Source organism: Amphiura filiformis, chromosome 12 (assembly GCF_039555335.1).
Source record: "Amphiura filiformis chromosome 12, Afil_fr2py, whole genome shotgun sequence".
Taxonomy (NCBI): domain Eukaryota; kingdom Metazoa; phylum Echinodermata; class Ophiuroidea; order Amphilepidida; family Amphiuridae; genus Amphiura; species Amphiura filiformis.
Window position 1 is genome coordinate 45116307 of NC_092639.1, and position 72089 is coordinate 45188395.

The following is a 72089-nucleotide window of genomic DNA, read 5'->3' on the forward strand; positions in this document are numbered from 1 at the left end:
TTTGGAAAGAAAAATAAGGGGGAGGGGGTCATAAATTGATAATGACAAAATGTAGGGAGTCACAAGATGACTACAGATAGTGTGTTTATTGTATTCAAAAAGACTGATTTCAATACAATTTTAGCCTGTCTAGGGGGTAAGGTGTATCGGTGGTGTGAGTCTGGGGTCATAACATTTTTGATGCCGAAATAGTGAGGGCCGCAATTTTATTGACGCCGACTTTTTGTAAATTTAGGACCCCCCGTTCCGAAAAAAAAATGATGACCCATTTTACTCTCTCCATATTTACACAGTGGCATGTGATATCGCTTTCCCAGCAATATCTTTACACAGCGCTTTACATCAGTAGTAGTTGTTGTTTGACCTAGCTCTTGATCAGAGCCCTCGCAGTACCTTAGAAGATCCAGTGATCCCCAAGTAAAATAAACCCAAGCAAGTGACTGGTATTTTTAATGATAAATGTATATAGGCCAATCCCTGCCTGGTTTAGACCATTCTGTAAAAAATTAATACCACTCCCAGCAGTACATGTAGGCCTACATGTACAGAGCTTGCCGAAGGCAAGCTTCACTATAGGCAAGCTACATAAGTCACCAACAAGTAAGTAGGACCACTATGCAGTAGGACCACTATGCAGTAAAGATCACTGTCTGCCTAAGATATTGGTCTACAAAACCCACCAACCGCGAGTGAGAAGGGTGAATACCGATTTGATAAATTGGAGCGAGAGGGGTGAATGGGCAATATCGATACGATTAAGTGGAGCGAGAGGGGTGAATTGGGGATATCGATGCGATAAAGTGGAGCGAGAGGGGTGAAGGGGGGATATTATTGATACGATAACGTGGAGCGGGAGGGGTGAATGGGGGCTATATCGATTCAATAAAGTGGAGCGAGAGGGTGAATGGGCGATATCGATACGATTAAGTGGAGCAAGATATCCCCCATTCACCCCTCTCGTTCCATTTTATCGTATCGATATCCCCCATTCACTGTTATTGTATCGATATCCCCCCATTCATCCCTCTCACTGCACTTTATCGTATTGATATCCCTCGTTATAACCACTCTCGCTTCACTTTATCCTATCGATATCCCCCATTCACCTTTATTATATCGATATACCCATTCATACCTCTCGCTCCACTTTATGGTATCGATATCCCTCATTAACCACTCTCGCTTCACTTTATCCTATCGATATCCCCCATTCACCATTATTGTATCGATATCCCCCATTCATCCCTCTTGCTCCACTTTATGATATCGATATCCCTCATTAACCACTCTCGCTTCACATTATCCTATCGATATCCCCCATTCACCGTTATTGTATCGATATCCCCATTCATCCCTCTCGCTAAACTTTATGGTATCGATATCCCTCATTAACCACTCTCGCTTCACTTTATCCTATCGATATCCCCCATTCACCATTATTGTATCGATATCCCCCATTAATCCCTCTCGCTCCACTTTATGATATCGATATCCCTCATTAACCACTCTCGCTTCACTTTATCCTATCGATATCCCCCATTCACCGTTATTGTATCGATATCCCCCATTCATCCCTCTCGCTAAACTTTATGGCATCGATATCCCTCATTAACCACTCTCGCTTCACTTTATCGCATCAATATCCCCCACTCCACATTATAGTTATTTCCGTCGTTCAGCCCACTCGCTCCTCTTTATCGTAATATCCCCATTCACCTCTCTCGTTCCACTGTGTCCCATCATTGCCCCCTCCCCCATTCACCCCTCTCGCTCCACTTTATTGTATCGATATCCCCCATTCATCCCTCTCGCTCCACTTTATCGTAATATCCCCCCATTCACCTCTCTCGCTCCACTTTATCGCATCGATATCCCCCATTCACTGTTATTGTATCGATATCCCCCATTCACCCCTCTCGCTACACTTTATCATATCGATACCCCCATTCACTGTTATTGTATCGATATCCCCCATTCATCCCTCTCGCTCCACTTTATGATATCGATATCCCTCTTTAACCACTCTCGTTTCACTTTATCGCATCGATATCCCCCATTTACCCCTCTTGCTCCACTTTATTGTATCGATATCCCCAATTCATCCCTCTCGCTCCCCTTTATGGCATCGATATCCCTCATTACCCACATCGCTTCACTTTATCACATCGATATCCCCCATTCACCCATCTCCCTCCACTTTATCGTAATATTCCCCAATCACCCTTCTCACTCCACTTTGTCGTATTAATATCCCCCTTCACTGTTACTGTATCGATATCCCCCATTCATCCATCTCGCTCCACTTTATGGTATCGCTATCCCTCATTAACCACTCTCGCTTCACTTTATCACATCGATATCCCCCATTCACCCATCTCCCTCCACTTTATCGTAATATCCCCCAATCACCCTTCTCGCTCCACTTTATCATATCAATATCCCCATTCACTGTTATTGTATCGATATCCCCATTCACTCATATCCCTCCACTTAATCGTAATATCCCCCATTCACCTCTCTCGCTCCACTTTATCGTATCGATATCCCCCATTCACTGTTATTGTATCGATATCCCCCATTCATCCCTCTCGCTCCACTTTATCGTATCGATATCCCTCATTAACCACTCTCGCTCCACTTTATCATATCAATATCCCCCATTCACCCCTCTCCCTCCACTTTATCGTAATATCCCCCATTCACCTCTCTCGTTCCACTTTATCACATTGATACCCCCATTCACCCCTCTCCCTCCACTTTATCGTAATATCCCCCATTCACCTCTCTCGCTCCATTTTATCACATCATTGCCCCCCTCCCCATTCACCCCACTCCACTTTATTGTATCGATATCCCCATTTATCCCTCTCGCTCCACTTTATGGCATCAATATCCCTCATTTACCACTATCGCTTCACTTTATCGCATCGATATCCCCATTCACCTCTCTCTCTCGCTCCACTTTATCACATCATTGCCCCCTCCCCCATTCACCCCACGCTCCACTTTATCATATCGATATCCCCCATTCACCCCTCACTCCACTTTATCGTAATATCCCCATTCACCTCTCTCGCTCCACTTTATCACATTGATACCCCCCATTCACCCATCTCCCTCCACTTTATCGTAATATCCCCATTCACCTCTCTCGCTCCACTTTATCGCATCATTGCCCCCTCCCCATTCACCTCTCTCGCTCCACTTTATTGTATCGATATCCCCCATTCATCCCTCTCGCTCCACTTTATGGCATCGACATCCCTCATTTCTCGCTCCGCTTTATGGCATCGATATCCGCCATTCACCCCTCTCACTCAACTTTATCTACTTTTTATTCTCTAGGCCTATTGGAAAGATTCCTTGATTAAAGAGTTAATAATAATAATAGATAATGATAATGATAAAAACAAGAACAATATTTTATGTTAACAATATAATTATAAATATTAACAAAATTGGGGATGGATAAATGGCGAGTAAGTTATGGGCGAGTTACTGTTAGACCATTGGGCGAGTTACTGTTAGACCAATGGGCGAGTTACTGTTAGACCAATTGGCGAGTTACTGTTAGACCAATGGGCGAGTTACTGTTAGACCAATGGGCGAGTTACTGTTAGACCAATTGGCGAGTTACGGTTATAGACCTGTTGGGTGGCTATATGTGTGGATTGTCGCAGGTTTATGAAATTTGGTGGGAACGAATACTGAAGCGAGACAAAAAATGTCAAGGTCATTTTGGGACCATCCAAGGTCAAATCGCCATAGATAGTTGTATCATGTTCATCAAATTTGGTGGGAATGATTACAGAACGAAGACAAGAAATGGCAAGGTCATTTTGGGGTCATTCTGACTATAAAGCATCAGAACTCTATCAAAAAAAAAAATCAAAGTGATTTTTGTACATGTATGTGGGTGTTTTCATGGTACAGATCATGCTTTTTAGCTTGCTTTTATTATTGAAGACCAAAAAGAAAAGAAAAAAGACTAGTCTTCATATGACGTCCTGTCAACCAGACCAAAAATGCTGTACTGAGCAGGTCAGCAACCAATCACATTGCACCTTTGCCCTGACATCAGACGCAAACTAGTCTTTTTAAGTTGGTCTTCAATTATATCAACAGTCGCCATAGAGGGCATGATGAGTTGGTTAAAGATGTTGTTGTGTTTGTAAGTGTGGAAAAAAGTAAAGGTTGAAAATTTGGATCTTGGCCTGTCCCTCTAAAGCCATAATGTGTGATTTGCATACAGAATAGATTCTAGTATTTTTAAAATGTAAGTTTTCAATGATCACATTATCCTCTTAATTTCGAGCCAAACAAATGAGGCAAAACAAAGAAAATTGCTATTTCATTCAAGCGCCTACAATGCGTGTGTTAGCTTGCCGATCGTCTTATTATCATGAATATTGGCATAGTTTCACGAACAAACAAGACGTAAGACTAATAGCAATATGTACACAGTTTATACATCACTGATTCAATGATTCATTAAATGCACGCGATGTGTTTAGCCACCACTCAATCAGTGGACTTTGAAGAAACCCGTAAATCTCCGGTTTTATTACAAAAACTTAAATTTTACTGTAATTAAAGCTCTTCCAGCTCCAGGTTAGTCTGAAGTTCACATGCCGTACACCATTGGGTATTACAATCATGCAAAAAGTAGAAATTCAACAAAAATTAAGGTCATCGCTGTGGAGCAAATCACACATTATGGCTTTAAAGTGTGTCACACAATGTTCCCACCCATGTATTACTGTATTGAAGCTACAATTTCAACATGTATTTTTAAATTTGCAAATTTAATTTAATACATGTTATTTTTTAACTCGCCAAATGGTCTAACCGTAACTCGCCAATTGGTCTAACAGTAACTCGCCCAGTGGTCTAACAGTAACTCGCCCAATGGTCTAACAGTAACTCGCCCAATGGTCTAACAGTAACTCGCCCAATGGTCTAACAGTAACTCGCCCATTGGTCTAACAGTACAATAACTCGCCCAATGGTCTAACAGTAACTCGCCCATTGGTCTAACAGTTCAGTAACTCGCCCAATGGTCTAACAGTAACTCGCCCAATGGTCTAACAGTAACTCGCCCAATGGTCTAACAGTAACTCGCCCTTAACTTACCGCCACATAACTCGCCAACTAACCATTCCCAACAAAATTGCAAATGAGAACAAAATGAAAACATTTATACATGCCCTGCAAAGTAATTTTTAGGAGTAAAAATACATAAAACATTTACTTTTCCAAGGTAGGGAGTGAACATGAAATCACAGATGTGTTCCAATATCTGTGATGAAATTTAATAATCACATATGTGACTCCTCGCCACAACTGAGCCCGGATGTCGCCAATCATCATTTTTGAGATATTCAACCAAAATATTCTGCTTGAAATTAGCTTTAAAATTATGTATTATATATATATCATGTCTATAGTACTTGACATTTAAGTAGTGAAAAATCAATAAAACAGTCAATAAATCCTTTCTTTCCTATTGTTTATTGTTAAGTTCGATGGAGCATATCTCAATAGTGGCACTGGCGACATCCGGGCTCAGTTGTGAGGAGTCACATATTTCCCTGCCTGCTTGAAACCAGATCTCAAAATTTTATCCTACCAACTCTAATTAGATATGTCAACACGATCAGTGATAAGACATTTTCAAACATGACCCTGGCAAGGCCGGCTTTTGATTGGCTAAATGGCTCTGAAATGAGTATGTGATTGACAGCAATTTGATAAGAGTAGTTGTGGTAGAATCTGTCATCAACAACAGGTGGCTGAGTGTTGGCTAATTAGACCAGTGATCTTTAATATCCTCATCTCACAGTGCAGATTTCTATTTCCATAGTGGATGCCCCGTTGACCTTCTGTATTTTGGGAGTGAGACTAAAATCTATGCCGTGGATGGGCACGGGGTAAACTTGCAAAATATACAAAGCCGACCTACAGCTGGTCTCTACTATTAGTGTCAGAGGGCATATGGCATGGTTTTTCATTTTTTCTTTTAATTGGATGGAAAATAGGTTGGCTTTGGAGCAAAGCTAGTTTGACCTTCATATCCCCTGCACCGCTAATACAGCCCGAGTATAAAGTTACTTGCTATTAAACAAGGTCAAAATTTAATAATTGTGAAAGAGGATACCTAGCACTATACTACGCGCAGCTAACGACCCAACCACGTGATTAAATTTGACTATTTTGATTGGTCAAACAGCTGCTCGTAACAAGAAAGAAGCTACGCGTAGCAGTTCCACGCTTTTGGACCCCTTGGCTTGCCATACACGCGTATAGCTGAAATCGAGCAAGGTAATTTCATAGTACCGGGTCACATAAGAGTTATTCGAAAAGGCCGTATACCTGCGTATAGTATAGTATAGTGGGAATCGTGCGTGTTCGATTTTTAGTGCAGCGTATACCGTCCTAATTTTAAAAACCTAAACCATATGTGAGCAAATTATTTTTTTTAATACATGCACTATCTAATGCTGCACATTATGACACCTCATTGAATGCAATGTGACCTCAAGAAGTAAAGTTACAAGCATTTGATAAGACGAAGAAAATGGGTAAACTGACATGTACTCGCTATTCGCTATACGAAATACGCTCATTCGATCAGGCTGAGTTCACATAGTATACTCCTATATGAACTCAGCCTGATCGAATGAGCGTATTTCGTATAGCGAATACCGTATACCATATACTTCTATGTGAACTCAGCCTAAATGCATTTGTTCCATAATTCTATCTGTATAGTAACCAACTCAGATTCTACATGTATGTTGTGATCCTTTCCATAGTGTTTCTAGAATGTCCATGGTATTCCTTTTGTTTAGCTCGCTGCCCGAGACCGTTATCTTGAGCTATTGTGTTGATAATGGTCTCTGGGCAGCTACAACCCAGGAAATTAATAGTTGGCACACCTGCACTAAACAATGGAAATGCGTGCCCTATTAAAATTGGGGAGGCGAGGGAAACATGCATGCAATATATGTGAAGTACAGACTCCCCTATATTCACCCTTCCCCCTCCCCATCATTCAATGTTGGAGGGTCTCACGGACCTGTTGGCAACATGGCTTGGTCCAACATTGAATTGGGGAAGCGGGGGCAGAGATATACCAAAAGACAGGCAAACTGTGCCAACCTTTTTTTCCTGGATTGTCCGAGTCAAATCCTAAATATTGCATCTGTTTTCCATTTTTACTCAATAACTTTGCAACGGAATGTTGTATTATCTTCATATTTCACACAAACACATATAAGTGATAGGGCTTTACGATGAATAAAAAAAATAGAAAAATGTATTTGTTTATTTAGGGGGTGGTCATTAAAAACATCGCTAATGCCTGGTTTTGCGTCTTGGCTTGGGTCTGAATTACGCGAAAACTCTTTGACAAAAAAAGAAAGAATGATTTTTAAATGCAGTATTATATCGAATTGCTTCTAATTCAAATGATAAATAAAAAGAACTGAATGAGCAATTTTCAATCAGCTATTATTACATCAAATTAATGTAATTGCACCCGTATCATAGATAGGGCAATTTTACATATGTTTATATAAAAACATCATCAGTGCGGAAATTACGATGATATTTGTACAGTGCCGTAAAATATAGGTAGACTACAGAAAAAGACGGACATTGGCTTATGACAAATATAATATGATGAAGAATATTGTGAAATAAAATGAAAAAGAAATCTAGATACATTCAGGGCTCGAACCCGTGTTCCACTGCACCTGAGGCAGATGCCGTATCAATTGCGCCACAGAGCTGTGTAACTTCAACAGGCTTAAACTATAATATAATGCTATTCAAGATGCATGTATATAAATATACGCTCTACAAACGGTATACAGTCCAAAAATTACTCTCTTACGGCATTTGTTTCATTAACTGAATATTTATCATGTAGCCGGTGTTGGCTGACATTGTGCTTCACATTTAGTTCAGTTTTTGTCCGGGATAAATGACTACGGGACAAAATCGGACGGTATACACGTCTTTAAAGAGTAAAGAATTTTAATATAATATTACTTTCTTTTTTATCTATACAAACGTGTATATCGTTCGTTTTTGTCCCAAAGTCATTTTACCCCGGCCCAAAACTGAAATAAATGTGGAGCACAATGTCAGCCAACACCTGCTATATGATAAATATTCAGTTAATGAAACAAATGCCGTAAAAGTGTGATTTGTTTGACTGTATACCGTTTGTAGAGCGTATATTTATATACATGCATCTTGAATAGCATTATATTATAGTTTAAGCATGTTGAAGTAACACAGCTCTGTGGTTCAATGGATACGGCATCTGCCACAGGTGCATTGGAACACGGGTTCGAGCCCCTGAATATATTTAGATTTCTTTTTCTTTTCTTTTTTGTTATTATTTTACAATATCCTTCATCATATTATATTCATCATTATATTAATTTTTGCCAATGTCCGTCCTTCTTTTTTCTGTATTTCTACCTTTATTTTACGGCACTGTACAAATATCACCATAATTGCCGCACCGAGTTCTTTGTCAAAATGGAAACTCGGATGGCTTTCGAAACAGAGCATCACGTGTCCACGGCCATGATGATTGAACTGAAAAAAGTTTGAAATTGCCAATCACAATGCCTAATATGGCCATTATATACCATGAGAGATTTTTCAATTCAGAAAAAAAATATTTGAACCGTTTTTTACGAAAAATGTGAATTTTAAGGTGTTACAATCCAAACCGGAAACAAGTTTCGTTCATTCAGGTTGCATGAGATATAATGTGCATATAAATGGTAAAAAATGATGCTTTTATAGCACTTAGGAGAAAGTCATATTTTCAAATTACTGCAGATATACAGTTTTGTTGGTTGCGTAGGCCTATACAATTTAAACATTGAATATTGAAAAAGGATTTATTGATTATCGATAATCGATAATAATTGATTATCGATATTATTTTTGATTAATTTTAATTTTTGCATATTGAAACGAATACGGGGATTAATCCATGAAAATTTAGTGGCCATATGCTTAATGCTTTATATTTTATAAGCCAAAATATGAAATTAGATGCATTTTTGGAAGAATTATCATAGCTTTCAACTACGAAAATAATCGGCAATCATATAATATTCTTTTGACTTATCCCTTATTTCACAATATTTTTTATCAATATGAGCTTTACATATTGATATGAATGTGAGGATTACTCCCTGAAAATTTGGTGGTCATACCTTTTATGGTTTGTAGTTTATAAACCAAAATATGAAGTTAGATGCATATTTTGGACGAGTTATCATAGCTTTAAACTTCGAAAATAATCGGCAATTATATAACATTCTTTTGACTTATACCTTATTTCACAATATTTTTTGTTAATATTAATTTCATATATTGATATGCATGTGAGAATTATTTTCTGAAAATTTGGTGGCCATACCTTTAACGGTTTTTATTTTACAAGCCAAAATATGAAATTAGATGCATATTTTTGGAATTGATTCGGACAACCCAGGAAATTAATAGTTGGCACACCTGCACTAAACAATGGAAATGCGTGCCCTATTAAAATTGGGGAGGCGAGGGAAACATGCATGCAATATATGTGAAGTACAGACTCCCCCCTATATCTCACCCTTCCCCACTCCCCATCATTCAATGTTGGAGGGTCTCACGGACCTGTTGGCAACATGGCTTGGTCCAACATTGAATTGGGGGAGCGGGGGCAGAGATATACCAAAAGACAGGCAAACTGTGCCAACCTTTTTTTCCTGGATTGACCCAGGAAATTAATAGTTGGCACACCTGCACTAAACAATGGAAATGCGTGCCCTATTAAAATTGGGGAGGCGAGGGAAACATGCATGCAATATATGTGAAGTACAGACTCCCCCCTATATCTCACCCTTCCCCACTCCCCATCATTCAATGTTGGAGGGTCTCACGGACCTGTTGGCAACATGGCTTGGTCCAACATTGAATTGGGGGAGCGGGGGCAGAGATATACCAAAAGACAGGCAAACTGTGCCAACCTTTTTTTCCTGGATTGTCCGAGTCAAATCCTAAATATTGCATCTGTTTTCCGTTTTACTCAATAACTTTGCAACGGAATGTTGTATTATCTTCATATTTCACACAAACACATATAAGTGATAGGGCTTTACGATGAATAAAAAAAATAGAAAAATGTATTTGTTTATTTAGGGGTGGTCATTAAAAACATCGCTAATGCCTGGTTTTGCGTCTTGGCTTGGGTCTGAATTACGCGAAAACTCTTTGACAAAAAAAGAAAGAATGATTTTTAAATGCAGTATTATATCGAATTGCTTCTAATTCAAATGATAAATAAAAAGAACTGAATGAGCAATTTTCAATCAGCTATTATTACATCAAATTAATGTAATTGCACCCGTATCATAGATAGGGCAATTTTACATATGTTTATATAAAAACATCATCAGTGCGGAAATTACGATGATATTTGTACAGTGCCGTAAAATATAGGTAGACTACAGAAAAAAGACGGACATTGGCTTATGACAAATATAATATGATGAAGAATATTGTGAAATAAAAATGAAAAAGAAATCTAGATACATTCAGGGGCTCGAACCCGTGTTCCACTGCACCTGAGGCAGATGCCGTATCAATTGCGCCACAGAGCTGTGTAACTTCAACAGGCTTAAACTATAATATAATGCTATTCAAGATGCATGTATATAAATATACGCTCTACAAACGGTATACAGTCCAAAAATTACTCTCTTACGGCATTTGTTTCATTAACTGAATATTTATCATGTAGCCGGTGTTGGCTGACATTGTGCTTCACATTTAGTTCAGTTTTTGTCCGGGATAAATGACTACGGGACAAAATCGGACGGTATACACGTCTTTAAAGAGTAAAGAAATTAATATAATATTACTTTCTTTTTTATTTATACAAACGTGTATATCGTTCGTTTTTGTCCCAAAGTCATTTTACCCCGGCCCAAAACTGAAATAAATGTGGAGCACAATGTCAGCCAACACCTGCTATATGATAAATATTCAGTTAATGAAACAAATGCCGTAAAAGTGTGATTTGTTTGACTGTATACCGTTTGTAGAGCGTATATTTATATACATGCATCTTGAATAGCATTATATTATAGTTTAAGCATGTTGAAGTAACACAGCTCTGTGGTTCAATGGATACGGCATCTGCCACAGGTGCATTGGAACACGGGTTCGAGCCCCTGAATATATTTAGATTTCTTTTTCTTTTCTTTTTTGTTATTATTTTACAATATCCTTCATCATATTATATTCATCATTATATTAATTTTTGCTAATGTCCGTCCTTCTTTTTTTCTGTATTTCTACCTTTATTTTACGGCACTGTACAAATATCACCATAATTGCCGCACCGAGTTCTTTGTCAAAATGGAAACTCGGATGGCTTTCGAAACAGAGCATCACGTGTCCACGGCCATGATGATTGAACTGAAAAAAGTTTGAAATTGCCAATCACAATGCCTAATATGGCCATTATATACCATGAGAGATTTTTCAATTCAGAAAAAAATATTTGAACCGTTTTTACGAAAATGTGAATTTTAAGGTGTTACAATCCAAACCGGAAACAAGTTTCGTTCATTCAGGTTGCATGAGATATAATGTGCATATAAATGGTAAAAAATGATGCTTTTATAGCACTTAGGAGAAAGTCATATTTTCAAATTACTGCAGATATACAGTTTTGTTGGTTGCGTAGGCCTATACAATTTAAACATTGAATATTGAAAAAGGATTTATTGATTATCGATAATCGATAATAATTGATTATCGATATTATTTTTGATTAATTTTAATTTTTGTATATTGAAACGAATACGGGGATTAATCCATGAAAATTTAGTGGCCATATGCTTAATGCTTTATATTTTATAAGCCAAAATATGAAATTAGATGCATTTTTGGAAGAATTATCATAGCTTTCAACTACGAAAATAATCGGCAATCATATAATATTCTTTTGACTTATCCCTTATTTCAGAATATTTTTTATCATTATGAACTTTACATATTGATATGTATGTGAGGATTACTCCCTGAAAATTTGGTGGTCATACCTTTTATGGTTTAGTAGTTTATAAACCAAAATATGAAGTTAGATGCATATTTTGGACGAGTTATCATAGCTTTAAACTTCGAAAATAATCGGCAATTATATAACATTCTTTTGACTTATACCTTATTTCACAATATTTTTTTTTTTTTTTAATTTCATATATTGATATGCATGTGAGAATTATTTTCTGAAAATTTGGTGGCCATACCTTTAACGGTTTTTATTTTACAAGCTAAAATATGAAATTAGATGCATATTTTTGGAATTGATTCGACAACCCAGGAAATTAATAGTTGGCACACCTGCACTAAACAATGGAAATGCGTGCCCTATTAAAATTGGGGAGGCGAGGGAAACATGCATGCAATATATGTGAAGTACAGACTCCCCTATATTCACCCTTCCCCACTCCCACCATTCAATGTTGGAGGGTCTCACGGACCTGTTGGCAACATGGCTTGGTCCAACATTGAATTGGGGGGAGCGGGGGCAGAGATATACCAAAAGACAGGCAAACTGTGCCAACCTTTTTTTCCTGGATTGTCCGAGTCAAATCCTAAATATTGCATCTGTTTTCCGTTTTACTCAATAACTTTGCAACGGAATGTTGTATTATCTTCATATTTCACACAAACACATATAAGTGATAGGGCTTTACGATAAATAAAAAAAATAGAAAAAATGTATTTGTTTATTTAGGGGGTGGTCATTAAAAACATCGCTAATGCCTGGTTTTGCGTCTTGGCTTGGGTCTGAATTACGCGAAAACTCTTTGACAAAAAAAGAAAGAATGATTTTTAAATGCAGTATTATATCGAATTGCTTCTAATTCAAATGATAAATAAAAAGAACTGAATGAGCAATTTTCAATCAGCTATTATTACATCAAATTAATGTAATTGCACCCGTATCATAGATAGGGCAATTTTACATATGTTTATATAAAACATCATCAGTGCGGAAATTACGATGATATTTGTACAGTGCCGTAAAATATAGGTAGACTACAGAAAAAAAAGACGGACATTGGCTTATGACAAATATAATATGATGAAGAATATTGTGAAATAAAAATGAAAAAGAAATCTAGATACATTCAGGGGCTCGAACCCGTGTTCCACTGCACCTGAGGCAGATGCCGTATCAATTGCGCCACAGAGCTGTGTAACTTCAACAGGCTTAAACTATAATATAATGCTATTCAAGATGCATGTATATAAATATACGCTCTACAAACGGTATACAGTCCAAAAATTACTCTCTTACGGCATTTGTTTCATTAACTGAATATTTATCATGTAGCCGGTGTTGGCTGACATTGTGCTTCACATTTAGTTCAGTTTTTGTCCGGGATAAATGACTACGGGACAAAATCGGACGGTATACACGTCTTTAAAGAGTAAAGAATTTTAATATAATATTACTTTCTTTTTTATTTATACAAACGTGTATATCGTTCGTTTTTGTCCCAAAGTCATTTTACCCCGGCCCAAAACTGAAATAAATGTGGAGCACAATGTCAGCCAACACCTGCTATATGATAAATATTCAGTTAATGAAACAAATGCCGTAAAAGTGTGATTTGTTTGACTGTATACCGTTTGTAGAGCGTATATTTATATACATGCATCTTGAATAGCATTATATTATAGTTTAAGCATGTTGAAGTAACACAGCTCTGTGGTTCAATGGATACGGCATCTGCCACAGGTGCATTGGAACACGGGTTCGAGCCCCTGAATATATTTAGATTTCTTTTTCTTTTCTTTTTTGTTATTATTTTACAATATCCTTCATCATATTATATTCATCATTATATTAATTTTTGCCAATGTCCGTCCTTCTTTTTTCTGTATTTCTACCTTTATTTTACGGCACTGTACAAATATCACCATAATTGCCGCACCGAGTTCTTTGTCAAAATGGAAACTCGGATGGCTTTCGAAACAGAGCATCACGTGTCCACGGCCATGATGATTGAACTGAAAAAAGTTTGAAATTGCCAATCACAATGCCTAATATGGCCATTATATACCATGAGAGATTTTTCAATTCAGAAAAAAATATTTGAACCGTTTTTACGAAAAATGTGAATTTTAAGGTGTTACAATCCAAACCGGAAACAAGTTTCGTTCATTCAGGTTGCATGAGATATAATGTGCATATAAATGGTAAAAAATGATGCTTTTATAGCACTTAGGAGAAAGTCATATTTTCAAATTACTGCAGATATACAGTTTTGTTGGTTGCGTAGGCCTATACAATTTAAACATTGAATATTGAAAAGGATTTATTGATTATCGATAATCGATAATAATTGATTATCGATATTATTTTTGATTAATTTTAATTTTTGCATATTGAAACGAATACGGGGATTAATCCATGAAAATTTAGTGGCCATATGCTTAATGCTTTATATTTTATAAGCCAAAATATGAAATTAGATGCATTTTTGGAAGAATTATCATAGCTTTCAACTACGAAAATAATCGGCAATCATATAATATTCTTTTGACTTATCCCTTATTTCACAATATTTTTTATCAATATGAGCTTTACATATTGATATGAATGTGAGGATTACTCCCTGAAAATTTGGTGGTCATACCTTTTATGGTTTGTAGTTTATAAACCAAAATATGAAGTTAGATGCATATTTTGGACGAGTTATCATAGCTTTAAACTTCGAAAATAATCGGCAATTATATAACATTCTTTTGACTTATACCTTATTTCACAATATTTATGGTTAATATTAATTTCATATATTGATATGCATGTGAGAATTATTTTCTGAAAATTTGGTGGCCATACCTTTAACGGTTTTTATTTTACAAGCCAAAATATGAAATTAGATGCATATTTTTGGAATTGATTCGGACAACCCAGGAAATTAATAGTTGGCACACCTGCACTAAACAATGGAAATGCGTGCCCTATTAAAATTGGGGAGGCGAGGGAAACATGCATGCAATATATGTGAAGTACAGACTCCCCTATATCGCACCCTACCCCACTCCCCATCATTCAATGTTGGAGGGTCTCACGGACCTGTTGGCAACATGGCTTGGTCCAACATTGAATTGGGGGAGCGGGGCAGAGATATACCAAAAGACAGGCAAACTGTGCCAACCTTTTTTTCCTGGATTGTAGCTATCTCCATTACTCTAGGTAATGGTCGAGGCAAGGAATCTCAAACAAAAGGAATACAATGGATAATCTGTGAATAGAAAAGGGCTAGACGTATATATGGCAACACTGGTTTCCATGTTTACTGTGCCATACTCACGGCGCAATCAATTACAGAGCAGGGTCACGTGACACAAAACTTCGGACGCTCTGAGAGGTTGCATATCAATCTTCTCTCACAGTTCAATAACAGAGATTCAAGAGTGAAACTAAAGCAGCAGGCAGAGTTGGGGGTATGAGGCTATTATTGAGTTAGTTTCCAATATTCTAATAAAGTTTGGTTATTTCTTCATCATGTAGGCCTTAATTTACACGAAATTAGGATTAGGGTTAGGGTTAGGGTTATTAGAAGGATAATGGTTAGGTTTGGGTTCGGATTAGCGTATACGAAATCATTTACGTGGAGTATCAACTTAGATTTTTTTTTCGTTTTTTTTAAGCATATATAAAGATTTTAAAAACGAGTTTGAAGAAAATTTATCTTCGAGTCCCAATTTTTTTCTTGAGAAAAGGCAGTTTTGTGATTTTTCTTCCATAGATGACAATGTTAAAACTATTTTTGTTTTTATCCGTTTGTCAAAATGGAGACTCGGATGGCTTTCAAAATAGAGTACCACGTGCCCACGGATATGATGATTGATATAAAAAGTTTGAAATTGACAACCAAAATCCGAAATATTTTTCATTTTATACCAAGAGAGATTTTCCAATTCAGAACAAAATATTTGATGTGCATTTTACGAAAAATGTCAATTTTAAGCTGTTGAAATCCAAAACGGAAACAAATTTCGTTCCTTCTGGTTGCAAGAGATACGATGTGCATAGAAATGGTCAAAGAGTGTGTTTTTCTAGCACTTTGGAGAAAATCATATTTTCAAATTAATGCAGATATCCCGTTTTGTCGGTTGCGTAGGTCTATACATTTTTAAACATTGGATATTGATAAACTAATGATTGATGATCGATAATTGATTATCGATAATCGATAATTGATTATCGATAATCGATAATTAATTAGCCATAATTAATTCCACGCACAACCCCCCCATACCCAGAAGGAAATCATCCTTAGCGATTCCCAGTTTTGCCGGTTGCGTAGGCCTATAAATTTTGTTAAATGATTGATTATCGATTATTGATTATCTACAATCGATAATTGATTATCGATAATCAATACCCCTCACCCCCCAGTATCCACAAGGATATCATCCTTAGCCATTTGAACATGAGAGTCTGTTTCATCATTTGCGTGTTAGGGTTTAGAATTTAACTGAACGTTGATAACTGATTGATCATTGATTATCGGTTATCGACTATCTATAATTATATCTCCTCCCCCACCCACACCAACTCAAACACTACTTAACTATGGCATCTACTAGCGTGGTCGGAAATGGTTCTGCATTATGAAATTTTTTTGGGGGGGAATAATGGGCTATTCCAGAAATTAACGGCACCTACCCTATAGAAGACATGGGATTCCCAAAATAATTTTTTTTTGATTTACGAGGTCAGATGTGTCAAATTTGTCTTCTATAGGGTATGTACAGGGTGAGTCAAAAAAAGTGCAATAGAGAAAAGAATCCATTTTTATTTAAGAACCGATTTGAAACTTTTAGGTTTTAAAACATTTTATAAATGATAAATCCATTGGTGACTTTGTGTGAAAAAACCAAGGAATTAGCATTCACCGTTTTGTTTTTATGACACATTTTATAGCGATACCAAATTTTAATGTTTGTCCAAGAAACATCTAAAATTTGAATGTCAGCCCACTCTGTGTAAGGTAGATTTGGAACACCTGTTATTTTCTTAACCTCATTGGCATTGAAATAAAATGGAGCACCCAAATTGTTATTGTCGTTGGTCTTGTTTAAGGAAAAGAAACATTATTTGTAGTTATTTTCATTTTACCTTTACTTTAAAGATGTTTATTTTCTATCAAAAATATACACATTTGTAGACGGATTTTTTTCAAATGTCGAAATGAAATGCGCGCAAATTGAAGTGGAGTGAATTATAAAATATCCAGTAAGTTGGACATATTGCGATTAAAAAAAACTGGGGTTGGAGTCGAGTGAGGTATGAAGGACTTATAAGTAATGTTGGAAAGTTTGTTTGAACAGAAAAATGAAATTAAAATAACGCAAAAATCAACCTTTTTAAAGTTAAAGTCAGTTTCAGAGCTGGTGCCTTTATCGTGCATTGTGTGCTCTCATTCAAAATACATGGTACCTCGTGGACAAATAATGAAATTGGGTATCGTAGCAAAAGGACTCATTAAAATTAAACGGTAGATGTGATTGACTTCATTTTTTCACAACAGGTGACTATTGAGTGTGGTATTTATAGAAACTTTCAATAATTGGAAAGTTCAACGTGGTTCTTACATAAATATCGATTCTTTGCTCTATTGCACTTTTTTTGACTCACCCTGTACTTTTATTTCTGTAATAGCCCAATGGATGACCTTGTCAACCAATTCAGTGAGCACACTGAACTACCTAAAAATTTGTTCTATTGTAAATTTACATGTTGATTAACAGCCATTTTGCATGATTTCGCTCAATAAACGGCAAGTTACCGCTTCGGTCTGTTTCTACAGAAAATCTACCCGCTTCGTCAACGGCCAAAACCTACTCCAACGAGGGTTCCGTTGGCGTTGAAAAGCCGTTTTGCAAAAAGGCATTGGAGGCTGTTTCCACAGGAGTGATTAACGGTTCCATACCGTTTCCAAAACGGCATTTGGCTCTGTAGAAACACGCTCTATGACATTGGCAGCCAAACGAGAAAAAGGAACATTAATTTCTACAAGTTTGTATGTGTCGTAAAGCAGGTAAAATTTTCATTATTTTATCTTCGATTTCCAAAATGAGTGATATTTTAGCAATTATAATGAAGCCAATGTGAGGATAAAATTAATACAAAAGGCAAAAATTGTTTAGAAACAGTGACACGATAGTCAAATGTATCGGTATCGATACACCTGCACCTTTGCACAGAAGTTATGCCGAACAGCGCTAGAAAATTTATCATTTTATAATGCTTAAATTTGCTAAAATATGGTTAACGTTAAAAGTGAGCTGTTGTAAACTGCTTATCCACAAAAATAGCCTGTTAAGTAAAATTAACAAATAGACAATATACAAATGTACAATATAGATAAGGAGGATCACCACAAGGGGATACTGCAACAGAGATATATTATAACGTTAAAAGTGAGCTGTTGTAAACTGCTTATCCACAAAAATAGCCTGTTAAGTAAAATTTCAAAGTTTTAGGGGCCTGAGCTTTCGATCTTAGCAGGATCTTTATCAAAGGCAGAGTGACAAGACAACACACAAACATGTATATATATAGGGACATGGAAATAAAGGAAAAGGAAGTTAGCAAGACAATAGAAGACATAAGTGTTTCTTGGGAAATATCAATAGGGGCAGGAAGTGGGATGTCATGAATGGAAGTAAGAGGGATAAGGATATGAATGAAGACAATGGGCTGAATAGAAATATGAAAATGAATGGCAACTACATGAACATATTACAAAATGATAGATGTAAATAGGAAATAAAAACTAAAATAATAAAGTGGAGGAAAAATTTATTTAAAATAATGAAGAAGAAAAAAAAAGGGGGGGGGGGGCAAAATATTATAATGATGAAAACAAGTTAGTTGTTTCCCTCTTGGATGTTGAGACCGTGTGGCTGGATGGATGGTACGAAGGCGCTTCATCCAGAATTTCTCCCTGCTGGCACGGACGGTGTCGGGGCGGTTACCTAAAGACTCAATGCCCTGTAGGATCATGTCCGAGATGGAGTGGTTGGGGAGGTTAAAGTGATTACCAACAGGGGTGTCAAGCTTCTTGGTTTTGACAGTGGACCTGTGTCCATAAAACCGCTTCTTAAGTGCAGTCTTAGTTTCTCCCACATACTGTATACCACAAACTCTGCAAGAAATGAGATATACTACATTAGATGTGGTGCAGGTGATGCTGCCCCTGATCCTGTGGGAGGAATTGTTGGAATTACTGGCGACAGAATCCCTTCTTGGATATGGTCCTTGCAGACAACACACCTGTTGGAATCACATGTGTGAAAGTACCCTGTTGTGTGGAAGGAATAGTATCAGAAAGCGGGGGGACTTCAGCTCTCACAAGAAGATCTCTAAGATTGCGAGGACGTCTGTAGGCCAGGATGGGGCTATCGGGAACTGCTCGTTGTAGCCGATCTCAGGTTTGAAGTATATGGTGATTGTCATTAGTGATGCTGCGGAGAGGAGGGAGGTTAGGATGAAAAGTGACCACAAGAGGGCCTCTGGTATTGGTGTCCTGGCTTCTGGGCTTCTGCTTCAGTACATCTAATCTGGGAAGAGATTTGACCTTGTTGATGGCCTGCTGCACATTGAGTGCGCTGTGTCCCCTAGATGTAAGGTTCTTCTTGAGGTCCCTGGCATGCTGTGAGAAGTCAGAATCATTAGTACAAATGCGGCGGAGGCGGAGAGCTTGACTGTATGCTATACCACTTGTACAATGTTGGGGATGGCAACTGGAAGAGTGTAGATACTGGTGACTGTCTGTGGGCTTAGTGTATAGATCTGTGACAAGGAGTCATTCTCCTTTCTGATGGTGACATCCAAGAAGTTGACCTGGTGGTGAGAAAGTTTAGACGTGAATTTAATTGTTCTGTGGAAAGATTTGACATGGTTAAGGAAGGTGTGAAGGCTGTCTTCTTCTCTGGTCCAGATGAAAACACATCATCAATGTACCTCCACCAAATCCATGGGCGACAAGGGGCAGCATCCAACATCTGCTCTTCAAGCCTAGACATGAAGAGGCAGACGAACGACGGAGCCATGCGGGTCCCCATCGATGTCCCAAATACCTGTAAATAGTGATCTCCCATAAAGGTGAAATTGTTCTTAGTTAGTACATGATTCATGAGAGTCTTCAGATCATCAATGGGGGGACTGGTGTGGCCACTTCTAGACAGCGCTTCACAGGTAGCTGAAATTCCTTCACTGAATGGGATATTGGTATACAAGGATCAGGATGACACATCACAAGTGCCAATGATGGCAGTGCTGGGGATCTGGTCCTTGATAGCTTCAAGCTTCCTGAGAAAGTCCGGGGTGTCGTGCATGTATGACGGAGTCTGATAAACAAGGGGTTTAATGAAGTGATCAACATAGAGGGATATGTTCTCAGTGGGGAACCATTACCGGATACAATGGGTCGACCAGGATTCCCAGGCGTGTGGATCTTGGGGAGGAGATAAAATCGAGCAGCTTTAGAATCTGTAGGAGAAAGAAATGCATGGGCTTTGTCAGTTAATTCATCACGAGCATGCATGTCATCCAGGGTGGTCTTTATCTGAGAAAGAGTCCGTAGGATCAGAATCAACAAGAGCATAGTTAGCATGGTTAGTACGATTGTTGAGGTGCTTCATGGTCTCATCGATATACTTTTGGCGATCCATGACAACCACGGCAGATCCTTTATCAGCAGGCTTGATGATGATGTCAGTCCAGGTTCTAAGAGACTTGAGAGCCTGGCGTTCCTCACGGGGTAAGTTGTCATGTGTCCTATTAGCAGAATTATTAACTTGGGAACTAACAACCTGCACGTATGTCTCCATGGCTGGAACCCTGTTCTTTGAGGGACCCAACTGCTTTTCCTGCGAAAAGGTTCAGGTTCAGATGCTGGCTCATCAAGGAAAAACTCCCGTAGACGTATACGACGATAGTATTGAGTGAGATCCTGACTGAGTTCTACCTGGTTGACCTCTGGAGGGGTGGGACAGAACTTGAGGCCCTTGCAGAGAAGATTCAATTCAGCGGAGGAAAGAGAGGATGATGATAAATTAACGACTGTGGAGGGAAGGTTTTCGTTATCATGGTTAGTAGTTGCAGGACGCCTAAACCGTCTTCTGTTGTGCTGTTGACGTTTCTCCAAGATGCCACGGATCTTCCTGTTTCTGCGATCAAGAAGTTCGGCTTTCTGTGTGGACAAACATGAATTTATCTCATTATTATACTGTTCCCATTGGGCCTCTGTACAACATGATCGCAGGTCATCTTCGAGTTCGGTGATTATAGCAGTTGATTCCACTTCTGCTGTAGAGGACCAGAGAGAGTGCCCAGTGCTGGTGTACATTTTATCTGTAGGCCTGTAGGAATAATGCGAGAGTGGGAATAAAATCTGTAGTTATCTTGATGAAAAGAATAACGCATGGCTTTCTGTTTGGTCTTCCTGAGTTGCTGAAATAAAGATGTTGGGTTAGACATGGTGAATATAGTATACAGTGTAAATAACAATTAATATATGGCAAAAAAGCTGTAAAAATAAAACATGCAAAATGGTTAACACAGATAACATTAACAAATAGACAAGATACAAATGTACAATATGGATAAGGAGGATCACCACAAGGGGATACTGCAACAGAGAAATATTATAACGTTAAAAGTGAGCTGTTGTAAACTGCTTATCCACAAAAATAGCCTGTTAAGTAAAATTTCAAAGTTTTAGGGGCCTGAGGTTTCGATCCTAGCAGGATCTTTATCAAAGGCAGAGTGACAAGACAACACACACACATGCATATATATAGGGACATGGACATAAAGACCATATACTTCAAACCTCAGATCGGCTACAACGAGCAGTTCCCAATAGCCCCATCCTGGCCTGCAGACGTCCTCGCAATCTTAGAGAGCTGAAGTCCCCCCCCCCGCTTTCTGATACTATTCCTTCCACATAACAGGGTACTTTGTATTCTTGTAACAACATCCAAATTTTTTGGAACAACTGTAGTCTTCGGCGCCGTATCAAATCTCATAAAAAGGCACGACTGGCGAGTATGTTTTTATGTTTCCCGCACGAAAGCTTGCGTCTACGTCTCTACTATACTGCTTTGGAAACGTTGACATTTGACCATAATTTTGATTTATACCTGTTATCAAACCTATGTTGTGGTTGGCACCAAAATGAGGTATCTCTTTGTATAATCTGTAAAATGGACAATGACTGATTGATATGTACGCTTGAGTTGTTTAGCACCTGATCAGTAGATAATCCTACAGGGAACACAGTAGTTTGACATGGAGTGAACATGACGAAAGACCCATTATTGATTATGCGCGGATATTATTAAAAGCATAGGTCCTTTGCGTTTATAGCAGACCATTATAATGATAGAATGTTTGGAATCTTGGAACTAAGATACTAATTGCATTCTGCATTATGTATTTATTCATTTTTGCCTATTTATTTGTTTATTTACTGACTTATTTATTTGGTAGATTAGTAAGTTATTAGTAATATTCTATGATTCATCGGTGTATTATTGATTGTTGATAACTTGAAAACTGAAAACAACTTGATTGATTGATCGATTGATTGATAGCCATTTAGGCTAATCAAATTAAAAAAATCACCCACCACTAACTGCAACAGAAACCATTAAATTACCATTCATTTCAGAAAAGTATATTAAGAAGTCCCCAAAAGTCCAAGTAGTGAAACAGTGCCTAATTTGCATAAATCCAAAATGGTCGCTTATGCAGGGTGAAATTTCAAATTTGGTCAATTGTTGTTAAAAACCATATCAATGTATTCCTTTTGTCATAAAGATTCAGAAAAATTATAGTTTGACCTATCTCCGATATACATTTCTTAAGCTAAGGGGGAAAAGATCAAATGTCAAAATTTGGATTCTATAGGGGACAAAAATTGAAAAAATTAATGTTCTGATTTTGATAAAAATGGTTTCATATTGCTCCTCTTGCAGAAACATAAAAAAAGAGAATAGTTTGCCATATATTTCAGGTGGTTAGTTACCTTGGTAACGTGGCAAAGAAGATCGACTTCCACTGAGCCCTGTTGACCTTGACCTATTTTGCGATGTTACCTATGTAACAAAACATTCAAAACAATGCAACTTTTCTCATTTTGATTTATTTTTGCCAAACGAACAATTTGAGACCAGTTGGAACAAAATTGGAGCATATTTCCATTGTAAACGATTGTGAACCCCAAAATTTGACCTTTGACCTTTCTGCCTATAACTCAAGAACAGTATGTTGGAAACTTGTCAAATTATCCTTTTTCTGAATCCTTATGATGAGAGCAATAAACAAGATTAGACCAACATTGAAATTTTACCCCCTGCCAAAGCGGCCATTTTGGATTTATGGAAATTAGCCACTGTTCCACTTCTTGAAATTTTTGGGACTTGATACTTTCTTTAAGGCCGTGTGTCCTGAACTCACCATCCTTAGCGTTACATCACAAATATTACATGTATGAATTTTTATACCAATCGAGTTTCTAATTAGATTATCTCCACAATTATCACCCTAAACTAGAAAAGTATACATTTTTGGAAAGCTGAAGGCATAAGCAAATCACATATATACATTTCAACTCATTATACAGGGTGACCTTCAAGTTATACAGGGTGGAATAAAAAAGATTCGGATAAAAAATGGGTTACTTAAAGCCATATTATCATATTATAACATTTGCTGAGGAGAACGCCCTCAAAAAATGTTAAATTCTGGTTTTTACACGATAGCAATGTACTTTAGTCAATAAAGATACTCTGCAAAAATCAAGACTTTAGATGTTGCAGTTTTGTCAAAATCCGAGATTTTGAATGAAACGATGGAACCGGCGTTTTATTATTACGATGGAAATATTAGTCGAACACGTATGCACAGTACGTACACGGCGTGCGGGATACACATACACACACACCCCTGAGGATCGTACCGTATTACATCCGCGGGAGTAACATGCATGGGCGCTAGTAGTAATTTCCAATTTTCTATGCTTTACCTCACTTGTTCGGCTCAAAATTAAAAGGGACATATCTGTCAGTAAAAGCTAACATTTTATGGGAAAAAAATACTAATCTATTTTTACAGAAATGTTATAATATGGCTTTAATGCATTGCTTATTACCAACTTGCAGTAATAAACTGGAAGTAAACCACATTCATTTGTTTAGAGGATATGGGGAGCCTACTTACTTTGGAAGAAACCAAATTCACAGCTGTTTAGTAATCTCGGAATACAGGGTGTCCCAAAGTATGTTATAATTTTTTTACAATTCAACATATTTTGAACTGAAACATTTTGCCCTTAACCCATACAGAAAAAATATGTACTATGTCCATATTTAGATTTCTCATTAAATTTCCCTTCAGAAAATCTATACTTCGACTATGATAGGATAAGTAATTAAGATTTTACAGTAACTTTTAGATTTTGAAGACATCCGCATTACTTACTACAGTGTTTAATATGAAAACGGGTAGTTTTGTATGGAAAAGTTTGTATTTTCTAGACTAAACCAATCATAAATGATTAAAAACTATTAGTAGAATTGTTTAGCTGTAAGGTCATGAGTCTTTTAGATGCTAAATAGAATCAAAATCAAATTTACAGCCTTTACAGAAGCAGATTATGCACTAAAAATATCAACCCCATAGAGCTTGTGTGTACCACATCCCCACCTCCACAGTGTCAGTATTACAAAGGCTGAAGAATTTCTTTTTGCAGAGTTGAAAGTGCATTTTATTTAGCAATAAAATGAGACCACAAGCATGACATTAACTTCTTGCTTGGCAGAGATATCATCATTTAATTTGAGTCGACTTTGGAAAAACGTAACATCCCCACCTTTTTTGGGTTGCGAATTCAAGACGCACAACCTTAATATACTTTTCTGAAATGAATGGTGATTGAATTGTTTCAATTAGTAGTGGGTTAAGCTTTGATTTTCCTTAATTTGATTGACCTAATTTCACATATTCCTAGTTTATGTGGAACGTCTATTTGAATAACATCGTACATAAGATAAATATCACTATTGATTTATTCTATTCAGCAACATCAAGGACTACTATCAAACTTTTTGCAGCAAATTCCCAGCTCCGCCTACTTTTTTGTCAAGGCTGGGAATAATTGCAATTTCTGAACTGCTAACTTATCTGACGCGTGATCTGAGCTGGTCCTTTTCTGATGGCAGGTTCCCGCCCTTTACACATCCCTTAAGGGTTGACGAAGTAATGGAAACGCTATTAAGCCGTCCCTATGGAGTTTAATAATTGACATGGAAATATTTTAAACAGAAAACTTTAATTTTAACTGCAAGGATTTTAAATCTTACTGCACAAACTATACTTTTCCGACGTTTATAGAGAAATACATTGGAGGAAGAAAAGAGGTTAAATGTAACGAGGATATAAATCCACACCCTAAAGTTAACCTAAACCATTTCTAAGATCTTTCATTGTATGGTTTTCTAATAAACGTCAACTATGGATTTCCTAATATATCAAAAATTTAATCGGACTCTTTTGTTTTGAAACATTGATATTACATAAGGGACCCTTGGACTATGTTTGCCGGTGCATGTGCTTGGTTAGAATGTTAAATCAGAGGGTGACACTTCTCCTGAAGCATGGCAGAATGACCCCTCTATTGTGTTTGTTCATTTGTGTATGGAGAGCCATTATACTAGAAATACCTTTTAAAAGCATTAAATTAGTATCACCCTGGCGGCCCCGTGCACTGGAAAACCAGAATTTGTTATTTAAAAAGAAACAAAAATACAAAAACAAAACAGATCCGCCTGTGAACATATAAATGGGTAGTAAAATTGGTCTCGAATATTAATGAATTAAAAGAAACATACGCGATATAATGAACCATTGACCTGACGCCATGATGGCAGAATTTATTAGTCGTTTTATTTCATGTTTTTATAGTATGTCAAAATCCCACTTCTTGTTTAAATTATATTGACTTATTTTGTGCATGTTCAATGTGCAGACCATATGCACAAATGAATACTTATCTTTTCGATATTGAGCTTTTTGTACAACTCATATAACATGTCATTAAGGTTATACGAAGAAACGTATAAAAAAACGTATAAAAGACGTACAAAGTTGTTCTCTAAAACAGAGTTTTCTCAGTAATCAAATATCGCAGCGAGTGAAATGTTGGTGCATTGGATGTAGCTTAACATTTTTGTGTGTGTTATATACAAATTTTTAGAATAAATTTGAAAATCCTTCGTTTAAAGCATTTTTACGCACCATGTTCACAAGATCAAAAACACGTTCCATGACGGTTTTTTTTTCAAATGTGCGCCCGTATAAATCCACGACGAGTGATTGTTTTCTTCTTTTTCGTATTGTACTACAAATCGATCAAAGAAATAATGTTGCCATGGGGAAGAACCAAATACAGTACCGATTAAATTTTAAAAGCCCGTTTTTGTGTTAAATTTTTGAGAATTTGCTTGAGAAAAAGCTGGTTTGTGAAATTATCGATATCTTGATTACGGGACGTTAATTTAGACATCTGAATACCTACATTATTTCTCAATATTCTGCCAATTGCTATTCCATTTGATTTTCACTCCAAATTGAAGCTAGTTTTGCAAAAACGAGGTTTTTCTCCATCGGGTTCGTCCAAAATTTCAGCGTGTTTATTCTAAGAGCCATTATGCGGACGCAATTGTAATCACGTCATTGCGTCAAATTATAATTATATATCCCCTTCGAGGACAATCAATTGCGTTAGCTGATGTGTGGCCGAGCGGATAGAGCGTTGGACTTTAAATCTATTATGATTAATTTTTGTGGGTTCGAGTCCCCGTGTGGCTGAAATGTCGTTTTTTTCTCTTTTCTCATTTTTACTTCTGTTCTTTCTTCTTTTCTTTTTCCCTTTCTTTTTTTTTTTCTTTTTTTTTATTTCTTTCTTTTTTTCTTTCTTTCTTTTTTAAATTTTTTTTTTTTATTCACTATTTCTTTATTCTTTCTTGCTCCTTTCTTTTATAATTTTTGTATATTTGATTGATTCGCTGACTACAGTGATTGATTGTTTTTCAGTTTATATAATTCAGAAATTAGTAGGCCTGCTAAGTCTGTCTTGTTGAATATTCCCAAATTCGATTTACAAATAATTGCTTTGTGATGTTGTTATTGATGTTATTTATTTATTTCATCAAAGATATCAAAGCTCTATCAACACATTTTGTAGACGGTGGCGTATCTTCATGGGGCGGGCATAGGGCCAGAGGAAGTGCCCCAATCGATTTTAAAATTGATAAAATCCTCATGAAAATTGCCGAAAACGGCTTGTGCCCCCCCCCCCCCCCGCCGCATCACGAGCTCCGGGCACGAGCTGAGCCAAGTTTCATGTCTTCACCGTGGATCGATATTCTATTATAATTATTAAAGTAGGCTTAGGCCTATACCTCCCGGTACGCTTGTTCATTTTCTGCATGGCTGTTTCTGTTATGAACTTACGCCCCTCTGAAATCAAGCGCATGAAAAACCTTTCGGCTAACCTTAAAGCAGGTCATATGTGCTGACCTTCTTCTATTGTATTTGTTCATCTGTGTATGGAGAGAAGAACGCCATTGAAACCCCATCGGTATTAGGGCGTAGTTCATTGCACTCACCGGATTGTTATTCCAAGTACTTTGATAATACAGATAATATGTACTAATGGGTCGAGGCAATTGCATTATGTGCTGACCTTCTTCTATTGTATTTGTTCATCTGCACACCACTCCACGCCATACATAAATTCTCCCAGTCACATTTCCCCAATCTGAAATTTTTAAAAAGTAAAATTTTAATTTTATTTCTTTTAAAGTTTGGCAGAGGCGGGTTCGAACTCACGGCCCACCGCTTTGGCTATCACGTATACCATATGACCATGATGACCAGCGCCTTAGACCGCTCGACCACGAAGGACTTGATAGTGTCATCGTGAAAATTTAAACATATAATATTAATAAATCGCAACTTCATTACTACATCATATTTTGGAATTTTATCTGCTTAAAACATTAATGTGTATTATAATAAAGCTACCATTATTTATATTGTTGAATTCTCAAGCGCATAGAGACAATTAATACGAGGGTCCTATGAATATGCCTACATACAAAGTCGATTTTGATATCGGCCACGTGCTCTGCTGTGCATGTGGTTTCCCGTAGTGGCGGAAGTTGTATTACGAAGTGCATCCGAACTCCATTTTGAAGCAAATGCTTTTGACAAGGCATTGGATTGTTCCAGTTTGCATCCTAAATCCACATTAGACCCCTAATTTTATTTACGAAATCAAAAGATTAGATTATCATAACAACAAAACGGTAATATTTTGTCGGGTCTAATGTGAAAATTACATTAAAAAAATACAGTTTTTACAGAATTAATTTTCACTTAATTCCAAAAAAAAAATGGCGTATATAAGATTGAAATAAATTCTCTACCTTCTATACTAGATCAATAATTGCGACGCAAGTTGTTATCAAAAATTGTTGTGATAGATGTACAGTTAATATTCATATATTCCATTACCTATCTGATGGTACAGTTTTTACACAGAAAATATTTATTTGAAAAACCTGCCACTCGGCTTTTTCCGGAAAGGTCACAGGGTCACCGTGACCTGTGCAATAATTACAATTAAAATTTTTCTTATTCTAACAGCAAGCGTTTCTAAAATGCAGTATGGCGAAATGTGGTGTAGTTCATCTGTGTATGGAGAGAAGACGCCATTGAAACTCCATCGGTATTAGGGCGTAGTTCATTGAACTCACCGGATTGTTATTCCAAATACTTTGATAATACAGATAATACGTACTAATGGGTCGAGGCGATTGCATTGAAAAACTAATAAATTATTCATAACAGTTACGTAATCAATCGATAGTGCGGACACTTTTCATTTGCAAACCACCAAAATTCGTGATCTTTTAGCGTTGGAAAAGAAACCATGTGAATAGAGTGCCCTCTCAAGAATAACTACTCTCTGGTTAAATGAAAGTTTATACTTGGCCTAGCACCTACATACATGTGCAGACGTGTGACGATGTTAACCTTGCGTGCATGCTTCATACCCGCCCGTTTATTTACACACGCCACACGAGAAGCATATTCGAAAGGCTAGCTTCGGGCGACATCGCAGTAGATGCTGGTAGATGCAAGTATGAATATAACATCATCCAAGTGTATAATCTCTTATAATCTTTAGGTCTAAGAAGTACTTAAGGGCTGGGGTATGAACGTTTGGACAGTATTTATTTTGGGACATTAGAGCACATCAGACATATCGAATTGCATTCTGAATACGAAGAATGTCATTCTGATATCAAATAATTTTGATTTTTGAAATTCGCAATTTAATACACATTTTATGGCAAATCATTAAAATTGATATTTTGATATTTATCAGTACTTGAAGTAAACTTTATAAATCTGATGATTTATACTTAAAGTGTATGTAGGTGGGATGAAAAGCCGACGATCAATTGACAATTTTGACCTTTCGTATAGAAGATATGGATTTTTTTCCCAAAACACAAAAAAAATTAGGTCTTTTTGGGAAAAAAATCCATATCTTCAATATGAAAGGTAAAAATTTTCAATTGACCGTCGGCTTATCCTCCCTGCTACATACACTTTAAGAATATATCATTAGATTTATATAATTTACTTCGAGGACTGTTATATATCAAAAATTTGAAAAATATCAATATTTTATAATTTGTCATAAAATTTGTATTATATTATGATTTTCAAAAATGAAAATTATTTGATATCAGAAAGACATGCTTCGTATTCAGAATGCAATTCGATAGGTCTGAGGTGCTCTCATGTCCCAAAAAATACTGTCGAAAAGCAATAAACGCTCATTTTAGATCCCTTAAGTTTGTTAATGATGTTCTATATACGTCAGTGGAGAATTATGGCAAGCCACCGCACCCGCAATAGGCATATATGGTAAATGTCATTAAATACTCGAACAAGTATCCAGAATCAAAGGTCTTTTGACAGCAACGGTTGAGTACACATTCTCTAAACGCTGGATAAATAGACAGATTTGCATTACAGACCTTTAGTTCAGGCCACGCACACAGAATATTTTGTTTACTCCCCAACAAGCATTACAAATGCAAGCGTGTATTGACCATGTTTAACGCCAATTGAAAAAAAAATCACAAAAGTACTAACCAATACTTTGTAATTCAGAATCATATACTACATTAAATTTAACTTGTTCCCACAAAGTATTCTTCACACAATTGATATATTTCCGGCCCATGCCATTATAGTTAAGGGGGTACTACACCCATTGATTTTTTTTTTGCATTTTTTGCATTTTGTGAAGAAATTACAAAAAAAATTGGACAAAGTGGTATGCAAAATGAAGGGGCAAATCTTCTCGTTTTATTGGTGGCATCGGTATCAACGTAGCTTACATGCTTTTAAAAGTAGAAGCCAAAAGGTGGTACATCACTGATGATTTAAATTCACTTCATTTTGGAAAGCTTACTATCAACGGATTTCGTTAAAATTTTGGATATGTGTTGCTAACACGTTAGGGAAATAAAGTTGATATGTAAAATGGGAATAAGTGGTTCCTGATTTCTTTTATGACTTCATGAACTTGGTGCTCCACAACTATCAAAAAAGGAACTGGTTAAAATGCTTCTATTTTCAATGTTGAGCTATATTTTGTATTTTTAACTTGCGACATTATTTCACTGAAACTTAATTAAGCCACAGGTAACAGGTTACCACAACCATACTACAGCAATGTTGAAAAAAATTGTATTTCTTGTCACCTATACCATCATATTGGGTAGTTTTCCGTAAGCTTAACGTTTGTGATTTTGGTAACTATTTTATATTTATTTGTGAAATCCGTCTCAACTAGGCATTCTAAATTGTAGGCCTACTCACCATTTACATCCCAAGGTATATTAGTATATCCACCTTGCACTTCTCGATATATATCCAGATAAAGACAGAATATCAAAATTATTCCTCATTATGATATCACAAACTCTCACATGTGTATTCAAAATTGATGCTTAAATTTGACCTGAACCAATTGACCTATAACCTGACATACGGTGACCTAATAGCCTTTTCTTCTCCTAACAACACATTATAATATTATTGACTAATGACTATACATCCATTGTGTAAGTGTTTATATATTTTGCATGCACCACTAGATTTTCTATAGAGAGTATAACAAAGGATTTAATGTATTCTATTCATGTACCCTACTTGAACATGCTGAATAGAATAAATCATGGTTTGTTATGAAACACGCATCTGAGTAACTAGGATACAGTAAACAAAATATATATAGGGCTAAAATGACTTACTACAATTGTTTAAAAGCACTTTTTTTCTTATTTTTTTCATATTTTTTTAATTTCACATGATCCGTGCATATATCGCCTAGCTATAAATGAAAAAATATTTATTTAGACCAATCAAACCAGTATATGGGTGTAGTACGCCCTTAATTGTCCCCGTAGTTGATATCAGAGCCTTCATCAACCATCACAAAGGTATTTCGTATCTTTAAACATGGCAGCAAAAATATCTGTGACATTATATCCAGCTTGAAAACTTTCTTTTGAAAAAGAAAAGGTGGAGGGAAACCCCATTTTGTTTTAGACTATATTTTCAATTATACAAGTTACAAGCCTATGATGTAATGGTATTAAAAGAAACATCAAAGAAACCATCCTACTCGCACATTACACTTGAGGCAGGCCTGTATTATGATTATAGGCCTACGGCAAAATTACTTAAGATAATATGCTAGTTACGCTAAACAAGAAACTTTTCGTGCTTGGCTGATCCTCACTTGATGAAGGTCATATTGATTTATCGTCTACAGAGATGCCTCATCTCCAGGCTAATGAAATGAAGTCTGTCGTCTATTATATAAATAGACGACAGACTTCATTTCCCAGTCAGTCAGTTGTTACATTACAGTAGGCCTACATAAAGCGGACTCATAAAAAGACTTTTTGACCAAATATTGTATTAGAAATCTCCACTTTCTTTCATTCTTTCCCCCTTTCCTCTTTTATATTACATGTACTACCATTTTCCTTCATCGTCTAAACTTTCTTTTAAATGTAGATGCGTTGATCAAGTCAAGTAGGCCTAGTCATGGCATTATCTCGGACAGGAAAAATACGTTACATTGTAATCAGCGTGGAGATATTACTACTGACCTATATTGGATATCATCTGCAAAAAGTTACCACTAGGGAGTGTGACGGAACATACATATCTGGAAATGTTTATCATAATATGAAGATCCAAAGGGAAGATTGGATTCAACCAGTTATGCGTATTAAAGGAAAGATACAGGTAAAGTACTGTGGCAGAGCAATTGCACAAAAGCATTATGGGTGAGATAATGAGATAATTATCATGCCTATTTAAATATCGAATATCTATCGAACACCCATTGTAAACGCTGTCCGTCTTGACGCATAAACTGTGTGTACATCGCTATTCGTCTTACGTCTTGTTTGTAAATCCCATCAGTCATAGTGCAGTTGTTCTGCACAACAAACATGATTTGACCTTAATGTACTTAAAGTACTTAAACCTGGTTAACAGGAAATTACTCCAGCAAAATCAATCGATAAAGTCTAGTCCATCCTCCACATTGAATGGTGGACTGTACTTATGCCCAAACATGGCACTTCCCAATCAATAATCACCCACTTGAAATCCCCTGGCTCGCTCCACTGACCAAAGTTATGGACAGATATGGGAGTTGTGTTTGCTGTTATTTGTCACTTACATATCAAGGAGGTACGAACATTTGCAGATGCCACACCTACTCAGTTTTTAGCCTACATGTAATATATACATTATTCTTGATTGACATGAAGTACAAAAAATATCTGTCAAGTGCTATAGCTTTAATGCCCTTCGGAAGAGAGCGGTTCACAAGTGAGTGATAGTCACTAAAAGTTGCATTCGATTTACACAGGGAAATTTGCAGGCCATGCGTGCCCTTCTATTACTAAATCACTAAAGTGCGAATATTTCCAAACATCTAAATTAGCTAAGAATTTAGGACATGTTACAAAACTATATTTTCTAGAATCTAGAGAGTACAAAACATATTGGCCGGTTATTTTTCACACAGTAACGTTAACTATGCAATTCCCTATACCTATAACATACACTGTTTGTAGAGGTCACGTGTCAATGGTGAGAGCACTGTGTATTGTGTATAGGAAAATGAACAGTAACTGCAGTATGCTGCGTGAAGCTCCCGAAAATCATGATAATAATACGATCGGCTATCAGTGAATTATCTATTTTTGAATGCAAATCACACATTATTGCTTTAATTCATCCTTTTACACGTACATCACGTACTTTTACCAACTCATACAACAGCAAATCAGAAAGGTGAACAGGTGTATTGTTTTTTGTGTCATTGTCAAGTGGTTTGGCGCTTACAGCAACGCGGTGAAATACGTATTTCATGCATTGGGCTACAGGCTGGAAATAAACGGAACGGTATTTCAAGACGATGGGACAATAACCGACAAAAATTACAAACGCGCTGTACCCTGGACTGTGGATCACCCGGAATCGCCCGATAAGGTGAGAAGAAAGTAGCACGGTGTTGGAATATAGATATTTGCCAAAATATTAACATTAATTATTATTACACTTGTTCAGTTTATAATGCAACAAGTAAACATATAAAATTGTCATCCAGTCGTTAGAATCACAAGGTTTTGAATTAAATCAAATACTGGAACTTACATTTTTTGCAACTTGCTACGTTGCGTCTGATCAGACTTCATCAGGCAACTGACCCGCTGGGCTGGTCCCGGGGGCTGGTCATGCGCTTAAACTTAGTGTATGGATTAGTGTGCGGTGACCGTCGCTGATTGTTCTGCTGCCTATTGTGGCGAAACAAAGCAAGCCTTGAAAGCCAGCACAAACGAGGCGCAGAACTCCGCCGTGTACCTTCACCCATGGAAGAAAGAGATGAGAAGGAACCACAACGACTTCGATCGGCCAAGTTTTAATCCGCTTATCCATTGACGCATGAAAAGAAAAGCTATCAATGGTACTTACTTTCATGTATGATCCATTTACCGCGATCGATGCTTGGCGAAATCATTAAAAAAAAAAAACTATAACAAACCCATCCAAGAACAAACAAACGCTACCCAGAAGTAAGATTATGGAATTTCACTGATGCTCTGAACATGTATAGTAGCTTTGTTTTGGGATCTACAGTCAAACTGTTTTCTTGATCGTGTTGTGTAGAAAATGTCCTTTAACACATCGAAAAGGTCATCAAAATCGGCCGTTTATTTGCTGAGTTTCATCTTTAGCAAATAAGGTAAGATTTTTGTGACTTTTTCGATGAAAAATAGATGCAAAATGTTCTTAAATAATGCACAATGTTCCGGTTGAGTCCGGTACATGAAACCTGTTTAATTTAATAGTTTATATGTGTATAATCGTAACTAGCTAACTCGTTTCAGTGCCAAAGACTGCCAACTCTGAGAAAAAAGTCATCAAAGTTCGGGAAAATTGGGCGAAATGGAAGAAAAGATGTAGGCCATCAATGACCGATGATCACGTCACCAGAGAAAATCCTATAGAGTGCTTGCACGGAAGGTCATTAGTTCAAATCATCCTTCAGACACGCTCCAGAAGACATGCAAATACATAGAGTACAATACCAATCACCTATTTAACGCGGGGTATTGATCAAAGTAAATCCTCATGAATAACAATGTCAATTAAATGTCGGTAAAGGGAGTGGACAAAGTGAATGTGTTCGTTGTGGTTCCTTCTTATCTCTTTCTTCCATGCTTCACCTTAAAGACACTGGACATAATATTGACACCGAGGACGCAGTGAGTCTCGATAAGGAGGAACAGTGGCATAGGAGAGGCATCAAGGAAGCCATCTGGGAGAGAGTAGAGCAGCCGTCACTTAATAAGAAAGGGGGACTGAGACACAACTTATCTCACGTATGGCACCGGGCCATCAAGACGATCCCTAGCCGTCTCAAAGTGTCACATGACCAGCCCTGCGGGTCAGTTGCCTGATGAAGTCTGACACGCAACGTAGCAAGTTGCAAAAAATCTATGTTCCAGTATTTGATTTAATTCAAAATCCATGTTTCGTTATGACTTAGGGCTACTGACCATTCAATTAGCTTAGATTCTTGTTTTTATTCAAGATGGTGGCCGTTACCATGGCAACAGGTCATCTGATCCATCAAATGCAATTTATTTTCAATTCAATTCTCTTTGATGTTACTTTATATGTAATACCAACTTACCGCAAAGCATAAAAAAGAACAATATTCAGGTTTTAGTAATTGCACTCTCAACAATATACCCAGCAAACACAAAAACGTTTTTAAAACGTTTTAAATAATTTATACTTTGGGTTTTGGTTTTGGTAAAAACGTTTTAATAACATTAAAATGTCGGGTTATATAAAGGTCATGAAATCGTTTAAAACGTTTTTTATGAAAACACACTACAACAATATTTTGAAAGTGTTTTCGAAATGTCATTGTAAACTATTTTTGCAAACATTTTTGGCCAAATATTTTGTCAACACTTTAATAACATTATGTTAAAATATTTGCACCCAGCAAACACAGAGATGTTCTTAAAATGTTTTTTACAAAACATTTGAATAACATTTAAATGTCCGGTTATATAAAGGTCGTAAAAACATTTTAAAAACGTTATTGTAAATATTTTGGGCAAACATTTTTTGCAAAATATTTTTTCAACCCCAAAATAACATTCTGTTTAGAATGATTTGTACCAAGTTTTCAAAAATGTTTTTGGAATGTTATTAAAACGTTTTCATACCCTTTATATAACCCGACATTTTCTGTAAAACATTTGTGTTTGCTGTGCAGTAAATTACCAACAAATGTTATTTTTATTGTTATGAAAACGTTTTATACCATTAATGTACCCTTTACATAACCCGACATTTAAACGTTTTCTGACAACCTTTTAAAACCTTTTGTGAATGATGTCGAAAACGTTTTGTGTTTGCTGGGTATTCCCCTTAATTCTTTACTAATTTGGTCTTTTCCCGCGATATATTTTTTTAAAGCTGTATAACGTCGGGTACAATACATTTTTTGAATCAATCCATTTAGTGTAACGGGGACGAATGTTTCAGTAATTATAATCTACCAAAAAACGTTTCAAAACGTAAAAAGGGGCCAAAGTTTAAAAAATATTTCCTTTGTGGCTTTTCACCCTTTCTAAAACTTGGTCCTGATTAATAGTAGAGTAAAGTTACCACATGTCCCCCAAAAAATTGCACCAGAAGATTTTTGGTATTTTCTTGCAGTATAAGGTCTAACAAATAACATATCAAAAGTTTAGAAAAATTGAACTTGGGCGAAGGGTCCAAATGTGACGTAATCAAAATGGCCGCCAAAAGCTGGAAAAATACCAATTAATCTACTGATTTCGTCAATTTTTCACTCGTTATTGTGGGTTCCACTGGTGACAACCTTGTTCAGAAGTTCATTACTGGATGTAGTAATGAATCTCTATATTGCGGTATTCAGATGGTTCAATTTGACAGCCATAATGAATTTCAAAATGGCCGCCATTGTGGTATTTTGGCGTATGAAGTCAAATCATGCACATAATTGTAAGAAACTTAAGGCGTTAGATTTTCTAGAATAGCCAATATCCTTTGCACCAATATTCCCATTCAAGTTTATATAGCGGTAGGCATACAAACCAAATTGGCAGCAAGAGTGAATTTCAAAATGGCCGCCATTTTGGTATATGTTGGCTTATTGAGTTTAATTATGCACGTATTGTAATTTGAAACTTAAAGTGACATAACTTTTAAAATAACCAACATCATTTGCACCAATAGCACCATTAATATTATGCTGTCAAGTAGGCATATGTACCGACTAGCTTTTCTCTACCTGGGGTGTTGAGCCGTAACTTGAAGAAGATATGATGTACCAATTTGGCAGCCATCATCATCATCATCATCATCATCATCATCATCATCATCATCATCATCATCATCATCATCATCATCATCATCATCATCATCTGAGAATAATTATTCTTGATCCAGGGCAATTGAGTGTATTCTTTCTGCAGCTACATTTCACTGTGATGAATGCTGCAGAACAATTGCATCAAATCTTCAGCAATGATTCTGGTGCTGGACTTCTTTTCATCATAAGTGGAACAAATTTGTCACCTTGAACAATCCATCTCCATTAAGTTGGATTCATACCATCACTTTTACCCATCCAATGCATACCCTGTAGATACGTTCTCCTGGAGTATTAGATTTGCAGCGTTCTGCCCACTTCAAGCGATGTAGAAGAAAACCTTCATCAAGAACATGCGCGTATTTGTTTTTTTTTGGGGGGGGGGGGCTTTGGGGGCGCCAGCCCCCCGGGGTAAAAGCAGAGGGCGGCAAAAACGAAGGGGCGGCAAACGAAGGGGCGGCGGAAGAAGAAGGGGCGGCAAAAAAATTATTAAAATTATTATTGGAAAAAATTGTACTATACATCAAAATGTGTTGCTTTTAGGGCGCTAGCGCTGATAATCCTTTTTTTTTTTTGCTCTTCACTTTTTCAAACAACCGAAAAAAAATTGGGTCAACCTTTTCGGGCTGTTGAGGAAGGGCGCCAAAATTGAATTTTCTTCAGCCCCCGGGTAGGGGGCGGCCACGGTACGCCACTGAAGAACATAGGGATCATTCCTTGGAACTGTCTCAGGAGCATGGCTTGTAGTAGTGGTGCTTTATCTGGCCTATGTAAAACATACTTTGCTTCAAACAAGCGGGGCAGCCGGGGATGCCATGGCCGCCCCACTTTTTGAGAAATTTGTAATGTTTTTCTTTATATCTTTATTTCAATTTGGTCATATATTTGTATTTTGGCCGCCCCACATTTGTCATGACCGCCCCACATTTTACAACCTTGCTACGGCCCTGGACTGATAGTTCATGATGAACATCCTTATCTAAGCACAGATCTCCAGATTGTGATACAACCAGGAGCCTTTGAAACAACAGAGCTGGAGCAATGGTTTGGTCATCAGTGACCTGGACCCTACAGTTTAACTCTAGCCTACCATTTGTAGCTATATGAAAGGACATCTTGTCCTTCCATTTGTTTGACTGTATCTTTACCTACTTTGAACAGGTTTTGCACATTAACATCCTCATCAGCATTTATCCCTTGCATCTGCTTGGACTGTCAAGGTCACTGATGACCAAACCATTGCATCACTATTACAATCCATACAGGATCGTGCGACTTATCAGAGGCTGATGGCCCCGAGACAATTCCAAGGACTGATCACTATGTTCCTTTTCTGATAATCATGCATCTTTCACAAGAGTCGGGTAGCAAATAAGGTAGACATATCAGATGCTAGCAGAATGAAGCCTTCTTCTCAAATGATCTGAACAAATAGATTATCATTAAATTGGGGAACGTATGCAACAGAAAGGATACCATGTGATCCACGCTGAAGAAGATGCATCAGAGGCTGATGGCCCTTAGACAACTCCAAGGACTGATCACTATGTTCCTCTTCTGATAATCATGCATGTTCCTCTTCTGATAATCATGCATCTTTCATAAGAGTCGGGTTGCAAATAAGGTAGACATCAGATGCTAGCAGAAAGAAGCCTTCTTCTCAAATGATCTGAACAAACAGATTCTCATTAAATTGGGGAACGTATGCAACAGAAAGGATACCATGTGACCACGCTGAAAAAGATGCACATGTTGATTCAGTGAAAGCAGCAGTCGCAATGACGTCATTTAAGTCAACAACCCTAATTGTAGAAGACACATCTGTTGGTATTACTTCTTTATTATGCAGAAAAGTACGGTAAGGACTTGTACTTTCTGTCTGACAATGATAAACCATATGTGTATGATATCAAGATTCCGAAGCGCTTACTCAGTTATGACATTTGTTCGGATTTGTTGTTTGCCCATGCGTTTTCAGGTTGCGAATATTTGGGGTAGGAAAGTCTGTATTCAACAAAATCATCATTGGTGATCCTGTATTACAAGTTTGTTCCAAGGCATTTTGCACTCTCAATATGGTTCGACAAGAATATGTATTATGTAAAGGCTGCAAAGCAATGGTGTCAGAGTCTTTGGAATCCTTACTCTACATGTTTCTTTCCAAAAAAGTTTGCACATCAAAGAGCTTTGTTGAACCTGAAAGACTTCCATCCACACCCTCTGCTGCAATGCGTCACTTCAGGAGAATGTATCTACAGGGCATGCATTGGATGTGTAAAAGTGATGGTATGAATCCAAGTGACTGGGGATGGATTGTTCAAGGTGACAAATTTGTTCCACTCATGATTAAAAGAAGTCCAGCACCAGAATCATTGATGAAGATGATTCGATGCAATTGTTCTGCAGGATGCATCACAATGAAATGTAGATGCAGAAAGAATGGACTCAATTGCACTGGAGCATAGGCCAATGTGAGAACATGGATCAAGAACTATTCTCAGATGATGATGATGATGATGATGATGATGATGATGATGACAACCAACAGACTGTATAATACAATGTGGTTGATGTATACTACTGCAAACAAAGGCATCGCATCGTGGTATAGCAAGATGAATTTTGTGTACTTCAAGAATTACTGCAAGCAACATATCAATATGGTGATCATAGCTGACAGCCATGCTATATGGCTGCCAAATTGGTACATTATGCCTACTTAAAAGTGTAATTTTAATGGTACTATGGGTGCATAGGAGGTTATTTTAGAATTTCTGTCGCTTTAAGTTTCAAGTTGCAATAAGTGCATAGTTTAAGTCAATATGCCAACATACCAAAATGGCGGCCATTTTGAAATTCACCCTTGCTGCCAATTTGGTTCGTATGCCTACCTCTATATAAATTTTAATGGAATATGGGTACAAAGGATATTGGCTATTTTAGAAAAGCCAACGCTTTAAGTTTCGTTTTACAATAATTACGTGCATGATTTGATTTTAAATGTCAAAGTACCAAAACGGCGGCCATTTTGAAATTCATAATGGCTGTCAAATCGATCCATCTGAATACCACAATATAAAGATTTATTACTACATCCAGTAATGTACATCTGAACAAGATTGTCACCATTGGAACCCACAATAACAAATGAAAATGGATGAAATCAGTAGATTAATGGGTATTTTTCCAGCTTTTGGCGGCCATTTTGATTTCGTCACAGTTGGACCCCTCGCCCAAGTTCAATTTTTCTAAACTTTTGATATGTTATTAATTAGACCTCATACTGCAAGAAAATACCAAAAAACCTTCTGTTGCAATTTTTTTTGGGTCATGTGCATGTGGTAGCTGTTTCATATTTTGATCCTACTATAAGAAAGTCGTAACAACATAAACATGATAAACGGATTGATTGATTTAACATCATCAAACGACCCTTTATTATATCAATCTGATGCTTTAACTGTGTATTGAACAGTTTATGCCTTTAATAAACTGATTGTTTACACACTTACTGGCTATTTTTCAATCTATCACTTCATCTAAATTTATTTATTATATAATCTTAGGTTATAGACATGATACCTGGCTTGAATGAGTACGTTACTTACAAGGCATCACTGGTTACACGAGGAGGCAAATACATACCAAAAGGGTTTTATCTTCTACGAGATATTAAGAGCTTTATGGAATACGTAAGTACTACGAGATAAAATCGGTCATATTTTGAGTTAATTTTAACTGTCAATCTTGTCTTGATTTACATTTAGTACTATTTGAAAAATGGCCATATATCCCAGTAAACAAAAAACGTTTTTGAAACGTTTTAAACGGGTTATATTTTGGGGTTTGGTCTGATAAAAACGTTTTAATAACATTAAATGTCGGGTTTTATAAGGGCTATGAAAACGTTTCAAAACGTTTCGTATAACAACACGCTACCCAGCAAACACAAAACGTTTTTAACATCATTCGCAAAAGGTTAGAAAGGCAGGGTTGCCAGAAAACGTTTAAATGTCGGGTTATATAAAGGACATATAACGGGAATAAAATGTTCTCATAACATTCAAAAACATTTGTTTACAACCTACTGCAACCATAATGTTATTAATGTGTTGACAAAATATTTGTAAAAAAATGTTTGCAAAAATAATTCAAAATAACATTTAAAAAACATATTTCAAATATGTTGTAGTGTGTTTTCATGCAAAACGTTTCCATGACCCTTATATAACCCGACATTTAATGTTATTAAAACGTTTTTATCTAAACCAAAGTCCAAACTTTAACTTGTATAAAACGTTTTAACAACTTTTTTTGTGTTTGCTGGGTACAACAATATTTTTAAATGTCAAAATGTTATTGCAAAATATTTGTTGCACACATTTTTGCCAAATATTTCGTCAACAATTAACTATCATTATGTTTGGATAACACTTAGTGATAGCTTTCAAAAAATGTTTTTGATTGTTGTGAAACCATTTTATACCCTTGATTTTGATTTAAACTTTTGATCTAAACACAAGGAATTAATTCCTACGTTGAAATTTTCGTCGTGATCTTTTTGACCTTTGACCTGATAACAGACTCGTAGACTCCTGAGAGTTTGAACCGGCCTCCGTCTTTGTTGAGAGATGGTTGGTTGGCTTTGATGTGAACTGCTTCCTTGACTCCACGTTGGAACCACCTGCTGTCCCTGTCGAGTATGTGAACTTTATCTAAGTCCACGAAATGTGCAGGAGACTCGATGTGAATGTGCTTTGAGACCTCTGATGCTGTACTACTGGGCTTCCTATGTTCCTGAAACCGTGTTTCAGTTTCACCAATATAAGCTTCTTTGCACTGTCCGGTTACAGTTTTGCCCTGGCGTGGGATGTAATATACCGGACCTGTCCTTCTTTTCTGTCTTGTCCTTAGGTGACACAAGGATTTGTCTTAGTGTGCGGGTTGGTTTTAAGAACATACTAACACAGTAATTGCTAAAGGTCCTTCTAATGTCTTCAGATTGCTCTAGGGTAGCACTACGTGGCCTTTATTAGGGCGTTTATGGTCCCCGTCGCTTGTTTTGTGAGTTTTTGGTTGATTAGCTTTATCCAGTGCCCATTTGGGATATCCACATTTCGCTAAAGCGTTGTTCACGTGAGATTTCTCGTCCTCGCGATCCTGGTAGTAGGTGACTACGGTATCGGCCCTATGGTACAAAGTTCGGATGACTCCAAGTTTGTGATCAATGGGGTGATTAGAGGCGAAATTTAGATATTGATCCGTTTGTGTGCTTTTGGACGGTCTTCCACAATCACAACCTCGTCGTCTGCAATTGGTTCAAAATACTGCCGCTCGCCTCATCACTCTCACAAAGAAACGTTCGCACATCACTCCAATTCTCATTGACTTGCACTGGTTGCCTGTTGAACAACGCATTGATTTTAAGATCCTCACTTTTGTTTTCAAATCACAAAATGGACTTGCACCGTCATATATCGCCGATCTTCTGCACACTTACATACCTGGGCGCTCTGGACTTCGTTCAGCCAATCTTCATCTTCTTCAGGAACCACGATTTAGCAACTCTTTTGGCGACCGTTCTTTTGTCATCTGTGCTCCTAAACTTTGGAACAATCTACCAACTCACATTAAAAACTGTACTACTTTGGACTCTTTTAAATGTAGTAGTAGTAGTAAATCTTTATTTATTCAGGGTTACTCAGTTCAGTAATATAATACTGGTCTCCCATGAGACAAACAAAGTATTAACAATTTAACATATTAAATATAATTTAACATAGCAATATTAAACAACATGTATGTATAGAAATATTAAACAAAATTAAAAGATTATTACTTGATTACATTGGCTTTAAAAGTATTGACACTCATATTTGACAGGTTGCATCTAACATCAGTTGGAAGGTTATTCCAAAAAGTACTACCTCTAAAAAGAAAAGTACGTTTCCCTTGTATGTTTTGCCAGGCTGGAATTACAAGTGAATTGGATGATTGGCTACGGGTATTTTTGGAATGAGTGAAGGAAGTGAAAATAAATTTAGATGACAAATAAGATGGCGCATCATGTTTAAGACATTTAAAAACAAGCAAAAGAAGCTGATTTTTCCATCTTTTGTCAAGTTTATCCCAATTAAAGGATGACATTAAAACATCAATTGGGGTTCTAATATCAGCAGATAATAGTACACGAGCAAGCTTATTTTGAAGAATTTGAAGAGAATTTGAATACTCAACATTGATGTTAGACCAAACAGAACTGCAATAGTCAAAATGTGGGTAGATCAAAGCATTAGCTAACATATACAAAGTACTTGATGGAAGATAAAATTTAACTCTACGTATAACACCAATACGTTTTTGAAACAATTGAAGAAATGTAATCAACATGCTCACTCCATGAATGGGTCAAAAGTTACACCCAAATACTTGAACTTATCTACTATTTCAATAGGCTCATTACCATAGGAGAGAGAGATATTGGTAAAATTACTTGAAACATGCTTTGTCCCAAAGATCATGAACTTGGGTTTCTTGATGTTTAATGTTAGCTGATTTGCTTCAAACCATAGAGCAATTTTTGATAAATCATTGTTCATATTTGATTGAAGAGATGCTCGATCAGATGCACTAAAAAGAAGAGTAGTATCATCAGCATACATAACACATTTCGAATTGATACAATCAGGGAGGGAATCTTACTATAAATAGGGGAATGTTGTATCTATCTATCTATGTATCTATGTATCTATGTATGCCTATAAAGGCTCCGTCAGTTTCGATCCAAATGTCGCCAAATTCATACGGGAGATCGATGAATGTACGGGAACGTGTTTAAACTTTATTTGGTTGAAAACGGTCAAGAATTGGCCTCAAAATCAGTGAAAATGTGGTACGTTGCTATGCTGGGTAAACAAAAAAGGGAGTCAGTTGTCAAGCTAGCCCGTGCGCGTCGTACGGGCGTATCTAATGCCAAGCCGCTCGCGTAGCGCAGCGATAGCGCGCGGGTAACGCAGCACTACGCCATGTCGCGCGTAAACGACGCAGAGTCGCGCAATGAATGATAATACGGGTGAACGACCGACCGTAGGCGTAATAAATACGAGGAAAAGATGTGTGTTAAAAAGTACAAACAACATGAAGAGGTAGGCCTACTGTAATTAAAAAGAAAACAAAATGAGGACAAACAGGTAGGCCTACGAGTATGTGGGTTAGCCTATAGTTAGTCACAGTAAGAAAATGAAAACGGGAATAAAATAGGCTAAAGAAGGAAAGAATAATAAAATCTAATAAAATTAGATGATTTAAATAAAAAAAGCTATTAAACTGAGGACAGAACTAAATAAATAACATGAAAACGGGAAATCACAAGCTAACTAAAGCAGCAAATAAAAAATAAAGCCAACAGGGAAATGTAAGAAAGGACCGATTTAGAAAATAACGGGAACGGGATTGAGTAAATAAAAAACATGGTAACGGAAATTTGCAAGCTTAGCAGCAAAATGTTTTTTAAAAATGGAACAAAATTGGCCCATGTAGAAGAAACTAAAAAGAAAGAAAGAAGCTAAAATGGAAACTTAGGCTTAACGAGGGTCAGACTCAGATAAATTTACCTTTTCAATGATTCTACCTCCCGTTTTAGTGAACGCTCCCATTTACTCACCTAGCGGGGACCCGCGCGTAGCGCGGGTGTCCCGCTAGTCTTACTATAAATAGGGGAATGTTGTATGTATCTATGTATCTATGTATCTATGTATGTATCGTGTATAGGCTCCGTCAGTTTCGATCCAAATGTCCCCAAATTCATACGGGAGATATCGAGGAATATACGGGAACGTGTTTAAACTTTATTTGGTTGAAAACGGTCAAGAATTGGCCTCAAAATCAGTGAAAATGTGGTACGTTGCTATGCTGGGTAAACAAAAAAGGGAGTCAGTTGTTAAGCTAGCCCGTGCGCGTCGTACGGGCGTATCTAATGCCAAGCCGCTCGCGTAGCGCAGCGATAGCGCGCGGGTAACGCAGCACTACGCCATGTCGCGAGTAAACGACGCAGAGTCGCGCAATGAATGATAATACGGGTGAACGACCGACCGTAGGCGTAATAAATACGGGGAAAAGATGTGTGTTAAAAAGTACAAACAACATGAAGAGGTAGGCCTACTGTAATTAAAAAAGAAAACAAAATGAGGACAAACAGGTAGGCCTACGAGTATGTGGGTTAGCCTATAGTTAGTCACAGTTTTTGTATAAGCGACATAGTGTAATGGCTAATGGCCCATGTTAATCCAGATAACAAAATGTTAATTTAAAATCTCATTGCAAATGAATTTTTATTTTTACTTTTCGGATTTGGCTTTGAGCAATGGTGACACATACCATGTTTACAAAAAAAAAATATTCCAGACACCGTCAAAATGTCAAACTTTGTATTTTTTGTATTATATTTAAGTAATAAACTCTATCTTTATTTAACATCATAACAGGTTCATATTTGACAAGTTTATGATGAATGAAAAGACTTTCATTTTTATTGAAAAAAACCCAAAAATTACTCATGCCTAATTTACATAATAATATCATGAAATAATTAGCTGTAATTGGCTAATTTGCATAATTAATTACTTTTTGTGTATTTTTTGTTATCAATGGAAAAAACTTCAGCTTTAATTTGTCTGCAGCTTGGCCGAAATTATAGTATATTTGGTTAATTTATTATAATTATTCAATGACAGATTTTTAATTTTTTTTTTCTTTGACGAAGTCAAAAGATAAAGTCAAAAAACCCAGGATAAGGCCGTCTAAACCACAGATAAGGCGCCTTATCCCTAGATAAGGGATGTAAACCCAAAATAAGACAGTTTAAACCCCATATAAGAGACATGAACCCCAGATAAGGCGGAAATGACACACTTATGCTTCTGATCTCATTCAAAAATAACATTTCCTCACCTCGCCTCACCAGGCTGTGTTCGACCATTGTTGGACGTAGCCCTCTTCATGATTCTTCCACTGTTCTCTGTCTCTTGCATTTCTTGTCCATGTAGGTCCCATGTAGGCAGTAATGTCATCACGCCACCTCCTCTTCTGTCTTCCTCTTGATCTTTTGCCTGTTCTTGGTTGCAATTCTGTTAGCCGTTTAGTTCATCTGTTATCTTCCCTTCGTGCCAGGTGACCTGCCCATCTCCATTTCGCTTCTTTGAGTTTCACCATAATCACTAGTGGAAGTTTTGGATGAGAAAACGGACATTTTGATGAGAATCGGCCAAAATGGTGAGAATTAAATTTTCTCATTCTCTTGGATGAGAAACTTCCTGGTGTGTGTGTCAATCATTATTGTCTTATTAAAACTGGTGACAATTGCTAATCCCCGATTATTATTTTCTCATCCAAAAGAATGAGAAAATTAAATTCTCACCATTTTGGCCGTTTCTCATCAAAATGTCCGTTTTCTCATCCAAAACTTCCACTAGTGTTATCTGACAATTGCTATATTGCCCATATTCATGACATTTAAAGATGTCCGGATCTATGTGTGTCTTTATTACAATTAAAAACAATCAATTATCATGCCATAGATAAATTAGGGTTTTAAAACTTATTTTCGTGTTTCACAATGTCAATTGTCATGAATATAGAAGAAAAGTTTACTGGTTTGAATAAGTCACACACAAAAAAAAAGAAGAAAAAAGTGAAACTGTTGGGGCTCGAACCACTAGCCTTTCGTTTCACCGTCTGAAGTACTGTCCATTACACCACACTGTCATGTTGAAATAATTACGGGATTCCGTGATATATGGGTGCGCATTGCATTCTCGTGATTATGAAAATGGTAAATCTCGACAGACGATTTACATTGGCTAAAATCAGTAAAATGTAAATAATGTTAGAGCTAACAAAACGTAAAATAGTAAAATTCGATGTAGTTTTGAACAAGCTTTCAAACAAAACACTTTCCAAATAAAAGTTGACACCAAATCGGCCTAAATTATGAATTTTGTCAACGGTTTACCATTTCTAAATTAAAGAAACTCCTTGTATTAATATTCAGTATTAGACTATGGTAAACCGTCAAATCACTATGTGATTCAATGGGACGATTTACAATCGCACTTTACCATTTCACGCAAATAAAATGATCAATTTTAAAGATATTTCTGCATGAGTAGGCCTACTTCATGAGCGTACTAATGCGATTTTTTTATTGGTTCGGTTTTTTTTTTTTTTTTTTTTGGCTTTGTTGGGCGTTGATCTGAAAAAGGTGAAAAAGGTCGTTTTTGACTATATTGCCCTGCACTGCAGCGTTCACGCGATACATATCCACTGAACTATATCATGTTGATCACTCACATCTGTAAGATTAGTAATGTTTGAAAAGAGCGCTATTGCCTATTCAATCTGAGGCAATCGCTAAATTAACATCTGATTTTAATCTTTTGGCTATAACTTTAAAAACTTGAAAGAATCACTTGTTTTAATTTTCAATGAATATTAGTTAGTGCATAAGCTAATATTCATGTGGATATAAAATAAACAACTAATTGTATCAATTTTGACTATATCGCCCTGCACTACAAGCAGGTTGCACCCATCACCTGTGTATGTCTACAATCATAGATTGAATACAATAGCGCTCTTTTCATACATACTAATCTTACAGATGTGAGTGATCAGCATGATATAGTTCAATGCATAGGTACCGCGTGAAAAATTTCCATGACTATTTATTAATAGATAGGCTATGATGTGGGCACAAAATAAAACAACTAATCTTTTATTTAGATAGTGGTCAAATAATTCTTTTGTACTGCATCCATTTGCATATCTTCTGGAGCGTGCCTATAGAGGAGATGATTTGAACTAATGACCTTATGTGCAAGCACTCTATAAGTAAATACTTATGAAAACGTATGAAACTTGAACGTGGGGTGTGTGGGGGAGGGGGTTACGATAATCGATTATCGATTTTCCTCCACCACCCTCAACCACACAAATATAACCCCCCCTAATCATCCTTAGCGACTGCGATTGAACATGAGAGTCTGTGATCATCATTTCCGTGTTAGGTTTTAGAATTTAATTGAATATTGACAATTAATTGATCATTGATTGTCGGTTATCGACTGTCTATTACCCCCCCTCCCACCACCACCAACAACTCAAACACTGCTTAACAACGACATCTACCGGCGTGGCGTGTTAAATAAAGACTGTGATCACGAACTCCTACACTAGTGGAAGTTTTGGATGAGAAAACGGACATTTTGATGAGAATCGGCCAAAATGGTGAGAATTAAATTTTCTCATTCTCTTGGATGAGAAACTTCCTGGTGTGTGTGTCAATCATTATTGTCTTATTAAAACTGGTGACAATTGCTAATCCCCGATTATTATTTTCTCATCCAAAAGAATGAGAAAATTAAATTCTCACCATTTTGGCCGTTTCTCATCAAAATGTCCGTTTTCTCATCCAAAACTTCCACTAGTGAATGTCTTTGACTTGAGTTTGACGTCTTATTTCAGTGTTCTTGATTTTATCCCTTAAGGTAATGTGTAGCATCTTCCTTTCCATTGCTCTTTGGGCTGTTTGTAGTTTCTGTTCCAGGTACTTGGTTGTTGTCCATGTTTCTGCCCCATATGTCATTGTTGGCAATACACACTGGTTGAACATTCTACTTCTCAGATACATTGGTAACTTTTTATCACATAGAATATCTTTGAATCTTCCAAAGCAACTCCAACCTGCCTTTATTCTGATCAGAGCTTCTTCCCTGGTGTTGTCCTCCATCTTCACTGTTTGGCCAAGATATTTATATCCTTCCACCCTTTCAATAACATCGCCTTCAACTACAATGACGTCCTCTGACTGGTGGTTTGTCATATATTTAGTTTTGCCCTTGTGTATCTTCAGTCCAATCTTTTTGCTTCCTTTATTCAGATCATTAACTGGACCTCCATATCCTTTACTGATGTTGTCACCAAAGCTACATCGTCTGCAAATCTCAGATCAGTAAGCTTCTCGCCATCAATGTTGATCCCCCTCGCATGTAGGTTCAGCTTTCTGAATATATCTTCCATTGCTGTTGTGAATATTTTAGGGGATATTGTGTCTCCCTGTCTCACACCACGCTGAATTTGGATTGTTTTTGAAACATCATGTTCAATGTGGATTTTTGCTGTGGCATTTGTGTAGATGTCCTCAAGAATTTGGACATATCCCTCATTGACTCCAACTTTATGTAGTGCTGTAAAGAGGTCTTTATGTTCCACTGAGTCAAAGGCCTTCTCAAAAATAACATTTACGCTCTACCAAATAGGGGCCATTTCTGGGCAAAAATTATGTTATAACGTCAAATTAATGTCAGATTCGGATTTCTTGGGGTCGACTTACCGGAAAAAGTGTCTTTGTACACGATTTTAGGTAATCTGGTTCAAAACTTATTTTTTTCAAGATGGCGCCGGCGGCCACCATCTTGGATTTCTGGGTAAATATGAGTTCGTAATGTCAAAGTAATGTCAAATTTGAAATCCTTGTGGTCGCCTTATCCAAAAAAGTGTCTTTGTACACGATTTTAGGTCCTCTTGTTCAAAACTAAATTTTTCAAGATGGTGCCGGCCACCATCGTGGATTTCTGGGTGAAAATGATGCCGTAATGTCAAACTAATGTCAGAATCGGAATCCTTGTACTCGACATATCCGAAAAAGTGTCTTTGTGCATGAATATAGGTGCTCTGGTTCAAAACTTAAATTTTCAAAATGGTGGCGGCGGCCATTTTGGATTTTGGCCTCTAGCGAAAAATGCCGGGAGTTTCGCGAGGGACATGGTGGCTATTTTTTTCTAAATGGTCCATAGAAGTCGAATCAATCGTCAAACCTTACTAGCCAGAGAGTGGTCACCAAATTGAACTTTTTCACCTAACTATTAATAAGTTCAACAAATTGCTGCGAATTGGAAATGTGGTGTTTGGTTTTACATACTATGAATGGCCAAGTGGTCAAAAAAACGCGTAAGATAAACGTGTAAGGTTACGTGTAAGGTGTCAAGTTGCATCTTATACGCGTAAGATTGCATCTTATACGCGTAAGATTGCATCTTATACGTGTAAGAATGAAGCGGGATTTTTAAATTGACGAATTACAGAGTAAGAAATCACAAACAACCAATCATCTCACGCCTAACAAACTTCAACCAATAATAATTATGTAAAGTTGTTTTGTGATTTGTAACACCCACGACTTCTTACACGTGTAAGATTTGGATTTTAGTGATGGACAATACGTGATATTATTGGCGGCGTACCGAGGATAAGGAGAGCTCGTCACCTAAAACGTAAACGAGGCGTTTGCTTAATTTGTATGAGTGCTACAATGTCCTGTATTTTATGACGAATCTCTGCCAGGAATTTTTCCGACTGTTGGTCCGTCATGGTCACATCCCGATTTATCTCACTTTTTGGCTACTTTTTTTCAGTTATCTGGAGTCAGTTAATACTCATATCAATTTAATTTCAAGAGGTGATGGTAAAATAATCACATTTGCGAAAACTACCGCGGTGCAAATCGATATCGAGGCTGAGATTTTTCGACGCTCGTCGTACCAGTCAAATCGGAATACCGTCCATCCCTAATAGGCCATTCTTACTCGTATAAGAAATGATATGGCAAAATATCATTGCTCGTATAAGAAATGCTATGGCAAAATATCATTTGTCGAAGATGAATACGCCTAAGATGATAGGTCGTTTGGGGCTTAAATATGGGTTCTTTATATATTATTCGTCAATTTACGCATCCCGCTAGATTCTGAGACGTATAAGATGCGATCTTATACGCATAAGATGCAATCTTACACGTGTAAGATGCCATCTTACACGTGTAAAGGTTACACTTATAATCTTACACGTTTTTTGGTCCACTTGGCCATTCATATTTTTCCAACAAGAGGTGATAAAATGTTCGCTACTAATTTGGAACAATTGTAGGTGATGGAGCCAATGCAGTTGACTATTGGGCGCATGGAGTGTTCGGTTTGTGCACCTTGGGTAGTCCATAAAACTTTTTTAGCAGTTGGGTACAACTTCCGATACCTTACCCTGTTTATGGCACCTTCATTTTCAATGTCCTGCAGTACTGACACAAGTTTTTTCTTGTATCTGGAGGTAGGATCCCGTTTTCCTAACTTTTTGTATGTGTTGGTATCCCCAAGCAAAGCTTCACACCTTTTGGTGATATTCAGTGATGTCCGAAATCACACATAAACGGCCTTTATCGGCAGGTAAAATGCGGATAGACTGATCTTTCCTTAGGTCCTGAAGCGCTTTCCTTTCGTCTTTACTAATGTTAGAATCAATTTTCTTGGGTTTACTTACGAGATTGACAACTTTGGAACGCAATTCATTCGCTTGAGTCTCGGGTAAATTCCGACATGCTGACTCTGTAGCTGTGATAAATTCCACTATCGGAACTTCATCCTCCGTGACAGCGAAGTTCAAACCGCGAGCAAGAACATGTAATTCTGGATCACTCAGAATACGTTGGGAACAGTTCTTTTAAGAACCCATTCTGAGATGCAATCCGCGGCAATATTGTTGTTAAATTTGCGTTTTTCCTGTTGTTATTTCTTCCCCACGAGACGAGCAAATTTACGCTGTTGACATTGTTAACATGTATCGTGTTCTTTGACCTCTGATTTCTTCACACGTGTTTTCACTTCCGGTTTTATCGGTTCAAACTCTCAGGAGTCCACGAGTCTGTTATCTGGTCAAAGGTCAAAAAGATGATGATACAGTCACTCACTCGCTGATGAAAGATGGAGTACCATCTAAACATTCCGAGGTAGGAATTAATTCCTTGTGTTTGGATCAAAAAATCATGATTTATACCAACACAGATGAACTTTCATGAATATTTTATACCCTTTATATAATACTCTTTACCCGACACACAGTGTCATCGCCCCAATTTCTTCATGACAGAAATGGCCATGGTAGGTTGAATCCACAGCCACGCATGGTCATTTTGTTCCAACCTGTTTAATAGTTTTGAGACGCATAATGGGCCGAGGGACATCCGACTAAGGCTGTTGACAATAGCCTGGTGACTGACCTCTGTGTGTGTGAATGAGCATGGTATACGCCATGAGGTCATCTGCTTTTAGACTGCCTCCACGAGAGGCCTACGCTGCGCTATAGTTCGGCACATATAAAATCAGAGTTTTTGTCAGTCTTTGAGCTCAAAACGCACGGTTCTTTCTCAATACGCAAGCTAACGACTATCTTATCCTTTCAACACATATATTCAAGTGCAAGCAAAAAATATATGGCTTCTTTAGAATAAAAAAAAAAAAAAAATTATGGGAGATACTCATCATTTTCTACCCCGGTATCCAAAGATTTATCGTCTGAATATCAATCGTGCATAGCACATTCACATGTATCGATCCATTGTATTGATTTTAGTGTCTCTGCTGTACAATTATTAACCGGGCGATGTCGGTGTGCGACATTAAACGTTTTCTGATAACCTTCTCTAAACTTTTGTGAAAACGTTTTGTGTTTGTTTGGTACCTGTTTAAAAACTTGGACATACTGTACTTTTGATTTCGGACGAAATAAAAAAAGAACACCGCTAACCGGATACGCTTTATATCTAGTCAGTGAGTGCGTAATGTGCAAGCACGATACGCGTGTACGGCGAGGTACGCGTATAAAGGCAATTCGCGTAAACCGGGCGGGTAAAATGCAGGCGATACGTAATACGCGAAACAGACATCTAATTTTGCACTAAATGTATAAAAACGTCATTATTTCAACATTTAGAATGATTTAGTGGTATGATATTCAACTCAGTGTCACCCAGTATAACACTTTACGCACGATAATTTCCCGTACCATACCTACGCTGAACCTAATAATTAATATTCTTGTTGAATAAACAGACTTTCAAGCCGGAGAATAAGAATAAAATATGGATACAAAAGAATCCGCGACACAGGGGAAACCACGTCAGGAAACTTACAGGTAAGGCTTAATGAATTAAAAATATTTTCAGTTAAAATCTACGTACATATACAACATATTTAGAAGATACAAGGTGAGTAAAAAAAGTGCAATAGGGCAAAGAATCGATATTCACGTAAGAAAGGGAGGCTCTGTTCCAGAGCAATGCAACCTTGTTTGTGGAGATGCAGTGTTAATCGTGCTGTATATCTATATCTGGTTTTACATCTTATTAATATGTACTTAGCTATAGCTGTGAAAACGAGGAAATCTTTGCTCTACAATTGCATAGTGCAGTTATGCTGAACAGCAAACATGATTCGACCTTTGCAGTACTTAAACCTGGTTAACACGAAATTACTCCAGCAAAATCAATCGATAAAGTCTAGTCCGTCTTTCACATTGAATGGTGGACTGCACTTATGCCCAAATATGGCATTTGCCAATCAATAATCTCCCACTTGAAATCCCCTGACTCGCTCCACTGACCAGATGTGGGAGTTGTTTTTGCTGTTATCTGTCATTTACATATCAGGGAGGTACGAATATTTGCAGATGACCCACCTACTTAGTTAGTAGTTACTTACTTAGCCTGCATGTAATGTATACATTATTCTTGATTGACAGCAAGTACAAAAAATATCCGTCAAGTGGTTTAGCTTTAATTCCCTTCGGAGCGTTTCACAAGTGAGTGATAGTCACTAGAAGTTGCATTTGATTTACACAGGGAATATTACAGGCCATGTCGTGCCCTTCCTTACTAAAACATCAAAGTGCGAATATTTCCAAACATCTAAATTAGAATTAAGGACATGTTACAAAACTATATTTGCTAGCATTTCAGAGAGTACAAAAAAATATTGGCAGGTTATTTTTCACACAGTGACGTTAACTAGGCGATACTCTATACCTCTAACATACACTGTTTGTAGAGGTCACACGTCAATGGTGAGAGCACTGTGTATTGTGTATAGGAACAATGAACAGTAACTGCAGTATGGATTACAAATTACACATTTGTAATAATTTTTAACCACAAAATATGATATGAAAACACTGGTAAGAAAAGTATGAATTATGGATAGGTCAAACAGGTGGTCAATTATTGTCAATTAACATTTGTGACATAATTATACAATGAAAAGAGTTTACACTGGAGACACCGTATGGCACTTCCTACAACTTGAGAACAAGTCCTCAAACGTTCGAAATTTGCAGTTACTGCAACTGGGAATGATGGTATTAAATATAACTCAATTTACACTGTATTGATGAAACCAGTTGAATTAAGAACGAAATCAATATTGTCATTGTTTAGAAAAAAAATAATGCTCGGAATAATGCTATGCATAAAACGCGCATACCTCAAAGAGTTTTACCCAATTTCGTGCAACAGAAACCGGTGGACAATTATCACCTATACAGTACGACGGCAACTAAGCTCACTTCCGGTAATTTTTACCGGCTTGACCTCTGTTGTTACGTAACAAAATGGTGAAAATAAGCCGGCAAATACGGCTTTTTAGAAACACTCACAAAATGGAATACGCGAGTCATTTCTCGCTGAATTCCCGTATTGAGCCTATAGATAAGATTTAAAACAATGAGTATAAAGCAAACAATAACTTATAAAAGTTGAATTATTGCGGTAAAAATGAATGTTTATGGTGCGCGAAGTAGCTGAAAAACTGAGAAAAAATGCATGTCACGATCACTAAAATGGTTATATCTACAATTGTGCGCAAACGCGGGCAAAACGCTTTTCTGTAATGATAAACATTAACTAACTTCAGCTTGTATTAAATTTTCAGCGAAAATGATTGCTGTAATAATCGAGTCGTAATCTTGCGTGACCATTGGTGACAAGTGTCACCAGGAAAATGATCTAATATTAGCAGCTGGCCCTGTCCATATATCGATTAATAATCGTCTAGTGATGTTTATCTATATGCAAAACACCCAAAACACTGCCTTGTCTTACAAAATATTGAAGTCAATATCACCTCATTATACGGAAGTTGACGGGATTGTTATTGAGTGAGGCTCTGAATGAGAAACAAGGTTGCAAAAAAGCACGAATATTTTGTAGCAACACTTTTGCCTTTAGTGCGAGAGGTTGAAGCTTCCAACCCTTACCGTTTTGTTTTGGAATCTTTTTTCTCTGTTGTTTTGTTATGGGGTAGGGGTGGGGTGGGTGTCATTTATAATTATTTTGCAATATCAATGCAATACGTTTTTCGTGTCTTCCCTTCAATTTTTTTCTTTGCGTATATCAAATCATGAGATAGATTCAGCCATAAATGCACGAATGATTTTTCTTTTCAAATCTGATTTGATGGCATATTTGTCATTTCTTGGAATCAGCCAAATTTGACAGCCTCTTTGATGTCATATTAAGACATTAAACCCCCCGTAGAACAGCTGCAATGGTCAACATAATTGGTGTTTTCTTGTTCTTTCATTTTACCTCTTTATCTGCTTCAAATGACCAGAAAAACGTCATGGCAGTTGTTTCTAGTTTTTGATATCATAACCAAAAAAAAAAAAAAAATTGAAATTTGACCGAAATCGTATACTAAGACTTAAACAAAATTATAAAGCCTAGGATTAAGAAAAAAAAGTAAAACCGAGTTGGAATAAAATCAAAAGTAAAATATAAGTGCCCTACCGGGGTTCGAACCAGGAGTGTATGGTTTCTGTGTCCAAAGAATTACCGCTAAGCCATACGAGTGGCTTCATACATTTGGTTTTAAAAGCAATATTATTGTCACTCATTGGCTCACTCGTGTATAATACTCGTGTATTCAAGGTAGATGACCAACAACGGACACTTTACAACGAAAGTTTGTGTATAGGGAAAACAATTAGCTGTATAATACATCGCGTGACAATAGTCACGCACAAAGCTACTCTGAAAGCCAGTATTTCAACATGTTCAATATACGACTTGGCATATACCAATTTTTCAGACAAGCTATATTTAGTTATGATCTAACATGACACCCGTTTTTGATGCACGCGCTTTTTCTTGCTTGATAATATGAATGTTTTTGTGATTGTGACACGCATTTTTTCTCATTTTTCCTGCTACTTTGGGCATGTTCAACCTTTGTTATTTCCCATATAATTAAACTTTTACACGTAATTTGTTGCTTTATACGAATGTTCAATATCTTATCCGTGGTCATCGCACGTAATTTAAGCAGAAAACGATCCGCGTCTTCCATTTCTGGAGCTTTTTTGCTAAAACGCGTTTGCCGGTTAAATGTTCAACATTTTGTTACATAACCGTGCTAACCTGTAATAATTTTCTGTCGAACAAAAGAGAAAAAATTTAAAAATATCGCAGGAAAAGACCAAAATATTGAAAAGAAATGGTGTTTCAAATTGAAATTGGGATTTGAAAAGTATACGTATTGTTTACTCTTCTAAAAATAACATTACGTTTCACTACCTGGAGAGAATTGACCAGATCACAAGGATGTCATAACAGTATATATAACACAAATGGTCAATGAGTTACATAAAAATGACCTTGTGTGGTATTTAGTTCCCAGGAAGTGAGTTTTGCCTGAGGGAATTTGTGGTTAAATGTTGAACCCTCCCTACAAGAGTTATTACGGTACCGTCGGTTTGGTTGAAAAAGGAGGTGAGACATGATCAAATCTTTCCAGGTAACAAAACGTAATGATCTTTTTTTTCGCCAACAGAATTGGATATGTCAAAAGAAAGCCTGGTTCAGGAGTTTATCCAGAATCCTTTCCTCGTAACGGGTAGAAAGTTCAGCCTCGGAGTTTTTGTAGCATTTTCATCAGCTAGACCTTTGCGGGCGTATGTTTCGGATAAGTACATGATATCTCGATTTTGTGACAAACTATATGACCATACCGATCTTTCAGATCCTCAGACTTACGTAACGGACGGCATGGAAAGAGGCGCTGGCCGCCGTGGATTGGACATGCCTGGTGCGGAGGTATAAAATGGACAAATTATTATAGTCGACAGTACCATACAAACTTAGAATTTTCAGGTTTTATATATATATATATATAAGTAGGCTTACCTAATTATATTATGCTTCATTAAGCCTACGCATACCTACCCAGCAAACACAATTGTTTTTTTAAACGTTTTAAACAAGTCATATTTTGGATTTTGGTTTATTAACCGATCCACTTTTGAAGTCTGCAAAAGAGACTAAGCAACTCCGAAATTACTTAGAGAATAAACGATAGAATTTTATTTTGCCTATCCTCATGTGTGATAGACGACAGGCAGGTCCAATATTTTGAGTAGTGGATGCCGGCGCAGCCGGTATCCACTACGATAAAAATATTGGACCTGCCTGTCGTCTATCATAGGTAGAGGATAGGCAAAATAAAAATTCCTATCGTTTATTCTCATTCTTAGTCAATTAAGTATTATTTTAATAACTGTAAACAATTTTTTAAAGCAAAAACTAAGTTACCGTCATGAAAACTCCCCTCATTATAAAATGAACGAAACTTGTTTACAACTTCACGTATTCTGTTGCGCGTACTGCTAGCGCGTTCGCGTATTCCGCACTAGTTTACGCATCCAGCGCGATACATACGCGCACCTCTACACGCGTGTTACGCAATATCAAGACGCATGATGACGTGGGGTCGTCTACGGCCTGATAGACGGCACCCGAAATCATGCGATTGTCCAATCAGATGATGTGTCTACGAACTAGACCACTCCCACTGACTAAGAATCAAACTTGTTTCCCGGGAAAGTGGATCAGATGACCATATCAGTCATACCTGATGAAGTCCTCCGACGAGTAGGACGAAATATTGTAGTGAGTACCAAATATTCACTTGGTTTTGTCAAACTAAAATCCAAAATGTCTATTAAATGTCGGGTTATATAAAGGTCATGAAAATGTTATTATAAATTATTTTTTGCAAACATTTTTGCCAAATATTTTGCCAACACCTTAAATAACATTATGTTCAAATATTTGCAGTTGGTTATCAAAAATGTTTTTAATGTTATGAAAACGTTTTATACCCTTTAAATATCCTTTATATAATCCGACATTCAAACGCTTTCTGACAACCTTTTATAATGTCGAAAACATTTTGTGTTTGCTGTGTACTCGTTCTATCATATATAGTCGTGTTCACACAGTCTGATTTAAATCACTTAATACCGGTAATAAGTCACTAATACCGGTTATAAGTCGCTTATTACCGGTAATAACTCACTTATATCCGACTGTGTGAACACGACTTTTGACGACCCATGGAAGTATGATGGCCGACACAACAATGCTAAATAATTTGCTATGCATATGGTAATTAAAATGGAGTGATCACCTTTAACATAAGGGAGCACTAGTATTGGTGGTCTACCAATGAATAACTTATCATTTTTATTTATTTTAGGCAGACTTTCTACGCACGCTCCTTTCAGACAGGGCGTATCATGTATGTAAAGCTATGGAAGAGATGCTTCTTAAAAGTTAGTATACATACATCAATGGTTACCCCGGTAGTTTGTGAGTTCTCTTAAGAAATGCGTCTTTGCGTAACAAATTGCGTTTATTACGCAGCAACCAACGTTTTCAAAATTCACGATTCAAAATGATGGTATTTTATTCACATTCGCTCATTCATATTCAGATATGCTAATTAGTCACGTTCTCATAATTTCTTTTTTGAAAAATCTTTTTCGTGACTATTGACCTCGGTTGACCTTCGACATTTGAATGTCCCGAAAAGCGTATTTACTACTTGGGGGAGGGCAATGACTTCATAGACCGCCCTCTCATCGAATTTGTATATATGTGCCTATTTTTATCGCAAAATTGGTGTAAATACGCGTTCACGTAGAGCTGTTTAACGTACACAATAATGAATGGGAAAAGGAGGAAGCCTTTCATATTTTGTTGTTCTGAGATGTAGCCCCCTCTAAATAAAGATCACAAAACCTTCCAGAAGTGTTTCTTGTATACTAGGAAAGCTATTGAAAGTAAACAATTCCTAGACATATTTTTGAAAAGATATAACTTCAAAAAGGTAAACGAGAGGGGACGTGAAACCTGTGTATTTTTTTTTTTTTTGGCCTTACTGATATCTTACTACATGTCATTTTTAGGTGATATAATAAAGAGAACCATGTCAGTAACATTCTAAATTTTCCCAACAGGAGGAAAGGATTCCTCGTCATTTCTACCACAGATCTTTGATTCCATCAGAGACGTTCTTAACACGTCTTTAGCACACATGCTGAAACACAATGTTAGCACAGAGTAAGTATACCCAATCCAACCATTTGCTTGAGGCCATGGGTGGGTACCACCACCATCAACATTTGTTGTACGCCATTTATGGATGCGACACATACTTGCAGCTGTTTGTCAATAATTATTGTACAATGGCTAATAATGTTCATGCGCATAAGTTTTTCTAAGATTTATAAATCTAAGAATGTCTGTCTAATTTAATTCATATCCTTTAGGTCTCATCCCTACAATGATACAAATCTGTTTTAAAAGTAGCTGTTTAATTAATAAAGAGAACAGCATCAGCATGCACAAATGATTATTGCCGTCATTACTACAGGTTATCGTTATAAACTCGCAAAACCGAGAACCATATAATTACTTACTTTTTATGTGTGTTTGTTGTTTCTCTCAAGTGCCAAATATTACCAGTACACAAGATGGGACTACGTGGTGGACGAAAATGCAAAGCTACACCTTATTGAGGTACGCTCGAACATAGTATTAATAGGGATGACCAATGAACCATCAACTTGATTAGAACACTCCCATAGACATGCAGGGAGCTCAACTGTGACCTGCTTGCACAGACATTTCTAAATTGATCTCATTCTTTTATTTTTCAATATTTTTCTGTACAAATTGGGGAAGTTAATGCCAATTATATTTTGTAACTATCTTGCAAATTACAGCAACATAACTTATTTAATTTTCCTGTAAGTGCGAATCAAAATTGGTCCATCACCACAGTGCGCTTAATTGCCAGTGGCTGAGTTCAGCACTTCTCAAGAATGGCACAAAATATTCATGTCAATAATTTCAGGTGAAAAACGTGGCCTACTGAGCTGCAATTTGGCAGAGTTGCCAGTAATACCTCTATCATACCCTCTGTACAAAGGTTAAAATATTGAACAAGTAGATCTCGAGTTAAAAATTAAATCACCAGCTTCTCTTTGGAATTTTCATATTCCTTTCGAATCATGCTAAGAAGACACCTTTCTGAACATAAATGTGAAGTTTCGTGCTCATTTGATGTATTTTTCACCTGATTTCAACCCTAAACATTTTCTTATATTTATACCATCTGCACTGATTTGTTGCTAAACACGCACAGGAGCTGTACTTTTAAAATACGCGCCTAATCAATAATGAGTCTTTCACTCCATTGTTAAAGTATTGTGCTCCCTGTAGCATATAAAGTGACCAGGCCCTGGAGTGTGATGGTTTTGTAGCACATGACAGTATTCATTCAAGCCTATCAAGGTCAGTTATTAGCCACTTGCTGAATGGCTGGGCATTATCAGCTATCAAAGAGATACCTTATGCTACTGCCAATCACAATAGAGGTTAAACATTTTGTTAAAACCCCAGAAGTGATATCAGGACAAAGCTGTGCATGTTGGTACTTGATTGTTTGGATTCCTATGTTGAAAATCCCTTGTAGTACATTAGTATTTTTCTTATGTGTAGTGTATATTGTTGCGGAAAAAAAGTTCACCTGGACTTTTGATTTTGTGCCACTTTGGCCATTATGGATGATGTTTGGCAAATGTTTTCTAAAAGCATGATTTGAGTGCCTCGTTTAGAAGAAATACTTAATGCTATTGACTAGTAAAGTGCCATTTCATAAGAAACCCCTTTGATACTTTCACAATATGCTTGTTTCATGTTTGCATATATATTAAAATAAAGAAATATAAAAAGGTAAATATATGCTTATACCAATTTTGCTCACATTGCTATATTTAGACTTTGTCAATTTATTTCGTTCCAATGACCGGTCAGAATGGGAAACTTTGAAAATTCATAATTCGAAAAGTTTTTGACCGATTTTGACCATTTAACCACCAAAATACTTCTGTTGATGAGTTCTTTCCAGAAAACAATCTTTTGTAGCAATAGGGGCAACATGAAATTATGATGGTCATCCCTAGTATTAAGATGGCGCTGCAATCGTTGTTATGGGCATAATTCAAATGATCGCAAAATATTAGTCGAAATTGCGTATGGCTGAAATTTCTCGTTGCACGCGAGAATCTAGGGGATGTTCTTGACACATTGAGCCGATCGTTCCCATTAACGATAAAAGGATTGAACGAATTGACACGCATTAGTATTACACGCATCGACAATATAATATAGGCGCTGAAATGATACATATTTTCATTATTTGCTATTGATGTAACCAAACTCCAAGCCTTTACATCAGAATGTGAGATATAAGACCCGGTATAAGACCCTAATATTTGAGTTTTGCTTCTTTTTTTCATGAGAATAAAAGCCCTCTCTTAGATGTAAAAAAAGACAACCCTTCATATGTGAATATTGAGGCTTTCGTCATTCTGGACAGAATGCTTCGGGTAATGAGGATGGATACATTGCACGAGTTTCAAGACAAAAAGTACGTGAGTATAAGTGTGTGGCTCGGATTGACTTTCCGTGTATATATAACGCTTGCAGAAGCTTGTAACAACATCCCTGCTAACCCAAGAATATTTGGTAAATGGTGGAATAAATTCATTACAAGCTGAATTTTTCAGGAAAGGTCCATACACTAAATGGGGGTAAATACTAAAAGTTCCCGGGAGTCCTCTTTGTGGAATTCAAGATGGCGTCCAAAAAACCGCCATTACATAGTTTATTATCACTTAAGTAGTCCCGACCTAAATTTAAATTAGTATCAGATTGGAATGTTCAGGAAAGGTCCATACGAATGGGGTAAATTACATAATATTGGCCCTGCAAGCCCTCCTTATGGAATTCAAGATGGCGTTCAAAATGGTTGCCAGTACATAGTTTACTATCAAATTAAGTAGTCCCAGCCTAGTATAAAATGGAATTTTCATGAGGTCCATACGAATGGCGTAAATAACATACTAAAAGTCCCCAAAAGTATTCTTGTGAAATTCAAGATGGCGTCCAAAATGGCCACCATTACATAGTTTATAGCTTAAGTAGTCCCAACCTGGTGTAAATTAAGTGATATGAAGCTGATATTTTCAGGAAAGATTGACAAGGTTGTGAAAAACAACACATCATAAGTGCCAGAAAACAAAACTCCTCTTTCGTCCAGGATGCTTGGCGTTTTTTAAACAGTTTAAAACAAAATATTCCTCAGGTCATAAAGATTCAGAAAATGTATAGTTTACCTATCTACAGAGTTATAAGGAGAATTTCAACATTTGAATTACACAGGTGTTTAAACAGAGAATTTCCTTCGATTTTGATGAAAAAGGTTATGGTCTCAGATTTTTAGACGTCTTGTAATAACAATAATAATAAAAGGAATCGTGCCAGGAAAATTGCTATTGTATGTAGTACATTAGTTGCAACTCTTCTAATGTGCATATATAGGTTAAATTATGTATTGCACGGGTTTCAATGGGAAAATGGCTAATTTCGGGTGGAATTTTCTGATATTCAGAACTCTCACAGTTAAATGCCACTAATATCAGGTGAAACTATATGAATTAGATGCCAAATGATAAAAAACTCATCATACTGGTTGACCTGAGACTTTTCTTGTTTTAACGCACTGAACCGTAAACACCATAAAATGGCAGTACGCCCTCGAAGCTGAAAGTTACAATATGGTAGGGCGAATATTTACTAAAAACTGAAGCCGTGCGTATGAATTTTGGTACTATTACAACAAAAATGTCATATAATGAGAGAAAATATACCATTCTGAAGCATCAAACCTTAAAAAGTACTTTTTGGCTATATAACTTGATCAATTTCAGCGATTTTAATGCAGTCTTTTCAAATAGTTACTCGTCGTATTTCCATGTATCGCCCAGCCTATTAGTGGTATGTAACCTATAGGGCTTCTCTCTTGCCTTCTCCCCTATTGATGGCTATCAATGTATTTACACTATTAATTTTGTTTCCTTTTAGACCATCTTATCTTGTACGAGACAGTGATGTACACGTTTACGATCACATATGTTACACATCTTCATGTAGCTCATGTCAGAAAAAGGTAGGCATATATGTATATTTTCCGTATTATGGAGTGTCTATTGGCGGAGTAACTAGAACAGTGGTGGATCAGAGCGGGGGGGCAATTTGAGAATAATTTAGATCATTTTGGCACCAATGTGTAAATTTTTGTTTTATTAAATTGATTATTAAACTTTAGTTTTAAACATACTGAAGTGTAGGGTTTCCAAAACAGACGCAAAACGGTCACTTGTTTATACATACGCAGGAGTTGTCTCAGGGATGTTCTCCCTTAGAATTTGGGAAATGTTGCAAATTGAAGGCTCAAAAAGCCATTTGGTGCCTCATTTTTACTCTATTATCATTGTTTTAAACAAAATATAAAAAGCACCGATGTTGACGACAGTATTGAATCCGTCTTGATATTGACTTTGCAGGTGGGCGTAGCCGGGGGGGGGGGGCAGGGAGAACCCATTTCCCACCAAAATTCACCCCGATTATGGGCAAAATACAGAACATTTGGGTGCTACGCGCGCATATTATCCCAGTAAAGCCCTTTTCGGAAGCACGAAGAATTTAAATATACAGTTTAATTTTTTGACCAGAAATGTAATTTTACATGTGATTTTTTTAAAACATGACGTATTGAGCAATTGAGCAAATGTCCCTAGTAAAATTGACACAATTTTATCAATTTTTTATAAAAAAAATCCTTCTATTTACCAGATTTGCCGCTTATGTTCACAATGTCTACCAGATAAACAAAGAACCATACTGAAAGAGGTACTCTGGGAACACACAAGGAGAAGCTCTATGAGACTGGTCTATCCTGTTGTAAAAGTAAGTGTACTTAAAAACCAACAAAGCAGCAAACCAACCAACAAATGATAAGAAAATAAATCACATTTGACTCCAATTCTGTGTACTTGATAAGACATTTTATATATAACTTGATTTATTTATTTTAAATTGTTACCCCCTGTATTATCTTTGACCTCAATAACTCAATTTGCTCAACATGCTCAAGGAGGGTGCCCTCTTGGCTCCCGGTGGATTCTGGACCTACACACTCATGGTTGTTACTTTAATGAAAAAGTACAGGGGTACGCAACATCACACCCATAAGCCGATGTTCCTCGACTATGCGTTTATCTCCTTCTCAAGAAATTGTGCATTGTGATTGCATACATACTTGCTGGAATAGTGATTATGTGCGAGTTTTATTACAAATTTGTGTTCTGTTATTTTATTAATGAGCCTTTACACTACATATCGAGGGCTTAGAGCCATAACTAGCTATGTCCATTTGTTTTCTCAATTACATGTTACTCATTTCGGCCACAAATGTACGGTTAATTATAATTACGCCCTCCATAATAAATGCAAGTGACTTTGAGGTATATGCATGGTCACTTGAACAGTTAGTTAGACGCAACCGTCCATTTGTTACCGAAATGAGTAACATGTAATTGAGAAAACAAATGGACATAGCTAGTTCTGGTTCTCAGCCCTCGATATAAAGTATATAAAGATGAGAATTCAAGGCAACAAAGGGCTCTACAATCTCATTTTGGACCATTTTAGGCCCTTAAAGGTCCATTGAAAAGAGCAAAACGCAATTTGTTTGATAAAATGCACACTTGATGCTACTTGAGCAAGTGCGAATACTTTAGAGGCCAAAACAACAAAAATGCCCTACATTTTAGTGGTTATGTGCCACGTATTATGTTTATGTCTAAAAAAGTAAAAGCTGTTACAAATTCTTGCTAAAGTCAGCTAACAATATGCCCAGTTTTACTTTTACGAAAACGTCAATTTCTATTTTTTTCCTCAGGAGGAAAAAGGCGAACCCGCATCCACATATTATGACCACCAAACGGATGACAATAAACTGACAACCGATTGGATGCGACGCAAATGCAATAGAGATGACTGTTGGTGTAGTGTGTATTAATGGCTGAATGTCTCATACGTACTTTCTAGACTAGGGTTTGGTCTTGAAGTATACAAAAACGCCAGAGATATTGTTGTGGTTGTACTAAATGTGATGTTTTACCATTATCATCTGATCTTTTGTCTTTACAAGGATATTATGAGAGAGATCCATCACTCAATAACAATATCATTATTCCCCACACATGTCAATATATTCTTGTGTACTGTATAATGTCGTGTTAATGTTGAGATGTCTCATCATTACCGTAGTATCTGCCTTGAACTTGGAAGTGAAAATGAATATCCACTACTATTTGGATGCGACACATCAAGTACAAGATAGATATCTACCGACGTAATTTGCATTAATGATTTTTTCTCTTTATACCTCAGTGAGGTTGGCGAAACGCCTTTATTTTATTTAGTTTATATATCAAGCTCAAAAACTTGCTATTCCACAATATTGCGGCTCAAAAGCCACGACATGTAAAGTAACATTATCAAAACATTATGTATAACTTATTACAGTATATTCAAATGAACCTTAAGTTCATCCCAGACATTTTGATTTTCTTTTATAATTGTTGGCACATTTTCTGCATTTGTTGTTATTTCATTCTACTTCATTAATAAAGAGCAGTGGTATAGGAGTAAATATATTGGTTTCACTATATCTTATTTTGGCCTTGTAAACTGGCCTTGTAATTTGCATTAATGATAACGATTTACAATTAGTATAATTTGCTCTTTCTGGAAAAGATCGATGTCTTGGTTATGAATTGACAACATTGATTAAAATTGCATCAGAGTTGAACATTATTTTGTTGTATTTATATAAACACGTAAAATATGACACGGAATTTCAATTGCTATAAAACATAAAATGCATAATACATATTTAAAGAAGAAAACACTTAAATAGATACCAAATGATCCTTCTAGCAAATATAAACAGCAAATGTTGAATGTCGGGTTATATAAAGGGTGCACAAAGGTAAAAAACGTTTTAATAGCATTAAAAACGCACCTGTAAGATAAGTAACTTTTGTTATCCAAAATGGTAACATATAAAGTATATGAATGGTAAAATGTTATTTTAGAGGCACTGTTTGTTGGAATGAGTTATTATTTGTGATCTAGGGGCATTGAGAAATGGCAAATCTTATGAATAAACTTGTAACGTATTAACTGGATTTTGACAATTTACACTATATACATATATCTGAAATATCTGATGACCTGATTGAACCAGGTGTTACCACAATAACGAGTTTCAGTTTAGGTGAGGAGAAGATGCAGTATTTGTGTTTCTCATGCGCAAAAAACAGTGGCCATACGGTAGCTTGCTTTACTTTACTATTGTGACATTCACACTGTGCAGCCACTCCATATGTCATACAAGTAGTGTATCCACACCACACCTTTTAAGGTGAAAGTTAAAACTGCTGGAACTCTTTACTATTGTCAATTTCTGCCATATCTACGAATCCACAGATACTCCACTATCCATACAAAACACACGCTCCAGATACGCATTGAGAAACATGCCCTGGGGGTCCATCTTTCGGCGGATCTCACAAAACTTACCGAAGTCTGGGTACATGTCAACTAACTCCTTGCCAGTTTCCTGATGAGCCTGTCAAAAGAAGAATGAGATGATACAAATTCAGAAGATGATAACAAGGCTCAGCAAAGTTGAAAAACATCATGAGATGTGAATAGTGGGCTAACAGGGCCGTATTTTTTCGTTTTGGGGCCATATGACTCAAAAAACTGCAACGCATTTCATAACATTAATACTGTACATTGATCATATACGAAATGATTGAAGCAATTTATATTTCTACAGGTCTGGCGGTTCTTGAGTTAAGGTCAAAATATATCAAACGGTTTTGGACGTTTTCCCTTCTTGTGTGTCAGATTTATTTTCTGGATATTTGAGTGCAAACACCACTAGATTATACTTCCCTCCGACCCGCTTTAATGCTAACATGAACCAAAATTAGGTTAACTTGGGGCTGAAGCTGGCCAAAAGGAAGGAGTACGTCTCAAACTTTGGTCAATTTGTCCTGATATTTCGGGTCAGGGAAAACTTGTCCCCTGTCCCCGGGCGGTATGCCACTCGCCTCACCTTCGCCCAGTGTGGTCTTCCACCCGCTCTCTTGACAATATTTTCATATGCAGCCCAAAACTTTGCATGAGGAATGATTTTGCCGTATGGTCTGTGAAAAAAGAGAGAAAGGTGACACAGTTTTCATTAGCATTCATGGAATAATTGAGACTTATTACACGTATTCAAAAAATATATTCATTCCATGTATGCAAAACAGTTTAATTTGTGTAAAACCTTTACAATATATTTGGAAATTCCAGTACACTTATGGAACAGGGAACATCACTACACGCACTACATAATCGCAGCAAGAAAGGTCAAATCCCGGCCAATTGAGTACATCTGCTTCAACTATTTGGACATAGGATGCTGGAAGATATGCAGACTACAATCTACTGAAGTTAAACATCTGCTTTAAGATGTGCAAACTGTTATCTGCTACATATATCATATTCTTTGCGATGTGCAGACTGCTATCTATTGAAAATATAGAAGACATAGAAGATGTCATATAGATATAGAAGGTGTCCTATTCTTTACCATGTAAGACAACTATCTGCTGAAGATATCTTCTTCTTTACGATGTGCAGCCTACTATCCACTGAATATATCATATTCTTTATGATGTGCAGACTGCTATCTACTGAAGATACCATATTCTTTATGATGTGCAGACTGCTATCTACTGAAGATATATTCTTTACGGTATACCGTAAAACCTCGTCTACAAGCATATAGAGTGTTTTGATGAAAGCTAAATTAATACGAAACAGTAGTAACTATACCAATGCAATAAACTGGTCATACAATAATACTTGTTTGTACACGCTTGTTTTGGTAATTTGTTTGCTCAAACTTCATAATGTTATGATTTGGTTTATGAAGAGCGCCTGGATTAATAAGCTGTCATCAAAAACACTCTATATGCTTGAAGACGAGGTTTTACGGCATATACTGCTATCTACTGCTATCTACTGAAGGTATCATCTTCTTTACGATGTGGAGTGCTATCTATTGAAGATATCACATTCTTTACGATGTGTAGATTGCTATTTACTGAAGATATATTCTTTACAATGTGCAAACTGCTACTGAAGATATATTCTTCTTTACGATGTGCAGCCTACTATCAAATATATCATATTCTTTACGATCTACAGACTGCTATCTACTGAAGATATCATCTTCTTTAATATGGGCAAACTGCATGATATCTACTGAAGGTATCTTCTTCTTTACAATGTGTAGATTGCTATTTAATGGAGATACCATATTCTTTACGATGTGCAGACTGCTATCTACTGACGATATCATCTTCTTTAATATGGGCAGATTGCATGCTATCTACTGATCCTTACGAGCTCTTACGATGTGAAGCCTATTATCCACTGAAGATACCATATTCTTTAGCATGTGCAGCATGTTATCCACTGAATATATCATATTCTTTACGATGTGCAGTCTGCTATCTACTGAAGATGATATCATCTTCTTTAGGCACCACATCGAATTTAGTCCCCGGTTAGGTACCGGTTAGGTACCGATGGCACTAAACTCCCTGGAGATATAATAAATTGTATCAAGCACAATAATTAACAGTGGCATAGTGTTATTGTTTTTCATTTAAATAAAAAACAACAAATGCACTGTACAAATGTTCAGGGTACGATAAAAAGTGCCATCGGTACCTCTTCTTGTGCCTTATGATGGGCAGACTGCTATCTAATGAAGATGGCATCTGCTTAATGATATGCAGACGGCAATCTACTGAGCATACTGCAGATAGCATTATTTTGTCAATGGTGGTGTTCACTCTGGAAGTGCCCAAAGGATGGGGGTATTCCTAAATAACCTTATGAACAAAACACTTTTTCTATTGGATTATGCTCAAGAAACCAAGGATTCGTTTTATGGCAAAAAGTACCCTTAAATGGTGAAAATTTGGAATTTATAATCAAAATCATAATTTAACAAAATAATAAGAATATCTTAAAACTCTAAACCTTTCGCTCACCTATACACAAGAATGTTAACGAAGCATGTATCTCTCCCATATGCTGGACTAAGCATGATGTTATCACTTTGACAAAACCGTACTTCAAGAGGGAAATGAGCAGCCTCATTGGGATTTTCTCGGAACCATGTTCGCAATTCTCTAAGCACTGTCGCTGTTTGCTCGCTATTGACATGAAAGTATAGAACAAGAAAGCAAACAAATTATGTCACATTCTTTTTGTTTTACGATCATTGATAAAGGCTGTAGTGGAAATAGTAAAAAAAGTCACGTATGTCGTCTACTTGTTGACAGAAATAAAAACAAAAACAAAACAAAATCTGATCCACAAGTTTTATTCAATATTAGTAAAACATGTTAAAAGATCATTAAATTTCGTGCGAAAATAGTTCTCACTACTTATTTATATGACAAATTCTTTACAAAAATTGATCAGGTCCCTTTCTTTTCTATTACATAAGACACACCGCGGTGCACCCGACACATATGCATCCCATCACATACACGCCTCCACAGACCAGGCCCACATTAAACCACTTTAACCACCAACACGCTTTGGATTTCTGTAACCTTACCGTGGACATACACATTTATGTCCTAAGAAGTGTGGACGTCCATGGTCACGTAGGTCCACTGTTAAACAGAAATGTCTCATTTGTATGTCCTAACTTGATGGTGTTTACAAACACCCCAGACACTCCACATACACCCTGCACACACCCCACCACAAACCACTACTTACCTTGGTATTGCCCAATCAGTAACATAATGCGGAATAAAGCCGTCAAAAGCGAACACCTTCCGACTGATGTTGATCCGTTGCAGTGGCTTACTAAACAACAGGTAAAACAATGTACGGTTGATAAACCCTACGATTGATGGAAAAATTGAACTGAAACAAAAGAACAAGGGTAAATTTAAATATTGACCACAACAGATATATTAGCCTTTTCGAAGCATGACGTACACAAAAGGAGGGCAGTCTTCAATCTGGGTAAAACCCACCAATTTCAAAAGACTTTACCGACTTCGTGCAGCGCCATCCTATTGTGTGTCCGCCATATCTCGAAAAGGCTAATGGGGATAAATAAATTGCGGCAAACACGTATGTGTGATGAGTGAAGTAATATCAATTGTCGAGTGCCTTAAAAAAGAACTCACCTCATCCAATAGGCAAACTGAAAACAATGATACCCAACAAATATATTCCAGAACCAGCTGCTAACATCAGTTACTGGCTCCTTAGTTCTATCCATACGACACATTGAGACAGACTCAGTGTGTGGCATCCAGGAAAACTTAAAATGCTCACTGCTGGTTATATGCTCATCTAGATTGTCTAAGACCTGGTGTAAGAAAATAAACACGTTAAAAGGAGATGATCTGAATGTAAATGATCATTACTTTTATAGTCTCAAATTGCGGTAGAGTGTGCATGTGAGTGATCATATTGTTTTGTTTAACCACTTTATCTAACCAGTTTTAGATGGCAGAGTTACTGTCTTTCTGTACGGGTGCGAATCATGGGTATCAAGGATATGGAAAACAAGATCAATGCCTTTGCAACAACTGTCTACAGAGCCATGTTAAACACCAAGCGTGTGGATAGGATTCCAAATGAAATAATCTACAATTTGAACAACATGCAACACCACCCCACTGGTTGACAGAGTCAAGACTCGTCAACTCAAATATCTTGGCCATATACTGCGTCTTACAGACGACGAGTCTGTGAAAGAATGTGTCCTTTATATTCCACTACATTGGACGAGGAAAGCGGGAAGGCCGCGCATACTGTACTTGCAATACGTATTCGCAGGCGACTAATCACACCTCTTACCAATTGTCAACATTTTATATACAACCAATTGTTTCAGGCAAAGATCACGTTCTGGAAAGCTGGACAAAACAAATTTATCTGATGTAATCCTCCTTGGCTGTATGATGAATTGGTATTCATTTAATCTGCAGGGACATGGGAAATAAAGCTGTTAAAAGAACTGCTGAAACCTTATCAGAACCTGTAACTACTGACAGGTGTGCTACAATGAGTTAATACTTATATAGTATTAATTTTAGATCCAAATCATATGATATTAACATTCAAACTTACTTCATCTAATGTGCCTGGCCATTGTCTTTGGTGCAGCTTAAAAGCAGGTTCACATTGAAACGTTACCGCGGTGATGACACCAAGGGCACCAAGGCTGCAGCATGCTGCACGGAATAGATCTGTGTTTTCTGTGTGGGAACATGTCACTTCCTCGCCAGCTGCTGTTATTAGTTCAATTTCTAAGACCTATGGAGAAAAACACAACAAAATGCGAGTAAATAAATAAACATACACAACATAAAGACGAGCAAAAACAAAGTTTGCTTCGTGGCCACTGGATATCGCTTGCATTTTTTAACTGAAGACATTGCAATCCAATAAGCTGCACCAGTTCTAAACCATTACATATTATGTGATGCCATCTGACCCAATCATGCAGCCAAAGGTGACCATGGTAACAATGAAATAAATAGGACAAAATTAAATTGTAAAAGCTCAAAACTTTGCAGATAATAGCCTAGGACATGTTTTATTTTGTGCACGTGAGGATAACTACATTTTCA

At 36.8% G+C, this 72089-nt stretch overlaps 3 protein-coding genes across 3 annotated transcripts in view; 2 read left to right on the top strand and 1 right to left on the bottom strand.

Moving 5' to 3' along the window:
- Nucleotides 1-17856: 17856 nt before the first annotated feature.
- On the top strand, nucleotides 17857-60006 carry LOC140166840 (probable tubulin polyglutamylase ttll-15). Its single transcript, XM_072190328.1, has 9 exons — nucleotides 17857-18152; nucleotides 32297-32530; nucleotides 33629-33790; nucleotides 40787-40912; nucleotides 53156-53237; nucleotides 56927-57189; nucleotides 58631-58706; nucleotides 59394-59496; nucleotides 59886-60006. Exons 2-9 carry the CDS (start codon nucleotides 32327-32329, stop codon nucleotides 60004-60006), a joined length of 1137 nt encoding a protein of 378 aa, XP_072046429.1. The 5' UTR covers nucleotides 17857-18152; nucleotides 32297-32326.
- Nucleotides 60007-61737: 1731 nt separating this feature from the next.
- On the top strand, nucleotides 61738-65435 carry LOC140165391 (probable tubulin polyglutamylase ttll-15). Its single transcript, XM_072188705.1, has 4 exons — nucleotides 61738-61870; nucleotides 63367-63451; nucleotides 64138-64251; nucleotides 65246-65435. The coding sequence occupies exons 1-4, from the start codon at nucleotides 61821-61823 to the stop codon at nucleotides 65363-65365; spliced, it is 369 nt and encodes a 122-aa protein (XP_072044806.1). The 5' UTR covers nucleotides 61738-61820; the 3' UTR covers nucleotides 65366-65435.
- Nucleotides 65436-65568: 133 nt separating this feature from the next.
- Nucleotides 65569-72089, bottom strand: part of LOC140166272 (L-gulonolactone oxidase-like) — a 10288-nt gene continuing 3767 nt past the window's right edge. Inside the window, exons 6-11 of the mRNA XM_072189682.1 lie at nucleotides 71587-71772; nucleotides 70635-70819; nucleotides 70216-70365; nucleotides 69474-69638; nucleotides 67478-67568; nucleotides 65569-66982 (exon numbers count right to left, since the gene is read on the bottom strand). Coding sequence (XP_072045783.1) covers nucleotides 66827-66982; nucleotides 67478-67568; nucleotides 69474-69638; nucleotides 70216-70365; nucleotides 70635-70819; nucleotides 71587-71772 — 933 coding nt within the window. The 3' untranslated portion in view covers nucleotides 65569-66826. The remainder of the gene's footprint in view (nucleotides 66983-67477; nucleotides 67569-69473; nucleotides 69639-70215; nucleotides 70366-70634; nucleotides 70820-71586; nucleotides 71773-72089) is intronic.

Excerpts from the sequence above, each read along its gene's own strand:
- LOC140166840 (XM_072190328.1), top strand. The coding sequence starts at position 32,327 with ATGGCATTATCTCGGACAGGAAAAATACGTTACATTGTAATCAGCGTG. Across the intron at positions 53,238-56,926 it reads CCACGTCAGGAAACTTACAG|AATTGGATATGTCAAAAGAA; the intron begins GTAAGGCTTAAT and ends TTTCGCCAACAG. Across the intron at positions 57,190-58,630 it reads TGGACATGCCTGGTGCGGAG|GCAGACTTTCTACGCACGCT; the intron begins GTATAAAATGGA and ends TATTTATTTTAG.
- LOC140165391 (XM_072188705.1), top strand. The coding sequence starts at position 61,821 with ATGCTTCGGGTAATGAGGATGGATACATTGCACGAGTTTCAAGACAAA. Across the intron at positions 63,452-64,137 it reads GTAGCTCATGTCAGAAAAAG|ATTTGCCGCTTATGTTCACA; the intron begins GTAGGCATATAT and ends TCTATTTACCAG. Across the intron at positions 64,252-65,245 it reads TGGTCTATCCTGTTGTAAAA|GAGGAAAAAGGCGAACCCGC; the intron begins GTAAGTGTACTT and ends TTTTTTCCTCAG.